This window comes from Cyclopterus lumpus, chromosome 21, assembly GCF_009769545.1.
Source record: "Cyclopterus lumpus isolate fCycLum1 chromosome 21, fCycLum1.pri, whole genome shotgun sequence".
NCBI classification, from domain to species: domain Eukaryota; kingdom Metazoa; phylum Chordata; class Actinopteri; order Perciformes; family Cyclopteridae; genus Cyclopterus; species Cyclopterus lumpus.
The window spans coordinates 10,584,198-10,645,145 of NC_046986.1; the positions used below are offsets into that span (position 1 = coordinate 10,584,198).

Consider the following 60,948-nt stretch of genomic DNA (forward strand, 5'->3'; position numbering starts at 1 on the left):
GGTTCTGCAGTCAATACAGAGATAATTTGGGCAATGGTGAATGACAGTGCTGTCCAGGCTTTTGGGATGATCAAGGACAGATCCAGCTGCACCAGGCATCTGTCAGGCCCATGAATCACTCCTCCAGCCAGCAGCTGGGTGAGTGGAGCAGAGAGAATCGCTGGAGAGGCATGTGCAGACACACAAATAAACATGTTCCCCCTCTCTCCCCTCACCACACCGGGAAATGGCTATTAAAGGTCTGCCGTTACAGAGCACAGAGTGGAAAAGGCTTGTTACCTTCAGTGGCAAATGAATGACATTGGGAATAAGGTGAGGAATAAAAGTCAGACCAAGGGGACATTTCTCACAGTTATTTTAAAACCGAGGAATGCAGTTGGCACGCAAAATTGGATTATCCAGTTTTGAAAGAAAAGTGATATAACTAATGAGTTTTACATAAAGACAACAAGGTTTCTCTCTTGATTGGGAAACGGCTCCTTTCTCTCTTTGACTCACTTATTGACAGCTGAAAACAGTTATTGTATGTAGATTTCAGCCGATTTAAAGATTTTAGATTTGAACTGATTCAAACACTTTATTGTGATTGTAGAACAACAATGTGCTGCAATGAGAGGTACAAAAGAGCATGCTTCTGAGGCTGTAGACGCAACACTCTTCTTTAAACTTCATCAAGTGGTGGAGACTCTTCCACCTGCATGTCGTGCCTGAACTCACCGCATTTAAACCCAATACTTCAGCCCACATCTGTATTTACTTTTTTTACTTTTTACTTTTCACTTATGGAAATGGCCGCATTCCTGGTGATGCTAACAACATTAAGTTGTGCAAATACACACAAACATACAGTTACACATACATAAAGAAAGAAGTAAATACATAGATACATACATGCATATAGGAATTATTGGCACCATTTCAATTATTTTTACAATACTGATCAAAAAAGTCAATTTGACAACTTTAAGCTAAACTTTTACTGTTCTGGGCTTTACAAACTTTACTCTGTTAATTTTTTATCAGAAGGGTAGAGTCACAAACCTCAGTCAGATAAAGGATCAATGAGCCGGGCACACTAGACTAACATATTCAAATAAACAACCCCTCTTTGCTAACAAGGGGGATGACATCCCCTCCTTCTCCCTCTACTGCCTCAACTAATGTTTCACTGCACAACAATATTTCAGATGTATTTATGCTAGATTTTTCAGACCACTGTGAGGTTTTGTATTTTACCAAAATGGGGAAAAAAGTTTTCACTTTTGTGGGATAGAAATTAAAATATGTTGCTGCTTGTCAGAATGGGGCTTTATTATCTTGAAATGGGAATTAAAAAAATACCCGCATCACTTTTGTAGGATCGCCAGACTTATCAACATTAACAAAACCTTCTTCCTGTTGATGTCATACTATTCATTAATGTACTGTATCTATTGAAACCCAACAAACAAATTATTATTGTGATTATTATGTTGGGCCTCAATTTATTTTGATTTTAATTTATTTAAAATGAAAGGTCCCTTTCATGTGTATTGTGTGGCGCCCCCTGTTGAAATATTGTTTCACGTTTTCTAATTTTTTAACATAATATATTAACAATGATTGAAGTTATTTTGAGCTACCTGTATATTCCATGAAATGTTAGTGACTTTAGATGTCAACCTTTACCTCCACTAATATATAGATGGTAAACTATATTTGGATTGAATTTGTATAATTCTGGCAATTCATTTCCAGAAGCTTATTTAAATGTGCTACCTTCTGGTTAGTGACGTTATTGCTCCCTTCGGTTCAGTACTGTTCATTGCTGCAATTATCGGCCTGGCTGAAAACATTGAGATTAAATATCCTTCGACTTCTCCTTATAAAGAGCATCCCCATCTGTAACACAGTACTGGTTCATGTTACGCCACTTCAATTGTGCACTCTGGAAAGAGTCCACCACACCAGAAACGTATATCTCAGTATATCATGTTATATTCACTAATGCATTCCTACTATATATTATCTACTGTATTCGTAAGATGCCTTTCAAGGTTTTGTTTTACATTTTGAGTCATTGTGTACCTTTGACACGTGTTGGCCAAACAATAAATGGACTACATATGATTTCATATCAAAAGAGCTATAATTAGTATCTTAGAGCTCTTGTACCTGCTGATTCTATATTAGTGGGAAAGATAATTTGCTGTATTTAGATGCACAAGCTTCTGTCTGAGATATAGGTCCTACTTCAGTGCAGTGTATTTAATCATAGCTGTAAAGGCTCCGCCCTGGGACTGGAGCTTCTTCTTATCATACTTTAATCAATATCTCTCTCACTATGTTAACACAAAGCAGTCCTCTCCACACTGTAGAGGTGTACTGCCCTTGTGCTGTGGATGATGAGTCTCCAGAAATACATGTGGAGATGAAATGGGATTTTGTGACCTGTGCAAATGCTGTATTATTTTACGTGTGTATTTTTTTTCAGATTTAGTTGAGCTAGCTTTTTGGTAAGCATTTAAACAGCCTGTCTATTTATCTTGTTGATATTCAGAATATATTTAATTTAATTTCTGATGATTTCCACAGCTTGATAGCATAAAGAAGCAGCAACCTATTACAGAAACGGGAAGCGGATTCAGAGTCACCTTTCTTTAACAAAATCACTACCATTCATCTTAGAATGAAATTAACTTCATGATAGGCAGTGAATGTACCGATCCATCTCTGATACAATGAATTCAAACATGCACAACACTGACAGTCAATTAAAAATGAAAGATAATCCACTTCCTCCTTATAGTGAAATGTCCATATTCAATTTTGCATATGTGCTATAAACGCCTGCCATGATTTTGCATCAGTTTTGCTATTTATCTGGTTATTTATTTTGTTCTAAAGTGGAGAACCATAACATTTGAATATTTACCTGTGTTTTAGAAGGGCTGCTAGCTTCTTGGTGACTGTTGTATGACTATATTTTAGTATTCCTCAGGGATCCATTCTCGTATATGCTCCTATAAAGGGAATTTGCAGAGAGCAAAGTGAACATGTTATGTCGGTCATTTGCTGTGCAAGGATATTTTCCTCCAAACTGCATTTTAAATGCTGTGTTTCTCCCCATTACTCTGTGCCGAGAAACATTTAAATGGCCTTTAATTAGTGTGTCCTTCCTCTCTATCGATAGGCCACTGGTAATCACTCGGAGGACTAATGACTCCTAATTGAATTGCTTTAAAGTGAAACACAATAGGTCCTGTCATCAGTACCCAAACAGCAATATTTGGGAGGGAATCCAAAACACAGGTCATTTTGTTCAGCATTTCACTAATCGAAGTTACATATTTTCACAGTAGCAGAGAAAAGCCTGATGTTACTGTGGTGATGTCAGATCATGCTCTCTCAATAGAGCCTGGGGAGGGGTAACTGGATGGGGGTGGCTTGTGGATCATCAAAATCTCAGTAGATATTGATTTGATCTTTTCATATTGTCAAGGAGAAATCTAATCATAATAGAGCAACATAGCATGATATCTCCTTCAAACATCTTTTAACATCTATTGCAACTCATTATCCAGCTTTCCTGCACCAGACCCTCTGATACAGTATGAAATACTCCTGAGCACTACAGACCTGTGAGCGTGTCCTTTTCATTCATATGCTAACAATCAAAAGCCCCAGCTTTCATCTGCCATACCTACATTTCAAAACAAGATTTTTGCAGAATATTTTAAGTGGGCAGTCCTGCGAAAGTACAAGAAGTATTCATGTATTTTTGTCCAGCAGGTCAAAGCACTAATTATGCAAAATATATTCACAGGTAGTTATAAAGATAGTTAAAGTGGCTAAATTCTGACACGTCTCTAAAACAGGGCTGCACCTTGAGATCTCAGTTGTAATGAAATGAAAAGTTGTAATGCAAAAGATGAAGCGGACGAGCAATTTTGTATAGATACAGTGTAGATAGAGACTTTATATAGAAGTTAATGATCCTATTTCCTGTAGAGTGCCATTGGCATCGCAGAAACTTTCTGTACTAATTATCCATTTCAGCCTGTCTGTTTCACATCTCTGCAGTCCCTCATTATCCCCTCAGCCACCTCACAGTCTGCTCAGTGGAACATTAGTAAAATAGAGCCTTTGATTTGTCCTCAATAGCCCAGATGTTTGAAAAACATGAAGAAATGAAACAGCACAGATGTTTGAAAAACATGAAGGAATGAGACAAGCAAAAAAAAAAGAGAGAGAAGAGGGGAGAAAAGTCTTCTATATTAGCCTGGACATGGCCTCATGTGTTGAATATTGAATATATTGACTGTGTTACCCTCCACTTTTGGGGGAGAAACTCAATTCAAGGCCGCACGAGGGATGTGATGCATCACAGACATAATAGGGGATATTTTGGTTTTCTGTATGAGAAACATTCCCCCCCCTCCCCTCGTTGTGGTGAGTGTGAGCTGCCGGAGGGCGTTTGTAAAACAAAATACTTAACTTGACTGTGGAAACAATGAGTGCCCACACCCCCCGCGGTTGTAATGATGCAGTGAAAAACAATTCAACTGTTCTTAAAACAAAACTGCCCTGATTCAGAGAGCCTCACTCTGAGTTTCTGCATGGTAACCTGTGTTTCTGAAACCAAGACGTACTGCACATAAATATCTCTGGGCTGCATTTACAATGCACTAGCTACCTCGGGCATGCTTGCTCTGACAATATGTCGGTCTTATTAAAGCGCTCCCGGTACCTAACTGGTCATATTTCAGCACAGAGATGACAGCAATAAGAACCTGATCATGTTGGGTCACTCTGTTTGAAAGCAGCTCCTGCCTCGGCTTCCCTTAATTACACATACGCAGCGCTCTTTCATTTTTGCATATACCACGGCTGGGACATTGATACTCATTATTTCTTAAGTCTAATCACCAAGACTGTGTCAAGAATGCATCCATCACTGGCAGGCTGCTCGGAGTCAGCAGAAAGAAAAAAAATTCCTCTCTGTCAGCAAATTTGGCAATTTGCAATTTTCTTACTGGGGTTCTGACATGTTTTTATTGCCAAAGATGACTTTCAAATGCAGAGATCATGAGGACGGTGGCTTGTTAGTCTTCTCTCCTAGCCCCTGCTCTAATGACAGTAATTAACAAGGCCACGTTAGAGAGCCACCTCAGGAAGCATCTGACTGTTCATTTGCATGGCGTTAATACAGGAGGGCGGCGTGCAGTGAAAGGCTTGCCATGAGTGCAGCAGTGCAGCTCTGCCTGTTTAACAGCGCCGGGGCATATTCTCCCATTCATTATGTGCCTAAAGCTTGAGTTATCCTCTCCTTGGTACGGGGATGAATGTTATTAAAGGCATAGCTGTCTGACACAACTCTAATGAAAAATAGGATGTTTCTGAAGGTTATGTTGCCAGCTAGCTCACAAATGCCTGCTTCATTTCCCCACCCCCAGCACAGGGCAATGTAATTCCCACCTCTTGATAGATCTTTTTTCTTAAGTTTTTTGTGTCTGTGTGTGCAGGAGCCTCATCATAAAGAGACCTTTATTATCTGTGTTTCTACCTCTGTAGATGCTCAACAAAGGGCGAGTCTGGACTTTTTGGCAGATCATACAATTGTGAAAAACTACATCTATGTGTCCTAAGGTGCTGGTTGCTGCTGTGTGGGTTTAATTGAGAGGCATTGCTGTATTTTTCATGCAGGTGACAGACTGGTTTTATTTTTGCTATATTTTATTACCGGAATTTTTACTTTCTTTGCATTACCATAATTTTTTGTTTAATTTTTATTTAAACCCATTGAAAGACATGATCCAGATTGCAATTTACAAATTGCACAAATAGACAGTATAAATAAAGTAGTATTACACTACAGGATGCGGTCTTCATTCAGATCACAAAGGGTTGTCAGATTGCACTTTTCAGAGCTCCGTCAGAGGTGGCAGGTCACGCAAAAGACGGCCCACACTGGCGGATCGCAGCTCTGGCCCTAAGTTATAAATCCTCCCCTCCCCCTGCTGGTGCTCCCTGCCCCGGTTTGGCATTGCAGTCCCTAACAGCTTTAGCCACATGGGAGGCCTGTGACAGACATGCAAGATAACAGGCTTCTGCAATTCACCCCTGTATTCAAATATAATACTTGTCTGCAAAGTCATCATGTCTTTTGTAAGTTCATGCAACTGCCATTGCCATGAACAATCACTAAAGTTATGTGGCAAAACCAACAGTAAATTGCACTCAAAGACATGCATTGAATGTATTGTATGTATAAATACAATACATATATATATATATATATATATATATATATATATATATATATATATATATATATATATATGCTCTGTAAATAAACAGATTGGGTTAATAGGGAAATTACATTAAGTCATAAATAAAAAAAAAAGTAAACAATTTAAGTTTTGACTTTGAAACTCTATAGCACTATATGTTTTCATTACAAAAGAAGATTTTTTGGGGGGGGTTAATTTTCTCCTTAGGTCAAGAAACTGACAGTGGCTGAGTAATTTATAACTATGCATCCGTATCCGAAAAAGTGTTAACATGGACGTTCACCTCCAGGCATACTGATATATCAGTATTAATGATTCATCTGTAACAAAGGACTTTTGACAAGTCACACATATACAACATGAGACAGTAATGTGTAGCTAATAACAAAGTATTTTTGGATCCGGGGGAATATTTGCCTGTTTGCCACAATTTACATTTTTAAAAAATCACATTACATGCTGCTGAAGTCTAATATTTTTTAGGCTGCACTATTGCCAGGGTTATATTGTCCTCTTTGCTGCCTTGTCTGCTGTGAGATCAGCAACCGACCCTAAACACAGATGTTTCAGGGTCAGCCAGCAAGACCTCTGACAATTGGTCACCACCTTTTACTGCGTGTAAATCACAGCCAATGTCAGCCTCCCCCCAAAAAAACCATGAGTATGTGGGTGTTCACGAGTTATAAGCCAATGGTGGAGCCACTTTGATGCTAAATCTTTGGAACCTGAATTGTTGGGCTTGTGACCCATGTAAGCTCTGTGTGTTTTTTGTAAATGCTACATCCACTGGAGTGTAAACTAAAACATGGCGCTCGTGAAAAATATACGCTATTTGGAGTAATACTGTTCATTAGCACTTTTTGTCAAACAGCAGTTATGAAGTTCTAGTTTCATTTGTTGACTATCTGATATCATAGCGCGATCACCTGTGGAGCGGATAAAAACATGCAACCGCCGTCGCTGTTGTCTGGCATCGTGGTTTGTTAGGGATGTTTTTGAAGCAGTGACTTGCCGTGTCAGATTATGCCACATATCCATTTGACTTTCATAAGCTGTTTACGCTTCAGAAATTGTGGCAATGGCTTCTCTCTTGTGCAAAGGTTTTTACATATGTTGTGTGTCTCAGAAAAGCTGCCCCAGTTATCGATATCATTCTAAACAAAACAAGCCCACAAGGTTACATGAGGCTTGTCATTTTCAGGTTTCTTTTGTTATTTTTCTTGTTTGGTGTTTGGATAAAGCTTGTAGAGATCAAAGTAGCAATGAATTCTAACGTCTATCAAGCCATGACACATACATAACGGCACCTTTTTTTTATTTTAACTTTCTTACAATAGCAATCCCATTATTTCTCTATTTCTCATGAAAAACCTCAGGTCTCCCAATTTCTTTTAAACGTATTTATGGCTTATGTTTTACACAAAGCCTTGTAATAATGTGTTTAATGTGGACACTGTTGCTTACACATGGGCTCTTATTAGTGAGCGGTAGTCTGGTCTCAGGATCAGTTGCAGTATCCTTAAGGGATGGCCTCTCTTCAGGAAGGATGAAAAAAAGTGCATGTGAAAAAAACTCAGCATGAGTCCTGTTCAAAGGCGCCGACGAGTTCTGACTGGATTAACATGTATTGACCGTTCAAGCTTTCTTTCTTTTTTCTCTACCCTCTTTTTTTATTTCCTTTTTCCTTTTTTTGCTCCCGGACAAAGATCCAAACCTAATTGCAATGGCTGTTCCACCAACTGATCACCAATGTGCCAACAAAAGCCTCCCTAATAGGCGCTTCATTAAGGATTAGAAAGTCTCTATTACAAAACAAATTAAGCATGCTCTGATCTTAACCTATAGGTCGAACGGCATTACAGCAAAGTTTAAGCTGTTAGATGGCTGAAAAACTTATTACGGGTTAGCGCTGAGGTAGCAGTTTGGTATTGATTTTACGATAGCTAGGTATGATGATTTATGGAGTGCTTGTGTCAGTATAACAAGCTGAAGGACACACAATATCATCTCCAACATCATTAAAATTCAGAGGTCTCCAGAGCTAGCTCATCAAGTACTGTTCACCACCTTGGAATTTCACACACACACCCACGCACGCACACACACACACACACACAGAAATATCAGGATCACGATATGGTGTGTATTCACTCAGACTTTCAGCTTTTTACATTTTGTTGGACCACTTTGATACAGTGCTACATTACTACATTGTGAGTAGATCTCTGTTTTGTTTAAACTATTTTTTTTAACCCGGTTTGTATTGAATTTGCACCATTACAGCATGTTTATATTCCTATTTATTTATAAGCTTGGTTAATGTTTATATCAATCGTACAGCACATCAGTTCAAAAGGTCTACTACCCGCAACACAATCTGCGCCTTGGTCGCTGAGCAGCCACTAAGAGGCTGGGCAGTAAAATGTGTGGTACACTAGAGCCCCCTGTGGGCACATGGCAGTAGTGCTGGCTAGTAGTAATGAGCCCTTCTTACTTATATTTGGATGAGCTGTTGTTGAGAATTTGTCCAAATGTTCATGATGAACATGATCTGTTTTTTACGGTTTCTAACCCATTTTCAGTAATATTCTGCTCCAATGTTTCACTATATTCCTGACATGACTAATTGGTACATTTATAGATATATTTAGTATATTTTTATTTGTATGCAGAAGTCATTTATCCTAATATTATTATTATTATTATTATAAAGTCATCAAGCATAAAGTTGTGCTTCTGAAACTTTTTTCAATCACACATAATTTTTAAGGTCCAAATACTTTGTAAATACATGCCATTAATTACTGTTGTAAAGTCAGTTGTGTTGCCAAATATCATTTTGATAAAGAGCTGAAATTACACTGTCGACATCAAAATCTACATGAAGCTACTTTGCTTTGGAAGACGCCAGTAGAATCCGTGGTACGGTAATAAGGGGAGGTGATAATTCCAAAGCAAACAAATCATTTAGCTGTCAATTCACAGATACCCCTCCTGCTTCCCCCCAAAAGAACCCCAACAAGGAGACGTCAGACTACCATATCAGGTCGGGCTGTCCGAGGATCGGCCTGTGGGATGGAGGTAAGCTTCTGGGCTTCTGTCTGTCTCTCTGTCTCAGATTCCTCTGGATCCACCCCCCTCCTGGATCCCAGATTCTCTCCATCATCTCCTCCAACCGTGAGGTCTAACCGGCAGGGCAGGGGCGTGTGGGCGGACATGCTGGGCGCTGGCAGCATGCTCCGTCTGCTAGTGAGTAATGCAAGTACAGAGACGACCCCCTCCACCCCCCCAAACACACACGCACATACACACTAACACACCCACACACACACACACACACACACACACACACACACACACACACACACACTCTCCTAGAAAGAGACGGGTCTTAGATGGAGAGGCATGCACTCCTGCTGTGACTTGGCGCACCCCACTGGACAGCTGGAGACTTAGGGAAAGGAGACGCTGCCAAACATGCCTGACAGAGCAGGGGAGTGCTGGAGGTGCAAGGCTGGGCGAGGCCTGAGGTGGCTCCCATACCTGCAGCTGATCACCGGCCCATCATCTGTAATTATCTACACTTATATACCAGTGAGATAAAAACAGGGATGGTGAACACAGATATGCACACACACACGTATGCAGATTTATACTCACATTAAAAGGCTATGAAGACGGAACAATGACCAGCCAGTGGAAACCAATAAGTTTGGAATGAATGCACCTAATTATGTTACTCTGATGAGGAAGTTGTATCTACTATAATTGTTTTGATTGATATCGCTGTGCAGCAGTAATAGGCATAATGTGCTCCGGTATTGTTTAGCTAATGCCAATTATATTGTATAACAACAACAATTTGCTCAAATTGTAAACAATATTTATTACTGAACCCGATGCTGCAAAGACATCAATTACTGTTTTGTATGATGCATATTTATGTTTTGTAAATTAAAGTAATCTTTACCTATGGCGGCAACTATTCATTATTTTAATGATCAATTAATCTGCCAATTATTTCCTAGATGTTTTTATATTGATAGTTTTGTCGAAGAAATGTCCCAACAATGTATAAAATGTCCATTGGTGCCCAAGGTGTCATATTGAAGTTGCTCATTCTATCAGAATAACAGAAATAATCACTTGAAAAGCTAAAACCAGAGAATGATTCGATTCAAATCAAATTTGTTTGCTGATTAATTTTCTCATTTCATTCTAATATACTTTGAGACCTCTTAAGAATTGCGAGAGAAAATATCAAAAGATGACTTATGAAATGGTCTCACATTCTCCTTCCGGGTCAAACAGCTTGCACGCAGCATATGCAGATTAGAGCAAAGTATTACAATCTACATTGAGACTCTTCATCGTGATGCTGTCGGGCTGCAGCTATTTTACAACTATAGCCTCTAATGCAGGAAAGATCCCTTCCTGTTAGAAATAATACCGCTTTAATGTGGTGAATATCAAGCTAAGCCCCCTGCAATGTGGCTGTGGCCCATTTTCTCCTCTGTCATCTGCAATTTATCTGCTTAATCTTGATTCATCAGTTACTGCAGCTTATTATGGAGCCCTGACAGCATGTCCGGGTTCTTGATAAATGACACTGCTCAGGCCAGATTCAAAATGTGAGGCTCAAGTGCCAATTATCTATGCAGACCTGGTTAATAAGGGGATCTCTTGTTAACTATCTGATCTCAGCATGTGCATCATTTGTCATGAAGGCTCGTGTTTACCTCAGAGACAGGAGTTCCCGAGACCTCCCCTGCCTAACATATGTAAAACCTGGATCTTTGTTCCTTTAATAACCTTTTATTAACAGCCTGACATCATGATTAAGGTTGGGTCCAAACACACGCACAATGAGGTACACAATTACCATCACCCACTCACAGAACTGCAGCAGATCACATTCAGAGAGAATAATGAATATTGAGCCAGCGTTTGATCCATCCCACATCGAAAGCCCAATTTGCTCGAGCACCTGGAGCTGTGCCACTGCATGCAGTTTTTGGAGGTGATGATGGATACTCATGGGAGCTTATTTCCATGAGCTCATCTTCTCCTGATTTGTAAAGATGATAAGTGCTTTGACCTTAACTCATCATTACAGCTCATTAAAGCTTTTGTTTGTTCCACCTTGGAAGAAGAAGCTGGTTTTAAATCAGCTCGTTGCAAAGCATTATGGCTCTTGACTGTTAAGAAGTTGGAAATGCTGTGTGTCACATTTAGCAACTTCTCCGAGGTCTCAAGGTCTCAGATTAATAAACACTCGCTGTGGTCAGAAGTGCGGAGCAGCCGAGGGAGGTGAGATGCCCCCTGTCCTCTCTGAAACCCAGCATTGTCCTCCTGTCAGCCACTTCTTGATGTCTGGCTCACAGGCTCGCTGCTCTCTCCAAGTATGTATTATTTTCCTGGGAAAGTAGCAAATAAAACATTTTGCAGGTCTGTCTAGCCAAGGGACTTTGTCTTCCATCAAGAAACACCTCTAGCTCGTAAGTGCAGAAGTTGTAAAATACTTCCAGACAGCACTTGGAACATTCCTTTTAACCTTAGTTGTCCAGCATGAAATCTATATAAAAAATAAATAATTATTTGAAATAAATATTTAATCAGTGTGTTTTCTATTATTGTTTGGATATTTAGTCAGTAGGGAGCCAGGTGGAGCGATCAGATCTTCACAGCATCCCCACTTCCTGTCCCCCACACAACGCTAGACTGTCTAGGCAGCATCTGCTGAGGAAAATAAAGCCCCTTTTCCTTCTCATGTAGAGGGGATCATTTGCATAATATCCCCCTCTGTAAGGTGAAAACAGAATAATAATTGGTTTGCCCTTTTCTCTCTGTGTGTTGTAAAACAGTTAGGAATTAATTTGAGGATAACTGTGCAATTAATTCTAAACGCTAAAGCTGGTGTGGGGGCTTTGATTCAAAGGAGGGGAAAGGATATACAGGCTGAGGTCATGAAACAAAGACTTTGTGTTTCTGCTGCTGGAACTTACTGCGTTTAAAGAGTGCACATGGGGGTCTTGGAGTGTTTGGTTGACACACAGGAGTAAGTTGCAAGCTCATTTACCCCTCCACATCTATTATTATTCTGCCAGTTTAGTCCCAACTTGCTGCAGATACTCGGCTGTGTTTGGAGATTCTGTTCTTAATGATGAATAATAGTGCTACGGGAAAAAAAGGGTGCATGAATACTAGAATTCATGAGTCTGTTTTTAATCTTGTTACACAATGCTGTAAATTCCACATGCATCCCCATTATAGCTAATGAGCAGCACTGTAATCAGGGCTTGACTGGGAGCTGTGTTTAGAGTGGAGGAACATGCTCCACCTTCCTCAGACACATGCCAATAACAGCCCCAGTGTCTCCAGCCTTGAAGGTCAACATCAAAAAGGGGAGTTTGACATGACAATAGAGTTGGTCTGACATTAGAGTTAAGGAGATTTGACACCAGCACGTCTGTTGAGCTTTCGCTTAATGTAGGCCATATTGGGACATACTTTTAGTGCTGTAGCACTGGCCCTGGACATGTCTCCCTTCTGTAGCTCGTCCTATTAAGAGTTAGAGATTCTTTCCCCAGTACTTCCACAGCGTAAAAAGAACACGCCTCGCCATGAGTCCCAATTACACCTAATGATGGCGAAAAGGATGGAGCACATGCAGATTGTGCCGCAGTTACTTTGTCACGCCAGGCACAAGGCATGATCATTTATCACACCAGTCATATCCTGCACTCCTCCCTGAGCACAGACAATGAATCCCAGCACATCATCCATGCTGTTATTTGTGTTTAACTGCCAGGAAAAGGGAAATAAAAGCTCTGTTACAAGACGTTGCAAGAACACGGCTGTATCCTGTGAGCAAACGTGAGAATCTTCTCCATCAGGGAGGAAATGCTGCCGTCCTTCAAGTCAGAATAAATCTGTCCTGACAAAGTCTACACACACACACACACACACGCACACGCACACGCAGACACACAGAACCAGCCGCCTTTACCCCTTGTGTTTAGATAATTTTGTTCGTAATCAATTTGGGCTTTGAGATCCAAATGAGATGAGTGTAAGGTTTGTGTGTTACATGTTGAGAGGCGGGGGAGAGCTTAGTGTGAGATTTGGGAGGGGCTGTGTGAGTACTCGTGCTGCCGCAGCAGAGAGGCGGCTTGGCGCTCGTCAGTGGCTTTCTCCTAATCCTGGCCTGATCTTTGTGTTTGATCCACAGCATGGTCCTGAGACAGCATGAGCAGCAGCTATTGCTGTAATTTAAAGTCAATATTGTACTCATGATCCCTCTCCCTGGGCTAACCGAACAGCCTCTCACCGTAGTGGAGAACGTCATCTTGGCTGCTTAGAGGGAATCCTCAGCTTGAGTAGCTCTCTTCTCTCTGATTCTTAAAGAGACACCTGGACGGTGGGTTGTGTTTGTTGGGATTATATTTTCGTCTTTGCTGACATCACTCGCCCGACTGATCTAAACCTTGGGCTACGAAGTGTTTGACTCGACAAAAACACAAATAGAGACTGAACTGAACTTGTCATAGTTTTACTATCTTAACATTCCCCAATATGTATGAAGCAAAATGTAAACACAATATGTATTATCTACATATGTTCACTGTATATATATATATATATATATATATATATATATATATATACAATGTTACAAATGCTCATGACAAGTTACCGTTTGTGACCATTCTCACAAACCCCAAAATAAATTGTTATTGACTTCAGGATCCAGCTAACAAGCCCTTTGTGACATCAATAGCTTTGATGATTCATTCAGAAGCACTTTAATAGATCTGAGATTAGAAATGGGCGTCTCATCCACAAATCTCCTCCTGTGTTATTATACACTGAGAGCTAAGATATTTATCCTGTGTGAACAACATGAGATATATAAGCGTGGCTCAAGGGCCCATTAAATCTATAAATGTCATGATCTGCAATGTGTTACACTAAAACTTTCAACAAAACGCGTTGCTGACAAACACTTTGATTGAGGCGGTACAGAGCAGTAAATTTAAAAGCTAGGGTCAGTGAACTCTCAATAGATGGAGGTGAAATGTCAAAAATTGATTCTTTTAGTGGACACAATTTGTTTTGATATAGTGTGAACCTTTTATTGTGGTGTGGTTTTACTATTCGGTGTGCTGGTTCTGAAGGTTTTGGTTTCAACCTAAAGGCTGCTGACCGTGCCGATCATTTTGATTGTTGCGGCAGTCTATATTTCAGAAAGGTTAAAGGGCCTTGTCCTATAGGAATACACTGAGTTGTTGGGAGATTGGTTGGTTCATGAAACCATTCATGCATTGTTGTGCTCTATGATAGCACTAAAAAATACACAGTGGTGGTCATATCTCAAATCCTGCTAGTGGGTGAGATTATTTTTGCTTCTTTCCATTATAAATCTAATTGATTCACGAGTATAAAACAAAAATGATCAGGGATCTAACAACAGGTAATATACATGTATGCAGGGAGAGTAATTTACTTCGACAAGGGCAAAATGTGTTTTATTTTTACATGAATATGGTTAACTACTTGCATGTTAGATCAGGGATTCTTAACCTTTGGTAACTGAGGGCCAATTTCTAAATGTTTTAAATGTAGAGAACCACCGTCCCAAATAAATGAGGGAAAAAAAACATAACATGACAAAAAAGGGAACATTTAACTGCAGCTTTAAACACATATTTTGCCACTGTCACCTTTAATAGCCTAAACATATATATAGCTTATCCTCACCCATCTCTCCTTAACATTGTGAAACTGTTCCTGGCGCGGGGTTGTTTCCCGCCTGACCTTTTAGTTTAAAAAACAAGCCGTTTTATTTCACTTAATCCGTGGAAACGTTAGCTCACAGTGGAAACACACTATTGTCTACCAGATAATGTGCTGTGATTGGCGCGACAATGTTAAAACATCATAGGTCATTGCAATTATGCATTTTAATTAAACATTTTTTTGTTTTGGGGAATTCCTAAGCACACGTAGATATTAAACTACCTAGCTTTGTAAATTACCCACCAAAAAATCAACTGAATCAATGCTGAAAAAGAATGAGCATGTAGCTAATACTCAGAGATATCTCTATTGAATACTGGAATATGTAGACAAAGTCATCGTCTGTCAGACTGCTATCACTCAATCAGTTTCACAGACGACGGTTACAGATTTAATTTTCCAAAACCTTAGTGTATTTTTCAACTAAGTAAAATAACAGTTAATTATGTTAAATCTTTTTACTTTTACCGACCAGCATGACTATTACACAACCACCAGGAGTGGACAAAGTAATGGAAACACTAAACAGCACATACATGTTGTCTCTGTAGTGTCATGTTCAGTGGGCTACTTGTGGGCTGCTTCTAAAATCATTCTTCAATCTGTTTATAGTTATTGTCTTATTCTCATGTGGAAGCATCTTGAGTGAACAGTGCTGACACCCCAGGGTGCACTAGTCCTGCAAACCCTCACATTCGCTGTCTATTATGAAACCACACTGAGATAATTATCAGTGCTAATGACTCCTGCAAGATGTCTGCTCTCACAGTCACAAACCCACCATCGTGTGTAGTATTGGCATCTTTTAGTTTTCTCAGTAAATCTGTTCACAAGTAAGTTCATCAGGTATTTCATTATTATTTTCAACACAGATAGCTTCAGAATAGCAGCTCTGTCAGATATTCAGCTTTGTGACCCCAACGGCTGGAGTTACCTCCTCATTAACAAGACTTCTCTTTGTTAATGTTGGGGTCATTTTTATTACTCATGTGCAACACAGGAGATAGGTAGTGTGTGTGTGTGTGTGTGTGTGTGTGTGTGAGACAGAGTGAGACTCTTATTATTACTACTATTAATAATCATTCTAATAATACAATGATAACGCTATAATTTACAATATAACATGTTAAGCACATTTGAATAATACCGTGATTATGCTGATAATCGTGATAATTCTGACATTTCTATACTGTTTCATCTCTATCGTCTATCTTCTGGCTCAAGGTTAACCGTTGACTTTTTCTCAATGGCAATTTAACTTAATCTCCCTTCTAGCCCTAGAGCAAATCTTACCCTGAAGCACCAAATTATTTAAATAAACACAAGGCTAAATCTAGGACCATGTCTCTGAAAACCAGTTGTAGTTAATGCAGCACTATAAACGTAATCTGTATCTGTTGACGCAGACATACGCCAGTGGCCCACTTATAGCTTAAATGACTAGTTTAGTTAACCTTCCTGTTTAAGTCTAACATATTGTTATGACAGCAATAGTGCACTGCATAATTTCCACGGCATTAGCATCAGTCATCAGCCCGCCTGCTATAAATACACCTGACAGCTGAACTGTTTGGGAAGTGTTCTATGCAGGATAGTGCACAGAACTCCAGAGGTGAGGTACTTCGATAGTGTAGCTCATGAAATATTTGCTGACTTCTATCACCTATGGGACTCCTGTTCTGATGGAGCCAATGATATGTGCCCCTATTAGTCTCTAAGGAGGTTTCCTAGCCCACTTTCACCCGATCTGTGCCAATTAAGTAGCAGAATTATGTATATTAGTTGGAGTCACTTGCACTTCCACGCATATAGGGAAGGATGACAGAGGGATAGCGCTGAATAATTAGAGTGAATTTTCAGAGCCCTGGAAACTCAATCATATGCTGCCATATGCTAACTATTTTTAACCTATTCTCTCCTCCCCTTATCTCCTCTCTTCTCCTCCTTCCTTCATATATTCCACTGCAGAAATGAAGAAAAAACTCTGTCTGCACTGTTTTTACTTTGCTTAGAGTAATTGTTCAAAGTCTACTAAGGTGGCTGGTAAAAAAGGCACTTTAAAAGCAATAATGCACACTTCCTTAACATGTACCTGTTATAATAATATGTGTGTATGACAACAACTTTCCTTCTCATGTCTAATTAGCATTTTCTCTCCATCAGTGATAAACAAGTAAATGGATCCCAAAAGCTACGCATGAAAAAGCATTAATTGAGCTCCTCAGAGTTTCTGTAAACTCATTATGTCATGCTTGGTTTGTCATCCATACAAAGCTCACAGGCAATGGCTCTTTAGTCTTCTTTGTGGAGCTGGGTGGTTTGTGGAAATATGGAGTGTCACAAGCAGACCTCTAATCCTCACAGACACTTCCCACAGTCATCAGTATTCTAATGACTCACCGCCATCCCAGGGTGTTTATTTTTAGAGATAGAGAGATTGATGAGATGCTCATATCATCCTTAACCACCAACTAATTAACTAATTAGGACATTCAAATGAAGACTTGCTCTGGATAATGCAGCGTGGCTTTGGCATGGGCAAACAGCTCTTGATTCCAACTGCTTGACTCAGCTATAAGGGAAGGGGCAGGAGGGGGGCGGGGGGGTTCAGCATCATGGTATCTCGCTCATGGTTCATGTTCGCCTCATTGGTGGCAAATAGTTCTCTTACATTATTGATGAGGGCAGGTATCGATCAGACAAAATGATGCTGCGTTGGATGACGGCAGCAGCGACGGTGACACTGATGGTATCTACTTACCATTGTTTATATTCATGAATTCTTATACTAATCAGAGCCTGTGTGCCTCCTTACAGTTTCTTACACAGGTGTACATGAAGAGGCCTCGTGTAGATCAATGATTCGTCATCAAACCTCGGCCACACCAATCCATCCTCTTCATTGTTCAAAAATGCACTCTTGTTTTTCAAGAGCTCCAATGATTTTCAATCACGCTCCACTTAGGCTGACTTTGAACTTTGAACTCACCTGCTTTAGAGGTGAAAAGCCTTGAAGATCTTGCTGTCTGCATTATATTTATTTTTTATTTTTTACCATTGACTCATTCACCCTTTCACCTTGTTCTCATCGTGTTGACATTCTGTCTTGGTCAGACCTTGTGCCATTAGCCATCTCTTTGATTGTTAACCCACCAGGAGTAGTGCGTGAGCTTTCTGGAGGAGATGTGGATGAGGGCGTATTGCTGTTTTAATGAAAATATAAATACAGATCTGCACACTGTAGATTTTCACTATCATTGCCGCCTTGTTTTTGGTCCAACACCTCCATATGTTGTTTGGGATGTGCATGACGACCCTATAGTGCTCATTGTAAGTCAGCTCCTTAAAAAGGCTAACGTGTAGACTAGCCCACAGTCTCCGGGTAATGATTGAAATGATGGACCTCATTCTCAGCTTGTTTTGTAAAAGATTGGTTTTGACACTGACATTCTAGGGTTTAATCCCACATGGCTCTACTTTAAAGGTTAATAATCCTTTTAATTAAAGGATAAGCCTGGTATTGAGTACAAAATGTAATCACCGGCGGATTACTAGCGGGATGAACATAGCCATAGCAATTAGTCCAATAATTAAGGTTTTAGTGCTGGACAGAGATAAGAGCGCTCCGGTTATGTGTCATAAAATTCATAGAGTTGTTAGGACGCTGTGAATATGTTGGTTTCAGCTTTACAGCAGCGCGCCTGCATGGGCACTCGGGGTGGTGGTGAAACATGGCGTCCCAGTGGACGAAGCTGCAACAGCTGTTCTTGCCTGAGCCTGGTGTTTCGAACAATATGATCGCTCCATCAGCGAGCTCACTCTCCAAACAGACGCATCTGCATTCATCAAACACACTCATCAATAAACAGGGCCGCGCAACACAAATGATCTCTGAGAGGGAACAAAACAGCAAGCCTCGGAAAAAAATGTCAGCCGCTCACTTTAATCACCGATGTTGTTAATCAATAAAACTGCTTCATATCTTTTAATTAAAGTTTTATTTGCAGCAAATGTTTGCTGAATCTGCCTGCATGTCTTTTGTTTTTGTTTTTTTTCATTAATGGAACCAGTTGGGGCTGGGGAATGGAGGTGGCAGCTGCTGATGACCCGTCACGATGGGGCACTTGTGTTTGTAATTGCATTTTGTCACCTACAGAGGGTGTTAAGAATCCTTGTTAAAAGCTGGGGGAAATCTCACAGTAACAATTATTGTAGAGCAAATTACCAGGTAGGCAATATCTAAGCTGTCAAGAAAGGTTAGGAGAAATGAGAGGAAGAAGATGGACTATTCAGACATTCATCATGGCCATAGTTGCCACTTCCAAATTGAAAATTGGAGGGAATGCATCCTTCATTTTCTCAAAATTTGAATGAGTTAGTTCTGATTATTGCTGTGATTGACAGAAAGGCCTGGATAAATAAATAGAATGGTAATTCATTTCTGTGCTGGTGTCTTAGATCCACTTCTCAGTGTTTTGGTGTGAACAATAAATGATGAGCGAGATGTCAGTCTGCCTACATGAACATGTATGTGAACAAGCACATGATAGATGCACATAAACATGTATTAATAGGTCTAATCTGGCCTCGCATGGTTTTGGGAGGATTTCTTCATTGGCACTGGCTGCAGTGGTACCATTGCACAGCGTTGCCACTTGAGAGTTCCCTTCTACCATCTGTCTCTTAACTCTGTATATTACATTTATACCACACACTTGGAAATGTAGCTTCCTCGTTTTTAATGGGAATGTGAGGCAACCGTAAAATATACATTCTCTCTTTCCTCTGGCAACCGGGATGTTGCTGGAGTCAAAAGCATCGCTCGTGTTCATTTGCAACAGCATTGTCCTTTGAATTGCATTCATGGCGAACTATAAATTGAATTATTGAAAAGCTATTGTTTGTTGCATGAAATCAGTGAAGCAGTAAAGGGGTTAAAGTCAAAGAGTCATAAAAACAATAAGCAAGAGTGTGAAAAAAAATCTACTCCAATCAGGATTGGGTCAATATTTAGCCCCTCGCCATATCACCGGATTTAATAGGACATGCTCCATGTGTATTTATGGATTGCAGACATCTGCTGAAAATGGAAAAATGTTTAAGCATTATTGATTCTGGATTTAAAAAAAGTTAGGTAACTTTACGTTTTGGGGAAGAGTATTTTATAGGCATGAACTAGTTTGGTAGAAAATGTAGACCTGAGTCTGATGGGAACAGTGGGAACAGTGGGGAGGTTTTACATGACGTGTGTCAGATTCAAGTTTAAGTTATTCAATGCTTTTCTCATTCACTTTAAGACGCATCTAACTTTAGTTTAACACTATATGTACAGTATACAGCTGAACTATTAGTCGATTGACAGGAAATTAATCTGGAAATATTATTATATATAAATGTAATTTCTTTCAACAGAAATTACAACATTTCTAAATAATAAAGTACAGGCCGGGTCTCTGCAGATACAGACACTGCCACACACTTATAGTGGTTCATAAGATGATTGATTGTTTTTTTACATTATATAGGGAAAATCTTACTATAGTCTAAAATAGTCAGTGACAGGAAATTAATAAAAAATGTTACTTAAGTAAAAATAAAAAATATTATCAGCTAAATGTACTCAATGTATTTGGACATTGTTATATTATTAAAGTACATTGTATTATTCTGCTTACCTACGAACTCTCACTCACATAAACATGCACGAAATTGCAATAGTACTGCAGCTCCTCAATGTGGAGACAATATGAGATATGTTTTTACTGGGAAGATTAGTATAGTACTGAATCATATTATATCCTGTGTTTTTTTTATTGTAAAAGGTAACAAAGTGTCACATAATTTCCCTCTGAAATGTATTGCATAAGAACTATAAAGAAGCATACAATGGAAATAAGCCTTTACAAGTACTTCAGTTCTTAGTTACATTCCACCACTGGCCTTTAGAGAGAAAATAATCTGCAGATTAATCAATAAAGTAAATGATTGTTAGTTGCAGCCCTCATACGGTACATTTCTTGTATGGTATAAAATGCCTCACATTGCCCGGCTGTCTCTGCTCCTTTCTCAGTGTCTCTGTTTAGTCATTTGCAAGCTGTGACCAGTGTTGATTCAAGGTGAGACCTGATATTATTGCCACATAGGCTTGTGTTTTTATTGTTGTTATTTTCAAGAATGGGCCCATTTTGTCATTTAATTGAGGCTCATGTTTGGCTGTGAAACGGCACACAGGGGAATAAAACGTCAAGTGGCTGAATTTCCACAGCCATTAACTGTTCCACACTCAATTAGAATGCATAGGATCCTGACATTTCATAACTTATGGGTCTCCAGGTTGAGATAACCACCCGCTATAAAAGAAGCCACATTCTGAAGACACAGAGCCAGATACTTACATCCTCTTTGAGATTTAAACGATTGGGAATTTCTGCAGTGCAAAATCAAGGCTGGTTAAAAGGCATGCATGATGTGATAAACAATCTTCCAGGGTGCTCGGTGTTATTGCTGCTGTTTCTGTTTTAGTGTGGCGTAAACATATCGTGCTGCTTTGCACAGCGGAAGCCACAGACGACTCTTTAGAAGCTGCACCTTCGCTAACTATCAATAAAATTCAGTTTCATGGCCGCATTCTCATGTTTCCATGTCAAATAAATAGTGTTGCATACCAGAAATAAGAATGCAGGATACATGTATGATGCAACATAAATATAAAATATGAACGGCAGCAAATTGAGCCACTTAATACAAACTGTTTTGGATTTGTTGAGCAGCTCTGAGCCATCTTGGGAAAGGTGATCCTGACAATCAGAATTATGATGATAGAAATGTACTTTGATTGCTGTTTAATTTTCTTTGGTGATCTCCCACCACCGCGATAACTCAGTCTGAAAACAGACAGGTCCTATTTGCCAGGTAATTAATAACAGGCCGCTGAGGCAAGATTTAGCTATTATTTCTAATATGTTGTGTGATTGTAAAAAGCACCTTTTCCAACAGTACGATTGCATTCATTTATATCTTGTTATTTTGTAAATGCTTTTCCAGAGCTTTAATTTATACAAAGTGAAGACAAATTTTCAGCACAACCGTCAGTAATCTAATTTAAAAAGAATCTGCTGCTATCCGAAGGGTTACCAATTAATTCAAATTGATTGGCTGTATAATTTAGTATATTACAAAGCCAAGTATTAAGCTTTCATTATGCTGGTCATGGCTGTTTGCTCCTTTGAGTTTTTCAACTTGTCTTTTCATCGTAACACTTAAACATAAAAAAGCCCGTCTGATCTTTAATCACTCAGATCATGAATACCAGCATATAATGTGGAGGTGATGAGTTTTAAGAGCGTCACTACTAATCATAAAGTACCTAACATGGATTAGGAGCAGAGCAACGAAATAGAAGTCAGAGGTTGAGCAATACATCACTCTTTCTTTGGGTTCTCCGTTGGTGGCCCACCAATAAACTTAAAATAGGTGAGGCCCTCTGCCATGAACAACAAAGCACCATCAGCCGTGCGTCCAAGGTGGAGCCTCCTACGGGTCACTGCTGCTGTGACTCTCGACAATATGACAGATTAACGACAACAGGTTGAGCCCTGCACTTTCGGCCGCCCACAATCTCAATTATGTCTGTCTTAATGTACACTGAACAGCCACAATCGCAGGGCCATGGACAGGGTAAACACACTTGCAGGAAGCAGACTAGTGACAGGATAATAAAGTGTCATGATTGATTCAGCTTGGGATGTGCCAGATCGGTTTATTGTGTGTGAGGAGTGGTACCAGATTGTGTAGGTTGCTGTGGTGAGCTATCTGTTGTCTTGGCTCAAAAGGGGAGCTGAGGCTGGTTGAGGGATTATATGTAAATGTTATGGTTTCCCATAACTGTTAACTTTTTTTGCACAAGATCTATCGGACTGATTGCTCATTTTGTATTTCAAAACATGTTTTAACTCAAATGGGGAAAGTATCCAGATCCTTTTACTAGTACTAGTCTTTTTGCAGGTCTATTACTAATACATAATAGTACTGCATTGAACATGTTACCTAAGTATAACTACATAAGCTTAAATGTACTCAAAGTCCCAAAAATATGATAGAAAAGTGGTTATAGTATTAGATATGACATTATTGGATGATTGTTACTGATGCAATAATTTGTAGGTGTGTTGTAGTTCAACAATTTAAAAAAAGTAGTAGTTTAATCTGTAAGAATGCATCATATTTTGAGGTTCATCATCATGTGTTATATTTTAAACTTTAATCTGCAAAGTCAAATACAATACTACAATATTTCCTTCTGTAATGCCGTGGAAATAAAACAGTATAACAGTATAAATGCTCAAGTTAAGAACATAAAATGTGCACTGCGCTTCAATGAACCACTGCTGTATTTTGCCATAAACTCTATATCAGTTCTGCTCTCTCTTTTTTTATTATTTTTAATGATGCCAAAATGTATTACGTTTTTGAAAATGTAAAACAAATACAACGTGTTACCTGTCTCATATGGCCAGCAGCGACTGTTTGTCTGTGCCCGTATTGGAAAGAGAGTTAATGCATATTAATGGGGCCTGTAAAACAAACTAATTGAGCATTCCGGATCTTGCTGAGTTGGGGATCTGTGAGTGACATTGTGCAGCTCCAGGACCTCCACCAGACTGCTTTTATGAGCTCTCTGAACTGGGATGTAGGTCAGGCCATTAAAAGCAGGAAGGGCTTTTCCACTAAATATTGCTGTGGCAGCCTCATATTTGACACCTCAATCTGTGAGCAAGTGCTTAGGAGACATTTGCAGCAGCCGTGTGGTGAACAGCTCCACGTAAGAAGACGTCATATATATATATATATATATATATATATATATATATATATATATATATATATAGATTGCCACTCCAAAAAGTTAATCCCAGTTTAAAGCGATTTAATTGAGCACAATAAAATGGAACCATATGCATCCCATAAAAATCAACAGCGTTCCATACGAGTGCAAAGTAAACATGCCTTGAAAATCACCTAATCTAACAAGTCTCCGATCCAAGTGTTGGTAATGCACTTTTGTGACTGATTGAAACAAAGCCTGTATTTATTTTTTAGTTAAAGAGTGACATAGAAAATAAGCTTAGGGGTTGAACATTCTGAACCCATCATTATTAAAAAAATATGTTAAACAAAAGAACAAAGCTTTAAGAGCCTTCAACACGTGTAGTATTATTTAAATCAGAAGTGCACATTATATTTCAGAGCTACGACTGAAATAAACCAAACTAGACAGAACACACTAAATCGCTATCTAAAGCAGTAAGTAGTAGGGCAATAATATTTCAATAGGGGGCAGCACACTGCCATTACAGATTGGCCTTTAAATCATATTTAATGTTTTTTGTGTAGTAGTCTGTAACTGCAGTTCTACTGGAGCTTGAAACGCAACGTTCTCCTGATATGCTATACCGTGTGCAGCATATACAATCTGTCTATCATATCCACTCTCCATATGCCATCCTTAACAACCTTCTGTCTGCTGAAACTAACGTGAACATCTTTGTTAGGTGTTATAATAAAAACAGACAACAGTACATCCTCGTAATGGATCACAGTGAGAGGTCAAGCAGATTCCTCTAAAGTGGCCGGCTCGTTTTCTTTTCCTGTCATCAGCTTTGGGTGGCTTTTACTAAAGTGTCATAAGCCATTTCATTGTAAATCTCAGTGACCTTGAAGTCACTGGAAAAAGCACAGATCCGTAAACCAATCATCGCACGGCTGCCCCTGTCAGCCACGCTCCTGTTCACACAGTCACTGCCTGCATTTCCTGATGTTAAACAGAGGAGGGAAAGAGGCATGTAGCGGAGTTCACACATGTTGTTTATAACAGCACGGTGCCAATTTAAGGAATTCATTTTAAATCCAACCAATATTGGCATTATAGTTCTGCTGTTAGGGAGTTATTTCATAAAATGGCTGTTCATAACTTCCCTAAGTGCAGGGCATCTAGTGGCCATAAAGGCATTACAGACTTAGCTAAAAAGTCAGGATAAAGACTAATGATACTGCAAGCCTCAGCATTTCTTAGACCACTTTCAACTGCACTGCTCACCAGCTGCACAAAGATCAGTGTTATTATGGATTTGTTGAAAAATCAATTTTTTGGAATGCTAATGTCCTTTATATCTTTCATAGATAAAGAACGCTCGGTGCTCTTCTGTGGGATGATTTCCCGCGGTATCAGAGATCTGCCTGTCTGCTCCTGCTGTTGATTATTGGACCAGCTGCTTGAAGGCTGTCTACACTCTCAGTGAAGCAGGTTCTCCGGTTCTCTGTACGACCCACGGAGGTTAAAGAATTCACAAGCCGACTCTTTGCAGAGCTGCGGTTGGTGTGCAGGTCTTTAAAACAAAGTGACCTGGATTCAGTTTCCACCTGATGTTGCACCTGTTCTCCACTTTGCCCGGGGAATACAACAGTTTTCATGGTGTACGATGATCACTGTTGTAATTATTAACTTTGCCACCCAGGAGAAATGGCACCATCGTAATTCTTTCTTGTCCAGCTATAATCTTGATTGTATCTAATAATATAGACAGTAAAATATAATTAATATAATTTGAATCAGTTGTATGACTTATTACACATACAATATCAGCCAAGCAGTTAAGACACTACAATAAAGACACATTTTTAAAAACCTTTCATAAAGCCTTTATGGCATATTAAAAAGGAATGCAAATTGTACGCACAATAAGGACTTCAGGTATCTGAACTACCACTACATCCTTCAAGGAAGGGACGTTTATGTATGAACTGTTCATAAAGCAAAATGTAACTTGGACCACTGAAAACATTATTTGTACCAAATTTAGACTAATTGCTATATTACTCAGGGAAAACCTGTTTTTCAGTGATCTGCATCATACTGGATGGAAGTGCATAACCCAATGAAGTTAGAGTAATCAGTGTGTATGTGGTGACTTTACTTGTTGTATATATGTAGTTTGTTCTCAGGTTTATCATACAAACAAGATGTGACTTAACTAAATAAATGGAACGTGTGGTTTGTCATGTGGATGTATACATAGAGATAATACTTGTAAACTGAGCCATCCGGAGTCTATGCTGCAGCACTATTGGATGGAAATGTGTGTTGGTGGAATACTCTTCTGTAGTTCAGTCCATGTCGTTGAACAGTCAACAAGTGTTGGAGTTAGACTTATAGTTGTAGTTTGATCTTGAAGTTAGACTTATTTTCCTGATTGCTTTTTATCCCCACAATCAGATTTATCCAGGTTTGCATCGCTTTATTTGTCTTCAATACAGACTTGAAATGAATGGAAGAGCAGCCAGATGTTTCCATAAGAAGCTATCGGATTCATCGATTAGCTTTAGTTCATACTTTTAAGCAATGCACGTGAGATAAGGAATCTGAGGTGGAGCGCAGATGAACTGTATAGCCCTCCAGGCAGTGTATCCTTGGTCTTGACAAAGAAAGAAGCCTCAGTAGTTTCGTGCAGCATCCAGATATGGAGATTAGCATGGAGCCATCAGCAGTGCTGCAGTCCCTCCCTACCCTGCTTCTCCTGTCAGACCGCCTCCTCCCTGCTTGTCAGGAGCTCCGACGAAAAGCTGTAAAAACCTTTTCCCCTCTCCTTAACAACTGCAAAACAACACGCACACACCCAGGCTGAGGTGCCTGCTTTTCTGAGGCCTCTGACAGGACGTGCTGCAGGCACAAATTGTAATTCATAAAGGTTAAGGGGGTCAATGCCTTTTATTACCAGTCTGAGTGCATCCAGCTTGATGGGGCGGGCATGCAAATGGAATGTCTCAGAGTGTTCTATGCAGGAACTCAGACAGCGAGTGCGTGCGTGCTTCTGAATGGGAGGAAGTAAAAGGTGGTGGGGGGTGCGTGAGATCGGCGGCTCTCTCCACCTTCCTCAGCCATGTAGGACCACACAGCCGCTGCCCGGTTAATTAGACAGTATGACATTGACCTCAGGTAGTTAACGGCCACTTTGATATGTGCCGTCTTGCAATTAATATATTGTAAATCTTCATGTTTTATCATACGGCTAGCTCTGACCTATAAGTGTCTGCATTACACTTGGGCCTACAATACATTCTTACATCTTACATTTGCATTAACACAACTGCAATATCAGCAATGTGAAACTCAAGATCTGTGTTTTCAAAGTTCTCTCGTTCTGCATTTACATAATTAACAGGAAGATGAGGAGGTTTAGACCAAACCAGGTACAGTATCACAAAAATGGGATAAAAGTATTATTATCATTGATTATTGATGTATTATGTATGGGATAGTTATTGAAACATATAACAAGAACAGATACAATTCTGCTTAATCTGCCTGTGAATTTTAGAACAATGCTGTTGTGCATAGTTAATGTTCCAAATCTCTTTTGTGCAGTTATCATGACCCTCCAACAAAGGCTATGATTACGTTAGACCCAATTGCACCCTCTGCTGGACCTTTATGGCAACTGCCTTGTTCTTGGTTGCTCCAAGATGTGTTTAAGATATTCTCAGCCTCCTGTCGACACAGCTTTTAATGATTCAATAACATGTGTGTGTCTTCATGGAACAATACTGGCTGGACATGAAATATAGTTTTACCAGATTATGTGATTCTTTTTTTCTGGTTGTATGACACAAATTTGGTTTGAGCTTTGCAGAGGTTATCACTAACAACATGATAATAAATTCAATCATGTGGTATGGGTTGTTGAAAAAGTTTAAAATAAACGCATGAAACAAACTTGGCTAACAGAACAATAGAAAATACCTGATCAGAACAGTAGAATAGTGTAGAAAAGAATAATATAATATATAATATGAATAGAATCAGAATAGGCTGAATAGAATAGAGTGGAACAGATTAAATTAGAACAGGATATAATAGAACAAAATGGTCTACATAAAAATAGAATACAATAGAATAGGATATGATATAGAATAGAACACATCAGAATAGGTTAGAACAGAGCATGACAGAATAAATACAACCGAATATGATAGACAATAATACTGAATAGAATAGAACACAACAGCATGGAATAGAACAAAATACAACTGAACACATTAGAATATAGAACTCAACAGAATAGAATAGGAGAACAATAGAATGGATAGAATAGAATTACTTCTGTTCAGCTGTTGTGTGATTTTTAATGCATCAGATACTTTGCTGTCTTCTTATGCGTTCCATGTACATATATAATCTACTGACTCTGTGGCTTATGGCTTCATGTTGGCTGTGAAACTGAAAAGATCATACCTGAGGAGCCACTGAGACATTCCTTTCTGGAAGCCAGCATGCAGCAAAAGCAGACTCCCTGTGCTCATTACCTTTCCATCACAGACCAGCTGCTGTGGAGTCATTCATCACGATTACAAATCCGCACCAGTGTTTGTAGCCTACAGCTCCACCATCAGCCTATGAGATGCACAGGCAGGGCCCTGAGCCACCAGTCCCTTTGGCCAAAGTGTTGAATTCACACCACAACAGGTGATGGTGGTGGACAGTGGCAGGCAGCTTTTGTTGTGAGGGAAAAACTCATCTTGAAATACTGGTTGGAATTCTGCTTCTCTGCATCCAGGATGGAGACCGTTTGACAAAAAGAAAATTGTTTCTTTTTTTTTTAATGGTGTGATGCCAATTACAATATAATTTAGAACAGCGTCGAGAGAGACGGATGTATTCTTCTTTCAGCATTTCCACCCTTGAATTAGACCCTCATTCCCACAGTTGAGCCAAAGTCTATAAGAATCTTAACGTTAGCTGTGACAACTTTACGGATAGGTTTTACCACTTCTTCCCTGCAGAAATTACTACAAAAACATTTCATTGTCTAATATACAGACATGTATTTGTAATATATATTTTAGAAGATGGTTGTATATATTTGTTATCAAGAACATTCATCTACAGAAACAAATGCAAGTAAACTGTTACAAGCAAGTGTGTTGTCATGCTTTTACCCAACAAGTATTATGGTAAATGTTGCTTTAAATAAATCAAATAACCCATTTATATCAAAATTGTTCCTTTTTTTCTTCTTTATATATCTTCAAAGGTGGTAATATTACATCTACAATCTTAATCAACACCTTTTGCAAATGTATATTCTGCATTGACTTGTGCTATACAGTGAAGTTATTGGACCCCATGTTTATTATAGCTGGAGCATTGCCTCAAATAGAACATGTTCTAGATGTGTATCATTTTATAGACTTACAATTACAAGAATTTAGCCAGACATGCCTGGTGTACTTGGATTTCCACTAGAACTTTTTTTGTGAAGAAAATACACAAAGAAGCAGATCCAAGGAAACTTGCTCATCCTGGGGAGTAGTCTAAAAAAACACACCATTGCCATTTGGGACCCCAAATGAATCATTAGGCAGAGTTCCAGTCAAAACCTCTTTGGAGCTATTTTTGTGGCTAGTGCACATATAGGCTCAAAGCTATAAAAAAAAACTGGATTACCAATTTGCACCATGTGGGAGATTAATTGTGTGTCAGATGATTTGTAGTAGTTTGATTGATGGTAAATTTGCTTGGAAATATGCACAAGTAAAGCACATGAAATGATCGTACTCCCACAGACATTAGTGCTACTAAAGGTGTGAGTCTTTAAAAACAGGTCACAAACACATACTGTCATTTTGTAATGGCAAACAGATTTACTGAAAGGGCTGGCCACTGTAGTTTTTAGATAATATAACAGTAGAAATGTGTATTTATGAGGTTCTACCTTTAGCCATAGCTTTGTTGCATTATTTATGACAGCAGGAAATGTATTAAAATAACCGACAGTGGCCTTGGTCATTGAAGTTTTAAATTGCTTTTTGGTCAACAAACATCTATGGCATGGAAGAACAATCTATATCACGCTTTGGCAACAATACTTGTTAGTTGGATCAATTTATTTTTGGTTTATATCGTTTCATGGGATTGTTTTCACAATAAAAAAATCACCAGATTTCTAAAGTGGTCCCTGTATCAACTGTATTGTCCACCTGTTACTTTACAGAGTGATTAATCAGATTCCTGTTTTAACTAAATAAGGACCCCCATCTATTTTATATAGGCTACCCTCAGCTACTCCACCCATTTTCTCTTTAAATTGAAATATCTTCGGCTTACATTGAATATTGTAGTCAGACCAACAGGAGCTGTCAATGTCCATCAACACAACTACAAGCAATATAATTAAATGTAGTATATGTTTTTCTTAATTATATCCACACAATAAAGGTGCATTCATCAATATGCACAGGCCGTGTGTAAACAAAGATTAGTTTTGTGAATAAACACAGCTGTTTTTGCGATCTTGTTCAATAAAGTTTCTGTGAAATGACCTTCCGCTGTCATCATCCGGGTCTCTACACACGTCACATCGCGCAGGCGCACTCTACTACTGTGTTTCGACCTCTGCAGTCGGTAAGTGTGTAATGGCAGTTTGAATGAGAATCCTATCCTTACAAATCCGTTTTCATCCTCTCTCTTAACTTCACATTGCAGCGCACAAGTGAGACAGCATGCAGAATGGATGTGAATGTACACATGCATGCTTGTATTTTCTCGCTGGAGCATTTTCACACCCGTTTGACCTTAATTCTCTCCGGTCTTCCTTCCTCAGAGAGAGACCCGGGCTTCAACCAGATTTGACCAAACCGGTTAAAACTACCTAAATTAGAAAACATGTACGCCTGTGCAAAGTTCGTCTCCACGCCGGCTCTGGTGAGTTTTATCTCTGTGGTGTGTTTTTCATGCTGTAACTTTGAGTCGTGCTTTCCTAATATAGCAGATAAATCCGCTGGGCCTCTGGCTGAACTTGACTGCAGCTGACTGGCAAGGGTATCTGCAGTCTAGGCCAACAGGCGAGCTAGCTCCTGCTAAAGCCCCGCATGAGATAAAGACGTGTTAAACGTGTGCAATGTAGCGTTAATGCTTAGAACGATGGTGCTTGTCAGTTATCCTAAAAGCTGCCACTTCCTTTTGCTTTAGCTTGTAGCAAACATTTTCAGTAATGGCCGTTAGCTAAGGTCATCACACGCCTTTGTTAGCTGAATTGTGTGCAGAGTTCCCCTGAAAACTATCAAACTCATCTGTTCAATTGATCCACAAACTATCCCCTTGTGTATTTGTGCATAGTGTGCTCCAGAGTAAATGTAGCCTGTGTAGTCAAGTCATTCTCCAAGGTCATATTTCTGTTTCTAGTATCTCTAGCAGGCTAACCAGATTGAATTACAATGTGACAATTTGTTAGAAAGCTATCTCTTTATGTTTATTGTATTTTGCCAGCACCACAGATGAACAAAAAAACTAACTCTCACCCAGTAGTGACTTTGACAGCACAGCCTGTACCCACAAATCATTAAAGGCCACAGGTCATAATGGGTGTGCACTACAGTGTATGACATTGATTGACAAAGTGACGTTAGGATTCCTTCCAGCTGCTGGCACCTGACACATCTACCAACAGTATGTTTCATATCTTATTGAGCTTTTGTGTTGTGTAACTAAATTTGTACTGTGTTTATCTGTGCTGTTGCTTCAGGTCCGTGCTGGTGCCCGGGCTCTTAACAGACCCCTCTCTGCCTCAGTGCTGTCCAGGCCTGAGCTCAAAACAGAGGTAAGAATAAAATAAAGGCTCTCTACTGGGATAGCAACTGTCATTTTACCACTAGTTTTGCATTACTGATTCTAGTAATTTACTCTATAAAATGTCAGAAATATTGTCAAAAATATCCATCATAAATGAAGTCTGGCTACTTAAAATCCCAACTCTATATGAAATATCTTTATTGTGAAAGTGAACATGGGAATTCGTATTCTACATTGTAATAGTCATTATTTATTTTGTATTCCTTTTTATTGTTTTCACTAATGCCATTCGTCAACTTACTGTATTGTCAAATCTCATGACATTGGTTTTGAAGGTGAAAGTTAACAGTTTTTGTCTTGTCTTGCTCCAGAGCAGCGGTGCTGTGATGCCACAGAGCCCCCTCACCCAGGTCACACTGAGGGGCTTCCAGACCAGCGCCATCAGCAGGGACATTGACACTGCTGCCAAGTTCATCGGAGCTGGAGCTGCCACAGTCGGAGTAGCTGGATCTGGAGCTGGAATTGGGACTGTGTTCGGCAGTCTCATTATCGGCTATGCTAGGTTTGTTCGCACAAACGTACATCCTGAAAATATTTAAATTAACTCAAATGAATAGTTTTGGTTCATGCTTTGTTTTTTGTTGTTGATGACATCATATATTGTTCTTGTTTGCAGGAACCCATCTCTGAAGCAGCAGCTGTTCTCATATGCCATCCTGGGATTTGCCCTGTCTGAAGCCATGGGACTGTTCTGTTTGATGGTTGCTTTCCTTATCCTGTTTGCTATGTAAAACTCTGCTGTCATTCAACACTTTCATTACAAATGTGACTACATATTTTATTGTGGCTACCATACTTGTTCCGTGTTGGTGTCATGGAAATGTACATTTTCAAGACTTTCAGACACTGTCAGAATACGCAAAACATGTATTGTACAAATGTAAGAAATTACGTGATTAAAATACATGTATTTGACTATTTAACAATGGCGCTAACTTTTATGTCTGAAATATCCTGCTAGCACACTAGAATGCGGTGCCTTTAATTGAATGTCATCTTTTCTTTGAAGCAGCTGTGTTTACTTGCCATGAGTCGGCTTGTTTTCTTAGCACATTGCATGAAAGCTTTTTGGGGTCCACCTGAATTCATTCTTGGTTTAGAAACTGTTAATTAGTACTGCAATTAGGCTGTAAGTAAGATTATCGAGGACTGTTAAATTCACTTCATGAAGCAGAAACTCCCATAATTTTCCTGGTACCAGCGTCGCCAAAGGAAGACTACTGATTTTAATATATTTTTTTTATTTCATTGTAAATTGAGTGTCTAGGTTTTGGTTTGTTTGACAAAGTATTTGAAATTGGACTTCATGTGCTCTTCAACAAATGAATTCATCAAAACCTAAACATGCAAATTACATAATGGTGAATGCCAAATAAAATAAACCTGTGCAGTTGACAGTTTGAGATGTCAGATGGAATTGAAAGCAAGCTATTATGTGCTGGTTCATATTTGACAACTCCCAATAGGATAAGAAAATACCTTGATAACAAAGGCTTCCATAATGCAAATATATAATATATCGACAGGCTGGTCGGCATCAGCTAATTGATGCGTCCAGAACATGAATGAACAATATGCTTGTACGTCGTAAAAAGTAATTAAACTTTCGAAACCAAATAGTTGTATCTGTAGATTCATGGTGTGAGGGAGAAGGAGTAGGTGAGATTTAAACATTATTCAAAGCAGAGTATTTGAGCATGTCTTAAAAAACGTGATTGAATGGGGATCTGTAGTTATATTCTTGAATGAATGTTAAAAAACTAATTGATGAGGTTCCTGGCTCTGTCGTGTGACGTTTACGGAAACGCCGACGCCGCTCTCGCGACTCTTTGGCACGGACGTGGGCTTTTGGAAATCCAGGGTTGTGGCTGAGGGGTAAGTGACCACTTAAACTGATGGCGAATAGGTACAAAGCGCTTGTAAAAGGCATCGTTTCTGGCACTGCGAGGGACTTGTGCTCCGGTACATTAAAGCGACCTCGAAACTAACGTTGACATCTGTTTACAGAGATATTTAGAGCCAAATATGGCGACGGGTGTATAACATATATATGCGGGGCTCGGGCTGTTCCATTGAAGCGACTGGGTCAGACCACCGCAATCTACATTACCGAGACGGGTTTAGTGTGTCGCCCTTTCATGACATGTTACAACGTGAAGCGGTAAGCGGAGCTCCGGAGGCTCTCCTCAGCCGCGTGTTTGGACCGGAACAAAACAAAGCTTCTTTTATGACGACACCGAGGTGTAAACAACCGAAGCATCGGTAGGCTTTGTCCACATTGCTCGCGGTCCTCTCTCAGGACTCTCACCTGTCCGGTGCCGCTCCGACCGACCGTTAGTCACGTATAGGATCTGATGTGACTTAGATCTGCTGACGTTCATCTTTTGCTATTGCCACGATGTTTATTCTATATCTTGAACTACCCCACAGTCCTTATTTGTAAACAGTTCACCCTCCCACTAATTATCATCTTTAACTCCTCCTTGTGCCCTTTTTCTTGTTTCATTTCAGGGTGACACAACAGGAAGTCCTTAATATGAGTGATGACAGACCTTTCCAATGCACTGCTCCTGGGTGTGGACAGGTAAGTCATGGCTGTTCTCACACATGTTATTCGTGCCACTGTTTCACATTACACTGTATGTAGACAGCTGGCTGGGAAAATGCACCATGTGACCACAATACACACTAAAATAATACAATTGGTATATAGATTTGAACCCTGAGCATATTGAGATGATATGACCACAAGATTGTGTAACAATGCCAGATCCCGATGATTTTTTATTTAGTGATGCAGATTTCCAAACAAATTTTCGAAGTAATCAAATGACCAAAATGCACGACATACTGTGAACCTGGGGCTCCTGGGCCTGATATAAAGCCCCTTGGAAGTTGCTAGCTTTGGCTGGAATTTTAAATATACTGAGGACACAAGTCCACACAGACAACCCCTTAACCCTTCAACATAATTTTGAAGAGGCATGAAAGAATTATGGTGGGAAAAAAATATGTTAATTCGCAAATTTTACAGTGTTAAAATAAATCAAATTGTATGTGTTTTTTGTCATTTAAATTAATTTAAAAACAGTTTCTGAATTTGTGGTGGGGAATTGTTGTAATATATGTTCCTGGCCTAAAATACAACACATTCACATGTAGTGAGTCTTACAGGTGTCAATAATACTTTCTATATATAAGCCATACATATATATATACTGTATATATACTTGAATTATTAAGACCTGCAACTAAAATCCAAAATGTTCAGTTTTTGTCAAAACTGTTTAAAGAGGTGTTTACAGCATTACATCTTCTCATTTTAATGTGTAAACATGGAGAGAATAATAGGACATTCAAGCTAATGTTCTGTCTTGACCTGAGGAATGTCAGTAAAGCTTGCAACTAAACTGCAAGCGGACGTTCCAAACCTTTTTCCAGAGAGATCCTGTTTGATTGTTCTCCCTTTTTTCTTTTTTGACCGTACAAAGAGATTTACCAACGAGGATCACTTGGCCGTCCACAAACACAAACATGAGATGACCCTGAAGTTTGGCCCAGCGAGGAATGACAGCGCCATCATCGCAGGTAAGTGCTCTTGATGTTGAGATATTTTGACGTCATTTATACTTTACATTACAGTCTTGGTTCTAATGGTTTTCCTCCATTGCAGACCAAACACCAACACCTACCCGCTTTTTGAAGAACTGCGAGGAGGTTGGACTCTTCAATGAACTTGCAAGTCCGTTTGACCATGACTTCAAAAAAGCGAGTGAAGATGACATTAAAAAGGTTGTTGTCGTTGTCAGACTTCTACGCCTCCCCTAGTTATCGTTGATATCACTGATCTGTTTTATTGAGATGATTTATTCGTATCTTTCTGTAGTTACCGTTGGATTTGTCACCTCTTGCAACGCCTATCATACGCAACAAAACTGAGGAGCCCACATCTATGGAGGCCCATCAAGATAGCCCACTGCCTCACCCCGAATCTACTACGAATGATGACAAGGTGAAGCCTTTGAATGTGCGGCATTTATGCTCATCATTGAGAGTATACGAGGATGTCATGAAGACTGAATAACGGGTGTCCTCTTGCGATTGGTATTATACTCGGGAATTACAGATCCACTAGTATGAATATAAATTTGATAAGTGATCAGATTATTTGCTTGTTTCAGTTTGACTGTCTCAACTTTTTAAAAAAATGCTAACAACTCAGCAAAAAACTATTATTTAGAGAAATTCTTTGGACATATTAGATGACTAATACGCTTTCATATGTTTAGCTCTTTATTCCTAATATTGAGAAAGAATACAATGACATGTGGCCTTCATTTTATCATAAAAAGTGATCTACTTAAATAGGGTTGTAATGGTATACTGCTCCATTTAAAATGGATGGTTATCACACCATGTATCGACAGTTTCACATAAATGAGTGAGTGTGTGTGATTTAAAGGTACAGGCAGTAGCAGTCTGGCGCAGCCAGTATATCTTGGTAGTTAATAATCACAGTGTTATTTTAAAACCTCAAAGCTGATGTTATTTGTGTATATTTTTTGTCAGTTGGTAGTTAATTTAACATGTAGCCTAACATGCTCATACCGTTGCAACCCTACTTAACAATCTGGTGTTCGTTAAATACTTCCTGCAGCTAAGGTCTTGTATGATGTTTTCAGGATTTATCTTTGCAGCCAGCCTCACTGCCAACATCCACTATAGTCCATCCTGCATCCCTCCAAGTTCCCAATGTACTTCTAGCAACCTCAGAGGCTAATGTTGTAATACAGCAAGCTCTCCCATCACCAACATCTAGCTCTGTTATTATCCAAGTCCCATCCACTAATAGGCCTATAGTGTAAGTAACTCAAAACGTCCATTTTCTTTAAATCATGGTTTTACTAAGTTATTTTTTATATTTGTGTAGTTTCGTTTTGGTGAGCTCATATTTCATAAGGCATGTGCTTGTTTTGTTTTTTAATTTATTTGCACTCTGAAGGATTTTTCTATATATTTTTTGGCTGTAGACCTCATAAGTCTCATATTCAAGAATAACATCAACATTGCTCAAATATGGATTTATAGTTCCAGTTCAATTTCTGAGTGATGGAAAAAAGATGTAACAGTCACAGAGGTTTCCACATAATAATCCGTCACTGTATTACACCTTCATACACGATTGTAAAGTGTATTGAGCCTCTTTTTATTTTAACAAAGTTACGGTAAGGTAGGGTTATTGTTGTAGAATACGGACAGTGTTCAGTGAGGCACAAGCTAGCCAGAGCTAGCCAGATTGTGTATGAATGAATGTACATACATGTGAGATATCCATTATAATCATCAATTGCCTGTGAAATGGAGCTATAGCTGTAGAAAGTTTCACAGGTCGAAGTATAGATGAATTGGATTTAAACAATTAATTATTTCATTCTAAACCCTGGGCCCATAATGATTTACAATTTTTATCGAAACCTACTGAAATAATTTAAGTACTAACCAATAAAGCACCCAGTTTTTCCAAAATTAAGCTTTTTCTCTTTTTGGGACTAACATATGCTTCAAACTGAAATTCATAAGTAAAAGTATCCTATTTTTAAATGAAAAAGCCATACATGGATGATTTGGTGGAAATTCCATGTATTTTACCGAACCAGAAGTCCTTATCTGGGCAACACTGATGTTACTTATGGGGTCTAATGTGATGACAAAATATATGTTCTAATAATCTTGCTTTAACCTGTTGTGCAACAGGTGTGTTTTTAAGTTGTTTTGGTTCCACTTTATTTCTGTAATTTGTTGCCTGATTATGACATTATGCTGGTATATTAGTAGCCACCCGTGTCTTTAATTTCTGTGTCTGATTCCTTTCTGTGTGTTAATCACAAAGTTGTTTGTTTCTCCCTCACTGGGATTCCTTCTCTCTCGCCCTTCAGCCCGGTGTCTGGCACCTTCCCCGTGCTCTTACAGCTGCCTAATGGCCAGACCATGCCGGTTGCTATACCTGCGTCTATTACAAGCTCAAGTCTACATATTCCAACTACAATCCCTGTGAGTTTGCTCTTTGTCATACTTTGTTAATGTTGTTTTTCTGTGTTTGAGTGAAACATAATTTCAAAATGAGACTTTTCTGATAATTTAATGACTGTTTGATTTAGAACTATCCGAGAATTAAAAACACATGTAGTGACCTCTACTCGATGAACAACTCTCAGTAAAAAGGGTTTGGGAACAAAACAATCTCAAGTCAAGGTCAGTTTAGTAGCTGCTCAATAGCTTTTGTTCTGTATATGAGTTTGACCAGCTCTCATAGAACTGTAAATGTTAACTTTTTTTGAGCAGTTTAAAGACTTCTCATTCATATTGGCTTAAAAGTCAATCTTCACAATTCATTTAGTCTTTTTGAAAACGGCAGACAGTCCATTTAGTAGTCCTTCTGGAACGTTCTACCCTGTCACAACGTTTCAGAACAACCACTAAGTGAGCCGTGAGGTGAGATTGTGTTGTCGACTGCTGTCATGAATGAACTAACTAATGAATAAAGGCATTGTTTTCTCGAGCAGGGCAATTATCGATAACTATATTTTGCTGTTTGTTAATCACATTTGAGATGTTGTATGGACAATCGTTCACATCAGTAAAATTGAAGTCCTTCCAAAAGTGAGGTTTAAAATACACTCATGCTGCAGCGATACATTAATACAACAAATTGTCTTTACTCTACTTGGACAGAGGGCGTATTTACAACTTTGGCATCTCAGATTTGGCAGTGAAGTCGGAGCTGCAGCGGTTGTGGGAAATAATGGACTTAAGGGTACAACTGTGTGTCACTGTGGCAAAGGCACAGGATTTGGCCGAGGCGCAGCAGGCTCCAGTCCAGGACACTTCTCTACTATTTGTCCTTGAACAATTAGAATCGACGCTCTTGATTTCTGGCAGAGCAGATAGATGATACTACTAATGTGTTTTGCAAACCAATTATAACTGATATAGGAAATCTCATAAAGGAAATATGTTGTAAATCAAGGTCTTATTGGAATCTTTTGTAAGTCCCCCATGTGGAAGCTTGTCTTGTTCACTGTAGTCCTGATTGTCTGTGTGGAACACTGAGCAGCAGATGATTATCTCCTGATAGCAGCACAGCAGGGGTAACAAATTCTATCTTCCTAGTCTGGGGGATTGGGAAAGCCGTTGACAAGTAGAGGAGGGCAAAAGTAGACGGAGAACATGAGCCACCAGTGGGCCTCCCTTTCACTCGATCATGCCCCCCCCCCCCATGCCCCCCTCCAGCTCTCACCACCTCCCTCTGTCTCATTGTCAGTGGCTGCGAGATGAGGCCTGGCTCTGGCCTTCTAACTCGTGTCTCTCCATCCTCTCCTCAGCCTCCCTGCCCATATGCTCTCACGCAGGCAGGCAGAGGTTCATTAGCGTGCACACGGCATCTCCATGTGGCGCTGCCTCCACAAAATAACAGGCCATCCAACCTAATGAGGCTGAGATATGAGGAAACTCGGAGAGCCTGCCGTGGCTGTGTTTGTGTTGTGTGCGAGCGCTTGTGCCTTTTTACAGCCGAAGACAAATGTTCTCTGTGCTGATCTGTCTCTTTGTCTCTGCCGTCAGCTTGTCAGACCTGTCACCATCGTGCCTAACATCCCCGGGATCCCAGGACCTCCCTCACCACAGCCCGCCCAATCAGAAGCGAAGCTGGTATTAACTATCTCTTCCTTTACATAAAATATGATTTCCATGTGGAGTCTGTCATTTCCCATGATAACAATCAAAGTAATGGGGGAGCCTGACAATAAGAGACCATTCCTTGACCAGATGAGGGCGCTAGTGACAGGTTGGCTCTGAAGTAGTCCAAAGACTGTTCATTTTTATTTTTGCATCCTCTTTTTATCAATTTACCTTTTATCTGTATTTTACTGCCTAATATTTCTTCTAAATGTAACTTGTATTTACTGATTTATAGAGAAATATTTTTGTTATTTCAAGCAAAATGCTAAATATTTGATGCTTCGAGCTTCTCTAATAACAGAGATAATACTAGTAATAATAACTTTATTTGTATAGCAACTTTTATGTTAACATACAGTGATCAGAAATAGTTAAAGCCCAGAAAATAAAATAAACCAGTACAATAAATCTAACGCATGCTTTTAAGGATTTGCGTCTTTGTCACACATGATAGTAAACTGAATATCTTTGGTTTTTGGACTGTTGGTTAGACAACAGGGGAAATTATAATAGGCACTATTAGGCACACACACACACACACACACACACCCTGAAATATTCCAAATATTTCTCTGGGGGAGAACCTGGTCATAGCAGTCTTGCAGCTAACCAGGTCCTCCTGATACAAAGCGGTAGTTGAAGGGCAGGGATATGAAGTGTTTAGAGGGAGATCAGTGGCAATGTGATGAAGCACGGATCACAGAACCTGTAAGTGTTCGCAGCATGCCCCGTCGGTGGAAATTAACCGATAAACTGCAGTGAGGAGGTGTGTGTGTTCGGAGGGAAGGATTGATCCTGACTAGCGAGGAAGGAGTGAAGGGAGGGGGGGGGCAGGGGGTTGTCGGGGATCATGGGGTACAAAGATGACAAACGCGGAGACAGCGTTGTGCTCAGCACGCCGTCACCGGGGCCAACCGGCGGGGGCTACCATCAAAAGCCAGTTGGGGGCATCCTGGCACACGCTCAGCGAGGCACATTAAGTCGGCCTCGCCCTGCATGGAACCTTTTGTTCAGCAGAATCCTGTCTGACCTGAACCCCTCCCACCCCCCCCCCCATCCTCTCACTCCTCTCACTCTGCACCTCCCACCGCACTCGGCTCATCAGCAAACACCTAATGAGCCCGCGTCAAGAAAACAGACCCCCGCTCAACCTGCCTGCTCCCCGCCCCCACCGTTCTCTCAGGGGGCGCAGAGACGGCACTTTACAAGGACTGATGATGCTGCAAAGACCACAATAATGATAATTAACTTGCTGAATTTAGAAGATTATGCTGTTAATTAGTTGCAAAATAAAGATAAGTAATATAGTAGCAGATGGTTGAATAACACCCATGAGATGGAGGGTTATTACACTGATGAGGTTTCCATGGCAGAAATGAAATATGAATCTGACTGGCTTTTCCCTCTTTCTATGGGCCATTCCAAGAGAATAATATCTTGTTTCTGCCAGAAGAGCTTCTGGAAGGGTATTACACGATAAACTAATTTGGTAGATAGATTGGTCTGGCAAAGGTAGTTGTTAGAATAATGTGGTCCTCTGTTTTCTCATGTAAATGTATTCCCTCTCACTTTGTTATTGCTTCGAAAGGCTCATTCACTTTCACCTTGTTTGCTCAGTGTTTGATACGAGAGGAATTGGCCTGTGGATCGTGAACACCAATCTGGAGATAAATAGTTTCTGTGAATGGGCTGTGTTATGTGTGGCATATGCAGTTCAAAAAATAGCATTTTTTTGATAGTTTGAGTCACATTCTGTGCCATGGATGTCCATCACCTTTGGCATTCAGAGAAGAGTACAACCTAACATGCTAAATACATGTGAGGAGTGTGTTACATGCTTCATCAGATAGTTTTTAAAATGTGTGATTTCTTCCTATTCTTCTTCTCTTCTTACTTATTAGATTGTTTTCATGTTTTTGGAATCCTATTTCATAATCTTAATTTGGGGTTAGGGGGTACTAAAGTACTTGTAGAAGGAGGACATTTCACATGATCTACAACCATCCTTCATAATAATGTCAGCAGTGATACCGCTCTTCTTGTTCTCGGCAGCTTCACTGAAGCAAGATGTTACAATCTGTTCAATAACTCTAATACTATAATAGGTCTGGCGTTCGCCATCTTTAGGTACCCCTTTACTCAACCTCACACTTGTACTTGCCATTTCCTTTTAAGCACTCAAACATAGCTGTTAAAATACTTCTGTTAGTTTATGATATCAAAATGTGTTAGAGTTAGGATGAGTACACCTGCTATGATTTTACCTTGTGGGTTTACCTCTGCTGCTGGACATCTTTTATTTAGAAATCCAGGTGAAAGTATTTAGGCCTCATGCTTAGTTTGTGTTCTAGTCTAAAGAAAGAAGAAGAAATGTACACTTTTATATATCCCCGTGGGGGAATTATTCTCTGCATTTGACACATCCTTACTTATTAAGGAGCCGTTATTAAGGTGTATTTAAGTTGCATTAGAATTTCAGATTTAATGAAAGGGCGTACTTTTCTCGGATTTCATTTGAACTTACAGTTATGATTTGTTTTTCTTATTTTAGATAATACATTATTATATATAATAACCTTGTTTGTTTGCCATAACTAGCCTAACTGCTAAAGTAGTTATTTTTATATATTAAATCAACTGTGATACTCTACCAAAAGTGCTATGTGTATAAAGTCTTATATTCTTTTGAATTATTTGAATGATAAAAATAGTCTACTGGCAGCTTCTTTTTACCGTGTCAACATAACTGAATATAGTTCTCCTCTTTCAACAACCATGTCTCTGCATGGACATTTCATGACTGTTTTCCACATGTTGAATTCTCTTCCCGGAAACTGAACCAGCAGCTTCCTCAGGTAACCGATGGAAATACTGGCGAAGTCCAGAGCAGCGCTGTAACCCACACTGCTGCTCCCACTTCTCCTGCTCCGTCCCCCGCCCCACCTCCAGCCCCCATCGGGGCCCTAAGTGCTGCTCCAGCTACACACCTGCCCACGACTGAGGAACCTTCCCCCCATTCCCTTCAGCAGCCAGCCACCTCCACCACAGAGACACCTGTAAGTATCCACAACCGCAGTATGAGTGTTGCAGCATAGTTCATAAGAGAGGATATGCTTACATGCAGGACTATAATCCTTATAGTTTGTTCCTCACGTAACATGTTATCAAGGTCAAAGACAGTGCTGTGTACAGTAGGGCTACATATTGAACTTTAGTAGTTTTTTAGTATTAATTGAAGTGTACTTGTAATATCAAGTACTGGTAGATGGCATCAAATGTCTGGTCAGATTTGTATTCTACATACAGTTTTTATTTTTTTATTTTTTTATCAGATAGTGATTTAAACAATTTAAGCTGATTTATTGAGGTGAAGCATTCTCACTGTAAGCTTTCAATAAACTCTGAGAATCATTTCTGCCTACTTATAAAAGTAGATTATATCACATAATGTGATTAGCAATAGTAACTTCAGTATTATACGAGCGTTAACCACATTTCAGTTACTCATTATGCAATATTCAGTGCTGCAAAATGATAGCAGCAGCACATTACATGTGTGGTGGTGCTTTTGTTTAGTCAGTTATTGTTTTGTACTATTATTATTATGATTATTGTTCAGGCTTCTCCAGCGCCCACTGCGCCAAACCCCCCAAGCACAACAGGGGTCCGGCGGCGCAGAACCACAAGTGAAAACCCGGATGAGAAGCGGCGCAAGTTTCTGGAGCGCAACAGGGCGGCGGCCTCTCGCTGTCGGCAGAAGAGGAAAGTGTGGGTCCAGGGTCTGGAGAAGAAGGCCGACGACATCAACTCCATGAACGGACAACTGCAGGTGCTCTTTACCTTTCGCCCTCAGCCACTGCATGTAATAACAGCGACCTCACCCGTCTTTGTTTTGTACGTGCATCAATGTGTCAGTTTGTGCATGTTTGTATGCATGCGTCTGTTTATCAGCATGTGCTGCTGTTGTACGCGTGTGTACACAGACTTTTCCCTTCTGTGGTGATGAAGTCATTAAAGCCGATTAAGAAGAGCTGCCGTGTGACAGCAGCGGTGTGTGAGCCCTTTACATCGATATGTCCCTGTCAATAAAGATGTATCCTCCAGATGTCAGCCGCGCACAAGCGTGTCTTCGCTTCTGTCTCAGCAGTTTACTGAATGGCCTCAAAAAAAAAAAAATCTCCTAGGGAAAGGTGTCTTTTTGAACCTTCATTTTGCTGGAAGCAATTAGGATCTGATGCTGACAAGTTCGAAACAGTTCATGTAACTGCTGTCTCTGTTGATAAGTGTGAGCCGGGGGTGCGGCACATCGGTGTTCCAGACAATTAAATGAGATGTGGTGTTTATTTGCTCACTGTCTTATTTTTCTATGAAAGATGTGGAGGAGGGGAAAGACAGCAATATTAAGAATTAGGTTCATGTTGTTAATATCTGGTGTGTGCTTTGTGAAATTGTATTTGACTATAGGTATATGAAAAGGCAAGAATACGTAGATGAGGTAATAAACGTGGGCATCGCCGTTAACGACAAAGAAGGTGACAACATGTGGCAGAAAATGAAATGGTATGAAGGTTTTAATCGGCAGTGCAGTTTTAGTAAAAACATTTAAAAAAACATGCTGACATGGCCCAGCTGATCAGTGAAACTGCCTCTAATGATGCACAATTATTTTAACATCATCCTTAACTGGCTTTTTAATGAGATGTCAGACCAGGCAGCTCACAGGGCTCGCAGCATCACCCGAGGCCCATTTGCTCAATTTTGATTAATTCACAAAGTTAGAAACAAGTTTAACTCTCAAAAGTCCAGTTTAAATATCCAAGTATGATGAGATAACTGCAGCCGGAGCGTGAATTACACTATGTTTCTTTTCTTCGTGTAATATCCTTTATTAATCCCACAGTGGGGAAATTCTTCTCTACATTTGACCGATCCTTAGTTATTACTACGGTGAAGCACCTGGGGGTTCAGTGTCTTGCTCAAGGACACTTTGACATGCAAACTATGGGGAGAGCGGGGGGATCGAACCGGCTACCTTGTGGTTACAGGACAACCACTCTCCCCCATGAGCTACAGCCGACGAACATAGTGCGAAGCTATAAAATGATTTGGTTGCTTTTGTCTCCTACTAATGAATCAGCATTTTGTAATGCATGTTAACATTTCTGACGTCTATCTCTGCTGATTCCCATATCATTGAGAGAGAGATCGAAAGGATGGTGTTTATAGTGACTGTTAATAGCAGCATTCAGTCATTTTTGGCTTAAGCTGCATCCTCTTCTTCCAGCTGTGTTTAAATCTGTCTTACAATAGCTCAGCCCTGCCAACACCAGCAATACTAAACAGATGGAATCAAATAAACTGGCTGCTTGTGGACTAATAGATTAAGCTGCCCATAGTCCTTTTTAAAGGAAAAGAGAAGGAGCTTAAATCTGCCATTGGGTGTCCTGAGGGCCCTTGGCTGCTCTAAATCCAGTTAAAGTCACCTTCAGCGTAATGCGGCCCTCTTTTACGACATGCAGAAATCCTCAGCTCCCCTGGGAGCTGTAAAGACACAACAGTGTAAATCTCAGCTGGATCTGCAAAGTTGCTCTGACAATCCGAACAGCTCACCTCTGGCAAATGTGCTGGTTGGGAGCGAGTGAAGGCCCATAATTATTGTGCGGGAGAAACATTAATGAAGAAGTGCATCATACTTTATTCGGAGTTCATTATTTACACGGTTACTTTTCTGTGTGTACTGTTTATTGTGGAGTTTATCTGCCGTTGTGTAGTGGTCATTTACGCCTACTGTACAAAGGAGGTCACAAGAATTTAACCCTGTGATCCTATTAATAATAACTGACATTAAAATCACCCGTGAGAGGTACAGCCGTCCATATAGAGAGGGCACAAAGCCACGTTCAAGCTGCAGATTGGTTTATATACTGTATTGAGCATCAGGTTTTAGGTTGAGGTACCTGCTTGCATGGCCAAAAGGTAACAAGAATTGAAATGTTGAAGATATGTTGCAGATAATGTAGAAACGTTGTCATCGTTGCATAGTTTGTCCAACAGAGAGCTCCGAGTATGTTTATTCTTTAACTGCAAAATGCACTTTTGTAACTCTCAAATGTCAGTATCAGTATTGGAAAAAATCCAAATCAGGAAATCTGGCCTTTTATCTGGTTTTGGAAAACCATTTAAAAGATTTAAACTATACGCACACGTCATCTGTTTGTCTTGTAATTGTAATCTAATGTACTGTATGCTCCAGACAGAGAATTTGATTGAGGGCTGTTGTGTGTCTCCTCTCTCTCTCTCAAAGAGTGAAGTCTCCCTGCTGAGAAACGAAGTGGCTCAGCTGAAGCAGCTTCTTCTGGCTCATAAAGATTGCCCTGTAACCGCCATGCAGAAGAAATCTGGCTATCACAGTGAGTAATGCTCCATTATTCTCAGCCCGAGGCTTCCAGTGAAAGGCTTCTGAAATGAGCTCCAGCTAACCACTGGAAGGACATGTCTTGCTTATGGCCAAACAGAAAAGGCAACTGACATATTAGATCCCATTTTGGGGGAAAAAAAAGTTTGCAAAAGTTGAGATATTTATGGGCAGACAAGTTCAAGACAAATTCTCCCTGGCTTCATTGTGTGTGTCTTTTCACAAGGCCACAGGTGGTTTCCACAAGAGATCAATTGTTTCCCCCTGATTTGACACCTAATTAAACATTTGTCAAATGAGACTAGATGTCTGCAGGAAGGATGCTGAGAAACCAAATGCTTGGATTGTCAAAGATGGATAAGTACACATGATCTCTCTCTTCTTGTAACAACTAAACCATACAACGATCATCCATCCATCCATTTTCAATACCGCTTATCCTCATTAGGGTCGCGGGGGCGCTGGAGCCTATCCCAGCTGACATAGGGCGAAGGCAGGGGACACCCTGGACAGGCCGCCAGTCCATCGAGGGCACATACAACGATCATGAACATTTGAATGCACGAGAAGATTCTGCCGTTTGCAGCCTTCTTCATTTAAATGTCCTGTTGTCGGCCTGCACAGTGTCGTCGCCATGCCAGTTCTTGTCCATCACGTGGTCTCATTTAGAATGATGTCACCAATATTTCTTCGTTTCCCGCGACCGGGATTGTCATTCAGATTTTCCGGTCATAACTCACCTTCCCGCACAGATGAGCCAGTATGCAACGAGAACAAGTGGTGCTCCAAGCCACTTCTCCACTGTGCTCTAAACGTCTCCGCTGACTTGTATTGACAATGATTGCCTCTGAAATGAGTCCATTAAAGCAGCGAGCTTGACAAGACTGCAGCGCATTCTCCTGGCGGGGTGTCCACCAAGCTAGGCTGTTCATTATGCATCCCTTATTGCTAACCATCCCACTGACACACGTCAGGTGCATTGTGGGACTGGTGGTTTCCAGACTAGAGTGGGCTGTCAGAACCAGGTCTCATTTGGTGTCGTCTGTTTTTTGTTTTTTTTAGAAAGATCTGCAGATGAATTGGGTCATCTTTCCCATGTGTTTGCTGAGGATGTCTGTCCCATGTTTCTAAACCTTTGTGAAAGATGACATGTGGAGCACTTTGTACACTGCTTGGGAAGATGGAACTTCATCCAAATACCCTAGTTTATCAGTTTGGCTCACGAGGAAGCCATTTAATGTGAGAATGAAAAGTCTCGTAGAATAACAGAAAGAAATAACAATACGTTTGATGTACCTCAACAGAACTTTTATATCCATTAGTTTCAGTTTTTTTTAACCATTAATACAATAGTTTGAGCTAACTTTTTCAACTTTACTTCTAGCTAAATATTTAAGTGAAATAGTTTGCGCAAAGTACCCAAAGGTCTTCACTCTTTCAACCATTCATCCGGTATATTTACCTATAATTAATTACTCTTACTGTAACAATCTATTTCAGCCATTTATCCATTATTTAAGTGTTCAGATGCTTGCTAAATAGTTTTCGTGCACTTTCAATTGCAAATGTTATAGCTGATTCAATATTTTTACATTAAATCAGATTCATGTTTTTCTAATTAGTTGAGCTCCTCCACGATCTTTCTACATACCCCCTAGCAATTGCATAAACACACCCGAGGCACGACTACCCGTGCTTGGGAATCACTGAAATAATCGATCTTGCTAATTAGCGAAGCACATTATTTGATTCTGACTGATCCGTGGCTCACACTCATGTAAAGGCCTCATCAAGCCCCCTTTTTTTCTCAATGTTACATATCCCATAAGGCTACACTGCCCCCCAGGCCTGGTAATACCCTTCATCGTCCTGCCCAGGCGTAGCCATGGCAGGTGGAAGGAAATTGCCCAGACTGCCCCACAAACAAGCCAGGACATGCTTTCACTTGGCACACAAAGCTGTCCATCTGCTTCCAGCGAAACCCCGCTTCAGAAACCAAGAGAGCAGAAAGAAGCTCTGGCTGCCCAGGGATTACAATATATCAGACAGCCACCCCTTAATGTCGTTAGGAGCAATAATGCTCACTTGAACATGGAACAAAACCACCGAGCTGATTTATTCTGAGGCTGACCTTCTGCATAGTAAAACAGCGAGGGAGTTTATGGCGCTTTGACATTCACTTGCACTAAATCACACGGTCAACGTCCAGTCAAGAAGGCAGATGAAGCCTCTAATGTGAAGACATTTGTATTGCACTTTAATTGCTTCTTCTTGCTGTGGAATCTGTATTTTACGTTTGAAAATGCAAAAAGCCCAGTCGTTAATTACAAAGTGCCATAACAAGTGACTTCATATCATTAACAATATTAATTATCACTGTGCTCCTTATTCCTTTACGGAACAGAGCATGAGAGTATAGTCTTTTTTTTCCCCATCAGGATCCAATTAATTCAATGCAACTGCCTAACAGCTGGTGGCATTTCGACTCCAAGTCTTCCCTACTCTCCAGTGTGAGCATCATTAAAATCAGGTGCTGTAATCATCTGTCGCTGCAGTAGTTGGCAAGGTAACAAAAAACAAATGAGAATGCAGTTAGGGATGGGAAACACTGCCACATGCCCCAGAATGTAATGCACCCTTATGATGTGGGTTTAAATTGACATTGGAGCTTTAATTAAAGGAAGGGGTGCAGAAGTAGCATTATGGGGATTAATGAAACAGTTTGCGTTCACCACACACATCTGATTAGGCCTACATGGCAACACTTTCCAAAGCCTTTCTTATATCAGGTTAATGCTGCAGGTAAACAGATATGCAAGATAGGCAAACATTATATTGGTTCAGATGGTGTTTTCTCATCTTTTCCTCACACAGTCTCTGACAAGGACGAAAGCTGCGAGGAGATGTCCGTCCCCGGTAGCCCCCAGAACGAGGCCATCCAGCACAGCTCCGTCAGCACCTCCAACGGGGTCAGCTCCTCCTCCACAACCTCAGCCGCCTCGGCCTCGTCCAGCGGCGCCACCACCACCACCACCACGTCCAACCAGAGCACAGAGGAGACCCAGTCTCAGCCTTCAGGGAGTTGATCGTCCCAAACTGTGCCTGAGCGTCGACACGGGAGGAAAGGGATTTTCTCTCATCCTTAGTTTGGACACTGCTGTTGTTATTTTGTTCATGTTTGGTCCATTTTGTCAATGCTTTTTAAAAATGCAAACGTTTTCTCTAGAATTGATGAAGACAAAATAACAGGCACTTTAGGTGTAAGATGTAAAACATATGGTTAAAAAGTGTTTTTGTGATTTATTTTATTTATTTTATTTATTTTATTTATTTTATTTATTTTATTTATTTTATTTATTTTATTTATTTTATTTATTTTATTTATTTTATTTATTTTATTTATTTTATTTATTTTATTTATTTTATTTATTTTATTTAAAGCAATCATAAATTGTTAGACCTTACCAAAGTGTATTGTTGTAACTAGTTTGCTTGTTTTGTTTTCATTACTTTTAACAAGCACTATCTTTATGATGACGTTAAAATAAAGAGCAGTCCCTTTTTAAAAAAAAAAAATAATTTGCTTTTCACGTTTTGCACATTTTTGAGAGATGACGGGTTTACGAGTTCGACAGTTCACATGTTAAGTACCGGCAGCTTTTTAGAAGTCGATTTGAATACACAAATGTAAATGGCGGAATCAGATTTTAAATTCAACAACTTTTCTGTGAGTTAGATCGGCCGTAGTCGCATCGTGTAGTTTGAATGTTTGAGCTCACCTCTGCTTGTAAAACTAGTCTTAAGGATGTGAGCTTTTTAGAAATGTGTGTTATTCCGTTAACATTCCACCTGTAGTCTGATTGTTCCTGAAACAGTGATTGTAGGATTGCAGTACCTTTTCCATTACTCAATCTTGGTGATGTTGACTTCATTCAGTGCCATTAATGTTTTTGTATGAATTACTTCTGTACATTTGTTATGCAGATTAGCTTGAGTTGACAGTAGTTCTCTCAGATTAAACGTCTCATGAAACGTAGTTTCTCAGTAAGGAAATATCTTGTTGTATACTGTCTTTGCTTTATAAGTGATTGTTTATGACTTTATGGGACATTATGTTGTTTTAATGATGGCAAATCCTCGATGACGTTTTTAGAAAACATTGTAAATAACATCAGTGATGCATTGTATGTGATCTTTCTAGGTGTTATGTACTTTCTTCTTTTTATAGGATGGTGTGGTTGAACTCTGTTAGCAGTTGAGCAATGTTTCCGCCATTAGGATAGGCCTCCTCCTGACTCCACATCTTGTCAAGTGAAATTAAAGCATTCAGATGTGAACAGGAATCACATCATGTACACTAGAGTAACACTAGTAAGAATTGTGAACATTTCATCATTGAAATATTAGCAGGAAGAAAATCAAACCATCCATCCATTTTCAATACCGCTTAATCCTCATTAGGGTCGTGGGGGCGCTGGAGCCTATCCCAGCTGACATAGGGCGAAGGCAGGGGACACCCTGGACAGGCCGCCAGTCCATCGAGGGCACATGTGAAAAAGAAAATCAAACCATGAAGTCAATTAGCCTTTTCTCTTATTCTGTACTGGCTTACTACTGTGTAGTTTTATAAGAAGCTAACGCATTGTTTTCTTTAAGTACGATTTTTATTTTGTATTTATTGTTTATTTAACTGTGATGTGCCATCTGCATGAGGTAATAATTCTCTGCGAGAATTTAACCGTTTCTTCGATAATGTCTCGATCAGATAAATCTCATTAAACAACTTGAGTTGTGGTTCTAAGTTTATGAAAGCTTTGGTTAGTCTTTCTACTGGTTAAAAAAGAAGTGTGGTACTGTGTTGAAAGTGTACCTGTAACTTGTGAAATTTCTGTATTCAAATTTTATTTGATAAGTTGTTGTAATAAACCTTTTAATATCTCTTTAAATTCCAGCTTTGCTTCCTTTTAATTCTCCGGATGCATGAAAAGAAACTCTGAATGTGTGTGATTAATAGCAAATGAATGACTAAACTATATTTCTAACAATAAGATGTCAATATATACAAGCACAGTCCTCCACACATGCCTTACTAGCTGTTATTACAATATTACAGGGTCCCATTGTAGCGTTCACACAAAACCACTGTGTATTAACGTAAACTAAGGCGCTGACATCATGTTGTAAAGCTGGTAGGTGCTCAAAAACATTTCTCGTGGTGTATTCTGCCACCTTGTGGAAGATGTAAAGTTGAGTCTAAATCACAAGACAGTTGGAGGTACTGTATTTCTTAATATAATAATGTATCTCCAACAACAATGCTTACAGATTTTATATCAAAACCACAGTTAACTTTCCCAATCACAGAGTTTGATTGGGGATGTTGGTGTCGGCACTCAGAGAAGTAAAAAGTTCTCAGTTCTCTGGGCAAAAGTTTACATAAATAAAAGTAATTATATACACAATGTTGTTAACTTTACACTTACAAACATGTTCATAGAAGAGCTAAGTTTGACAACTTTACATACTGCTGGGTAGTTTAATTATACAAAGATAATGCATCATATTTGATTTGTTGACCACATGATTGGTGTGTTATATCTTGATCTGCAAAGTAACAAATAAATACACGACTTTCCGATAAATGTGGAGTACAAGTGTAATATTGTGACGTTTAGTAGTGTAGTAGTAGTAGTCTGTAAAGTACAAGTACATGAATGTACTTACTTTTTTGGTCTTTCCTGTTATGGTGACTGAAATGTTTTATTTTTGCATCAACTTCTCAAATTACAGTCCCAGAGTGTAATAATCATTCTTTTATAAAGAGGGCTAAACTGCTAAAAAAAAAAAATGTTTGTATATCAATGACAAAATAAATGCAGCTCAAATGATTTGATGTTTTGATATTTGCTTACATCAATTGAGCACAAATGAAACCCGAGCAAAGGAGGCGCTGCATCGCTCACCAGCGGCCTTTGCATTAATTAAATTAGTATTTTAGACTAACATGTTTAGTATTGTCTTGTTAGTATGTTTTCATGTAAATAATCCCGTGGATGTGATTGTTTTAAAAGGCTGCCTAAAAGGCATGTTTCGCTGATGAATCCACCAGCACCAACTCTCCGTGACCAGCAGGTGGCGGTACATCCACAGCGATTCATTAAACGGAAGTGCCTGAATTATGGATTATCTTCTTTTTTTTTTCTCACAAAGACGTAAACGTAAAGAAAGAAGCTTTTCAAATTGAAGATATATTCTAATACAAAGTAGATTAAATTTCTTTTTAACGAATTTAGCCTTTATGTTTTCTATAAAATGTCAATGATAATTAGGTATGTGTGGTAATTAGGTGTGTAATTCATGTTTTGCAAAAACACAATTTTGCCTGCCATCACACTGAAGATGCTGAAGTGCCTAAGTGGGCCGCCTTGATTGGCTGCTGATCACAGAGAGGAGAAGTCTAGATGTTACTATGTAGGTCACAGCATTCACCAATAACAACACTTTTACTGCATATTTATGCATCTAGAGCAGAGTTATGTTAGTATGGCTCTGCATGTTTGAAGTTAAATCAAAGGGCAGAAAAGGCGGAGCATCACAGTGTGATATTTCTTCTATTTCACCTCCACATATAGACTATTCATTTTGATTGTTTGATTAATTAAACTCCCCCTGGCAAACAACTCTGGCTTATTAATTATGCATTCGGTAATGATTTTAATGTTAATTTGATGAGGTTTTCAATAATGAATGCATGTATAGAGATATCACTATTTCCTGGCTTCTGCGGCAGGAAGAGAAGTTTTCAGATGGACAGCGGACCCACACATTGTGAAACAAAAAGCATCATCAACAAACAGCAAGCATCAGCCTCCATATTTCAAACAATTATGAACCGCACATGGATGCGGAGCCATAACATACGGCACAGCCTAATTGGTAAAGAATGGAGACATAAATAAAGATGGCCATGGTACTAGTTGAGTGTCTCTGTTTTAGCCTCTCGATAAATGAGCAGGATAATAAGTGGAGCTGATCTGCTGACAGACAGGCTGCTCCAGCTGTTCCCATAATTCGACAGGTATTATGCTTGGGCCCTTAGCAGTCTGCAGCAGACTGGCACCTAATTAGGCAAGGATTAAGGCCAAACAGACCCATTTACGTGAATTGTATCCTAAATACAAACGGGCTACCCTTTCTCCTTCAGGGGGCATCAGGGGTAAATCTAAAAAAGGCAGAGGTTTGCAGAAAAGAAGATGCTTTGGGCCTTAAACCAGATTTCTCAACAATGAAAACTCTTTCCCCCTGCTGAGGGGGTGGTGCTTTTGAGCACACACTTTTAACCCCTCGCACCCTGGTAGACAGAGATGAAACAGCTTGATTTACATTTAATTCAGATTATGTAAATACACATGGTCGTGTCCCAAACCAAACATGGGACACAATGTACGCCGCCGCCTGCAGCACCCACCAAAAATGGCCTCTATTGTTATTCAAATTTAAGGAATGATGTATTTCTTTCACACATGGTCTGGGCATTTAATTAAACTCTTGATGGGATATAATATGTTCTCTCTACAAATACTGATAACCACTCATTATTTTCACTTGGCAACCTCCACATACTATCGTACTGTGTCTGTTTGCTTTTTCTCTTGATTGGAGGGTCGACAGGGCATGGCATCTGCCTCTGCCACCAGGGATGTGCATCTATTTAATGGTATTATAGGGGTGTACTCCACTGGTAGAGGCAAATCCCCAGTGGGCATGTCCACGTGCACAGAGTAAACTCCACTCTGCCAATCCCTCCCCTGGGCACTCCTGGTGCTTCTGGAGGCACCAGCACCCCTCCTCTATAGCCTCTGACATTAGCATGCATGAGGTCTATTCATGGCAGTATTTCTGTGACTATGTGCAATGCATACTGTGTGTGCAAAGTCTTACTCTGTTATTCAATTCTGATTCCCATGTGAATTTCCTTATTGTGTTATCAATATTTTATATTGGTCCACTCTATGCTGATGGCTTATGAAACAATGGGCTCCCTACTCCTTTATAGAAGACATCCAGTCTGAAATAGTCACATGGTCGTTTTGTATTGTTTTTTTGCACCATTTGAGTTGTTTCTTCGTGGTCATTTTGTGTCTGTTTGTAGTTGTTTTGTGCATCTCTTTGTGGTTGATTTGCGTCTCTTTGTGCTTGTCTCGCATCACATTGTTGTCGTTTTGCATCTCAATGTAGATGTTTTATGGTTATTTTGCATCTCTTTGCTTTCATTTAGGCATTTTGTGTTTGAGACATGCTTTCTTTGTGCCTTCAGACCTCTTGAGTTTCTGGGTCTGTGCCCCAGAACGCCTGTTTATCAATTCATCCGTGTATGATGATGATACTATTGGACCAGTCTTGCCAGTATTTACTGCTTGTTGTAGTTTAAACGGTTTTCGGATCCTTTAATTGAACCAAAGGATCTGAATACTTCTATAAAAGTACTGTAGCAATACTACAGTGTAGAAATACTCCTTTGCACCCCCTTTAGTTGAGTGCTTTCAGCTAAAGCTCATCTCTTGCAATGCATGATTCATTCATTAACAACAAACCCAGCACATACATTCACAGTACAGTACTTCAGTATATGCTCATATGTTACTTTCCACCAGTGATTGTTCGATGGCTCAAGGAAGTTACATCTTCTGGAATTTAAAATTGAATAATGCGAAAATTGCTTATGGATCTTGTTTTCCGCCTTGACCCAAAGAAAGTTATTTATTCATTCATCTCATTATTTTTACCTCAGCGTACTGTATGTTGACTGCACCATGTTGAGAAGAATGCTGCCTGATTTTCACAATAACGATCCTTAAACTTAACTTTCAGAGTTGTACATATCCTGACCCCCAGCTGATGTTTCAGAGGCGTTATCTTCTTCCTGTATCTGCTGTGTGGCTCATGATTCATGTCTTCCAGCCGCTCTGTTATATCTCCTAATGAGCTGCTTGGTGGGAACTTTTCCAGATTTTTTATTCGTAATATAAGGTTGAGGGCAGTTATTCAGGTGAATAAGTGAGTTGTTAAATTGAGGATTAATTTCCCACTCTCAAAATGTTTCATTTGAATAATTCCTAAGTTGGGAACCAATGCACTTGATAGTCCCCAACAACTCCACAACTCCACTACTTACTTCCATTTGAGCAACATTTACTAAATAAACTTCCAGGGCCCAGTTTATTTCCAGATATTGCTGTTTGAAATCGCTCTTTATGTTTGTGACCTGTTTATAAATATTTACATTTTCCGGCAGAATAAATGTGCTTGGGGTGAGAGCCATTAACTAAGTAAGAAGGTATTTCAAGATGGACTAAAGCATTGCTGATTTTGGTATAATCCTGTAATTTGTTGAAAATAAGATACTTTACATATATTGATTAACCTGATCACATATTTTCTGCTTGAGCCAGAAACAATTTACATTTTTGCAAACCACGGACACGCTGAATGTTGACGTTTCTGAACCCCAAAAGTAACTTGTTCCAGCCTTGAGTCATAATGCAGAAACACACAATGTTATACTCCTTATAATACCAGAGAACACTGTCCTAGTTTATGAAGGCGAGACTATCTTGATTTTCTTGTTTGTTTCTGTTTCATAATTCATAACCATTGATTCATTAATGACAAAAGCGGTGAATTGTCTTCTGATCTCAGCGCGAGGACACGCACAAAGTGCTGTCGAGGTGCCTCCTAAGATGCTTCCTAAGATGTCTCCTAAGATGTATCCTAAGATGTCTCTTAGCTGAAGCATTGACCGACCTTTTGCTTCAACATGCTTGCACAAGGGAATCCTCTTCACAAACTGCTGATCAGTTCAAAGTATTATTGATTGGCATCTGAGGATTGATTTATTTTAGAGATGTGTCAAAAGGTATTATTAATAATTGCAATAATTACCATATATGGATTAATATGAAAGTTTTTACGCAATTATTTTATGATCATCTTCAAGTAATTGTAATTGTCTGCATGTAAAACAAAGCTCTTTTTCAAAAGCCATAAAACATCATCCTTGTGGTCTTGATATTGGCTTTCAGCATCGACCCCCACGCCTGTCACCCTGCCCCTCCCCCTCCCCCTCCAGTCTTTTCCCAATGCCCCCCCCCCCCTCCCCCCCCCTGCTCCCTGACCAATGTTACTTATTGCTCCCGTATCATTGTCGGCACAGTTGTGTTGATTTATTGGCTCTGCAGCAATCGTGATCCCCCTCATTAGCTTCTTCATTGCGCCGTTGATCATTTCATGGTGGGCCATATTGTACACTGAGTTTTATTGAGCTGGCAATTCTTTTGCTTGGTGGTTATCATGATAGATTCCTTATTTTTTTCACATTTGAGCTTCAGTTTTTAGTCCCTTTGTTGTCACTATTAAGTAGAAACAGTACAAGCACCAGATCATTTTAAGGATATATATTTCTGTTATTTTGATATATAAATTGGAAAATACGTTATTAACACTACTCAATTGCTAACCTCCTGCATTTGATACACACACACACTTTGTTTCTGCTTATACATGTACAATAACTGTATTTAACACTGATATCTGCATACTCAAGACACTTCAGCCGCCAATCCCATTTCCTCATGTGTCATTTTTGTATTTATTTTTTATTACAACTTCCTTGTCTCCTCACTGTATTTGTGTGGATATCCCACATGTTATAGTTCCTATCCACTATAGGAAATTGCTGCATTGATGAACATTTAATATTCAGGAATTCACATTTTAGACCTATTATACCTGCCACAATGAATCACATTAACTGTTCACGATCCAGCCACCTATAGTCTTTAAGTCACTAATCTAGCCCGTGCATCTGTTAATGTATTGCTGCTGCTGTGCCGCTTTATTTTCCTTGCATGTGATCAATAAGGTTTATTTTAAGAGTTGATGAGTTTAAGAGTATATCTTAAGAGTTCTTTCACTAAAGGTGTTGTTCTTCTCTTAGCTCTACTAACTATTTAAAAAACCCATCACATCAGGAAATGTTTAATATACCATCACATGGAGTTGGCCAAATAAGCAGCTTTAAAAAAAACATCTGTAAAAAAGCCTGTTCCTATTAATTTGTCCACTCATTATCAAAGCAACAACACCCAGAACATCAAATTCAAGGTTACCCATAATATTCCACGTTGCTGACTGGTCAAACTATGCTTAACATTTTCAATAAGATATTGATTTGATTGAAGGTGAAAGAAAGCCATTTGCTTCTGAATGATGCTTGGCTCCACTGTCCCTAACATTATGAAGGGGTTGTCTCAGCATTGACTCACCATTATGCCAGAAGAGTTCAGCTCCACTATGATCTCGTTGGATATACAGCAGGTGAGAATTTCACACATGAGCCGAAGAAATAAAGTATGCAAAGCGCCCATTTTCTGCTGTCACTCTGAATTATGTCAATCAAGACACTTTTATTTTGCACTGAATTGTATTTTATGAAGTTAATAAGTGTTTCTCCCTTTTCATCAATAACTATAATGAGGCAAGAATCCCATCTACATGGTCTCCCTTCCACTGTCTACGATTGTGCTACTGGATTTTTATATTCATTACGACTCATGAAAAATAATCAAGTCCATTTTTGTCACAACAGCTGTATCTTCCAATTTCTTCAGCACTAATTTGAGTCAGTCACCCTTTAATGGGATTTCCATAAATAGACTAAATGGGTTTAAAAAACGCTCTGATGTGGATTTCAGAAATCCTTATGTGAACTTTGAAAATGTGGTTAAGACAGAACACATTTGACAGATTTGTTTCTGTCTCGCGAGCTCCTCGTGTTCTTGCACCATCTCCTCCAATAGTCGTGTCTGAGCTTGATGAAGTTAATGGGATTACGGAAGAGGCTGCTTACCCGAGATTTAACTATCAAATGTTTAAGAGCAGCGCCAAGCTAATGAGGGCACTTCTCATCACACATGAAGGGGACTCGGATTACTCCGGTTTATCAGATGACACTGGGGACTGTGAGGTCACCTCTTTCATTGGCAGTATTAAAGTCGGCTCATAAAGTGTATTATAGCGAGGTGAAACCGGGACCGTGTCTGCCCGACAGAGGCAACATAAACTGCTCAGCTCTGCTGTGCCAGCTGTTGACAACACCTGTGAATCCAAACTCAGATTCCAGCAGATATGTGTCGTCCTCTGTTGTCACACAACGAGCATCCGCTGTAATCCGTGATTCTAAAGGTCCGGTGATGTTCTGTGACACCAACGTTTAATATATCTTATTTCTTTAAGCCTTTGAGCTCTCATGTTGTCCATATAAATGAATAATTGTAATGAATCGAATGTAATTGGATGTAACTTTTGAATCTCTGATCCAGCAGCTCTATGGGTAGGTCAAGGAACGAACAATTATTGGCACAAAGCACAATATTTACATTTGAAAACAACAAATACATAATCACCATTGCTGACAAATGGAAAAAAACACGTTGAATCCCATGTTTTGCTCTAATAAACCCTTTAAAACTCCAACTGTACGTCCTGAAATCATGATCGATAGTTTGGTGCTCTTTCCTTTAACCAGGCTGCTGTGAAAATTGCCATGTTGTGATGATTGTTGCCACTGATTAAGAGACTTGCAGCTGCTTGCTTTCAAGCCAGCAAATGAATTAATCAAGACAACAAAGACGAGCTAATCACTGTTTTAACATTTCTCCATTAAACGAAGTGATGGCTAATTACTGTTTGTGCTTTAAGAAAGGCTTTCAGGACATTTCAAATTGCTTTGAAGTCAGATATCATCTTTGATTGGTTATTATAAAAGATCTCTTCTTTTAACATTACACTGATGCTATAGCATATTGTGTTTCTGCTCATGTGCACAGAGATATACAATCACCACTATATTTCATGTGTTTTGTACATTTAACTCATTTCTCCCATACATTTATGTGTGTCAGAGCATGTACCATGTTCTTAGTTAGTTTACCCAAATTACAATAAAACATATTGTCCTGCTTCACTTATAGTTTTTCTTTAGTTTGTACAGGATGTAATCTCAACCTTTCGGCCAAATATATCTTACCTGTGATATCTTCTTTCAATAACAGTTTCGACATGAAACTGTTCACAACATGGTCTGTTGCTTATCATGAGCAACCCGGTCATGAATTCTGTGAGTTTCTCAAATGTGTTTTTTTTGGTGAGCCGAGTGCCATATATTCCCATAATATTAGAGGGAAGGCGACCGATATCTCAAAAAACTAAAATAACTCTGTTTTTTTAATAATGTCTGGAAAATTACCTTTTTAGTTGACTGTTAAACACAAATGTTTATTTACTTACAGGTAATATAAAACACTCGGGACTCTCCTTGTGTAAACATGCAGCTCTGTAACATGTCAGCCATGACAGATATTGATCGGTCCAGACGTGGTGATATTTTCACCCTTTTATTACATTTAGGTCTCTGTGCTGACAAAACTAAAGCCTTTTTATTGTTTTTCTAATCTAACATTGCAGTTCTCCCCTATTCCCTAGTCAAGAAACTGTATCCACAATCTTTTCAAGCCAGGCTGTGTAATGACTTTGACACTATGCCATCGAGTTTGGTCTGACCAATACACCGTACAGCAGAAAAGGGATTCAAAAAAATGCTGTATCTTTATTTTGCATGCATAACAATTTATTTTATTTCATCTGCTGCATTCCTGTATTCTTCCTTTGATCCATTCATAATCAAGTCAGCTCTCAAGCTTTCTGCTGGTTGGTTGGTAAACAATCAGTGTGTAATCAATGTTGGAGAGGCTTACCCGAACAATCAAAGAGAGAAAGACCCCGATTATCAACATAAAAATGGGTTCCACATCACTGCTTCCAAGTCGGTACTTTCCCAGCAGGGCGAGGATAGCCCTTCATATGTTAGTTCACATGATACAGAAGTACTTAATTTGTGGTTTTCTGCACAATTGTACAGGGGTTGCATTCTCACAAAGAAACACAACGTGTTTTTGTCTTCACTTGTAAACTGGGTCTGTACGATGCACAATGAGAGTCATTTCTTTACACTGAACTTTTACACTGACCTATCATGAGTTGAGTGCAAGTTGTTTACTCATCCAATGACACAAAGGATAGTAAATTAGTTTTTACTCTCACAAAGTCAGGCCTCTGGAGGAAAATGCAGACCTCTTAAAACAGACAAGCAGCCAGAGGCAAGCGAGGCAACGTGTCGACAATGAGCGACATTGTCTTTGCTTAACGGCGCAGGAAAAAAGATTATGTAGAAACTATCAATTTGACATTGCTTTTGAAAGAAATTCAGAGAATGGGAAATGGTTCAGGGCGATACTTCCAGCTGAATTACCTCTGCAGTAACTCTCCCTTTCTTCTGTAGTGAGTGTTATGTATTCCCACAGTGCAGGGCATGCGTGAATAATAGTGCTGGTAGTGGTGGTGGTGGTGATGGTGGTGGAGGGGAATTCCACCTGAAAACAAAGAGAAACTGTTTGAAAATCGTGGCAGATTACATTCATTAGCCCGCTGCTTGTGTAATGTCTTATTGTGGGACTAAAACTTACTTTTACAGCTCAACGATTATTTTATTTTTTTCTGTCTCCCTCTGTCTGCCTCATACATTTTTGTGTTTGATATGCTAACAAGCTGGCTGCATGGGGAGAGGATCATCCACCGACACCGGTTCACCAGATGTCCACCAGCCTCTCTGCTCTGGATAATTTTGAATGATTTGATATTCATTGCTGTCGGATTTGAAAACTGCCTGGAGCCAAATGCCTTGGATTGGACAGATAGAAATATATATACATGAATTTGTAACTGCTGGTTTATTGTTTATTCAACAATCAATGTCAATCACTTTGTCTTTGGCAGCTGCTATGATGGTGTGTTACTGCAATACTGTTTGACTTTGGTACCTCTACAATATGTTCTTTTAATAAAGAATACGTCCAGGCAGATTGTGTCTTACTTTCATATCGTTGGACAGTCTTTCTAAAAAATTGTTCCGTTAATTGTTATTG

At 39.5% G+C, this 60,948-nt stretch overlaps 2 protein-coding genes across 6 annotated transcripts; both read left to right on the forward strand.

Moving 5' to 3' along the window:
* Positions 1 to 30,456: 30,456 nt before the first annotated feature.
* On the forward strand, positions 30,457 to 33,155 carry atp5mc3a (ATP synthase membrane subunit c locus 3a). 2 transcript variants are annotated; one of them, XM_034561124.1, is made up of 5 exons: positions 30,457 to 30,528; positions 30,728 to 30,828; positions 31,649 to 31,723; positions 32,067 to 32,257; positions 32,372 to 33,155. In XM_034561124.1, the coding sequence occupies exons 2-5, from the start codon at positions 30,790 to 30,792 to the stop codon at positions 32,484 to 32,486; spliced, it is 420 nt and encodes a 139-aa protein (XP_034417015.1). In that variant the 5' UTR covers positions 30,457 to 30,528; positions 30,728 to 30,789; the 3' UTR covers positions 32,487 to 33,155. The 2 variants fall into 2 exon arrangements, with proteins under 2 accessions (XP_034417015.1, XP_034417016.1); XM_034561125.1 differs by having other exon boundaries at positions 30,510 to 30,616.
* A 384-nt stretch (positions 33,156 to 33,539) lies between these two features.
* Positions 33,540 to 50,853, forward strand: atf2 (activating transcription factor 2). Of its 4 annotated transcripts, none has more exons than XM_034561123.1 (12): positions 33,540 to 33,630; positions 34,267 to 34,339; positions 35,247 to 35,343; positions 35,429 to 35,547; positions 35,642 to 35,767; positions 36,438 to 36,616; positions 37,692 to 37,806; positions 39,376 to 39,462; positions 42,336 to 42,548; positions 43,112 to 43,321; positions 45,797 to 45,902; positions 48,782 to 50,853. In XM_034561123.1, the coding sequence occupies exons 2-12, from the start codon at positions 34,292 to 34,294 to the stop codon at positions 48,991 to 48,993; spliced, it is 1,512 nt and encodes a 503-aa protein (XP_034417014.1). In that variant the 5' UTR covers positions 33,540 to 33,630; positions 34,267 to 34,291; the 3' UTR covers positions 48,994 to 50,853. The 4 variants fall into 4 exon arrangements, with proteins under 4 accessions (XP_034417014.1, XP_034417012.1, XP_034417013.1 ...); XM_034561121.1 differs by having other exon boundaries at positions 33,562 to 33,630; positions 42,339 to 42,548; XM_034561120.1 differs by having other exon boundaries at positions 33,613 to 33,717.
* Positions 50,854 to 60,948: the final 10,095 nt, after the last annotated feature.

What these genes read in the sequence shown, in the direction of transcription:
- atp5mc3a (XM_034561124.1), top strand. Translation starts at nt 30,790, where the DNA reads ATGTACGCCTGTGCAAAGTTCGTCTCCACGCCGGCTCTG. An exon ending in TCGTCTCCACGCCGGCTCTG is followed by an intron (nt 30,829 to 31,648) that starts GTGAGTTTTATC and finishes CTGTTGCTTCAG; the next exon opens with GTCCGTGCTGGTGCCCGGGC. An exon ending in GGCCTGAGCTCAAAACAGAG is followed by an intron (nt 31,724 to 32,066) that starts GTAAGAATAAAA and finishes GTCTTGCTCCAG; the next exon opens with AGCAGCGGTGCTGTGATGCC.
- atf2 (XM_034561123.1), top strand. Translation starts at nt 34,292, where the DNA reads ATGAGTGATGACAGACCTTTCCAATGCACTGCTCCTGGGTGTGGACAG. An exon ending in TGACAGCGCCATCATCGCAG is followed by an intron (nt 35,344 to 35,428) that starts GTAAGTGCTCTT and finishes CCTCCATTGCAG; the next exon opens with ACCAAACACCAACACCTACC. An exon ending in CCATGAACGGACAACTGCAG is followed by an intron (nt 43,322 to 45,796) that starts GTGCTCTTTACC and finishes TCTCTCTCAAAG; the next exon opens with AGTGAAGTCTCCCTGCTGAG.